Here is a 63,400-nt window from a genome sequence, read left to right as displayed (position 1 = left end):
GTTGCAAATCTCAGGTCCACATGGTGAGCCCCTGCGAGAAAATATAATTTGTCTATAAGCATCCCAATCATTTGCGATTTGCAGAATGATAAAAAAAAAAAAAAAAAAAAAACCTAGGGGGCATGAATGCCATCAAAGAAAGAAGGGGGAGAGCATTTGGGGCCTGCTACTTGTAGATTTCAATGTATATGTGGATATGCTGTAGCCAGGAACTAGTTATCTCAATAATTTATATTAAATTCTTCATTTCAAAGATCTCTGATCCACTGGCCTCCTTGTGCTATGATGGCAGCTATATGCTCTTGGATATATTCTCTAGCACCCTGTCATAACCAAGAAGCAAATTATATATATATAATCTCTTACAGCATAATCACATGTTCCTTTTAAGATAGAGATTAAAATACGAGAGAGAGATCATGCCCCCCATCACTCCAAGGGTCTCTCAAGCCATTAAAGATGATAAAATTGCTGCCAAATCTTCTCAAGACTCTTTTAATATCCTGTTCAAAGCAGCCATGGATGTCATCAATGTTTAAAGCTTTGATACACATCAAGATTATTATTATTATTAGGGTTTATGCTGGTCTCCTATGCAATATTATTACGATTATCACCATTAGAGCATGCCTGCCCTCAATGCTAAAGAAAATGATGCCCTCACATGGCCACCAAACTCAGCAGTAATCCAATTAGGTCTTGGCTCAACACCAAAGAACCCTTTGCAGAAAGAAGCCGTATCATTGTAGTTCCACTCAGAAGCTGGAATTATGCTGTCCTTATCTCTTACATGCCCGCAAATCAATTCCAAGACAACATATTTCTTCAACACACAAGGAAGGCATTTCTCTAAATTTCTGCTTCTGCTTTTTAACCTAAAAAATAAAAACTTGGATAAACGGAGAGGGAGTTCTTATCCTTTATTGCCCAAAAAATCTCCGCCCTCGAAGATGGTGAATTGTTGACCTCAGCGAGGGCATCAATTACATTCTGTGTTGATGGGCCATGCAAAGATGATTAGCGAAAACTTTATGAGATCCAGTTTTTACGTTATAGACAAAGGGATAATGATGGTGATGATTCATGGTAAGAACAGGCTTCACCATGCGAGGGGAAATGCATTTCTCGGATGCTACCACCTTATGGTTCACGGAATTTGGTTTCCCTTTCCATGCCATTGTTGTTCATGTGATCGTCTTAATTATCTTTCTTCCAAGTTTCAATAATTCACGAGCACTAGAGAAGGGATAGACTATTTAATTTCAACATTTATTCAAATATCCCTCAAGTTTGGATCATCAATCGCTTTAATTACACATCTGCAAAGGTCAAACGCTTTTTTGTCATGGACTCACAGTACAATCGCATGAGCACCACTCTACCCCGTGTGATTAACTTCTAAGTATAACACAAGAAAATTATTGTAATAGCTAAAAGACTGCGCTATGCTTGTTATTCTAATCTTGATTTACAAGTTACATGTTTAAATTTTATTATTTTATTTATTTAATAAAAATTAAGTATAATATAATATAAATTTAAGTAAATTTCAAATTCAAAAAACTTTTACTTACTTAAAAAAATATGTTAAAAAATAATATAAATTATATTTTAAAACTTTATTTAATAACTAAAATTTTTAGGTTGAATTCATTTTTTATTATCCCTGAACCATAGTGAAATTGATTTTTAAAACTGGAATTAATTTTGGTAATCAATTTTTTTTCCTCTATTTTAATGAATATTGGAATACAGCACAAATACCCGTAAACAATATTTTCATATTTACACCGTTAACTGTATATAAATCAATCAACTAGTCTATTTTTAATATGCAGTAGTATAAACAAAAAACTAGTTTCAATAGTTAATTTGATATTAAAAACCTTTTATTTTTATTTTTGATAAGATCAATATTCTCAATCAACTTATATATAAATGGATTTTTTTTAAAATAATTTTTAAAATACATTCTTACGGGGTGGGATAGTGGTAGTTATTGTTTTTTAAAGTATTTTTTACTTAAAAATATATCAATATAATATTTTTTTAAAAAAATATTATTTTTAATATTAACATATCAAAATAATTTAAGAACATAACAATCATTAATTAATTTTATTTCTTAAAATTTTTTATAAAACCAATGCCTGCCGAAACAGGCATTAAATCAAAGAAACGAGGAAGCAAACCTTCTTGTTCATATTACCAATCTCTAAGAGTTATGTATTGAAAACTAAACTATATATATATAATAATAATAATAATAATAATTTGCGAGCATTATAATTAATCTTACTGAATTGCATCAATGATGAGTACCTCTTTGACCGGATAAGCAGGCATGGGACTTCAAAAAATTGAAGGAGTTGGATAATCTGTCATGGCTGTATAGACCCAAAGCAGTATCAAGCCAACTTTCCAGAGGATTTGCGCTAATGTATTTTTTTTTTCTTAAATCCTGATATTTAATAATTTATTGTATTTTAATTAATTTGATCGAGTAGGGTCGATTCACTAAGGAGAAAAGTGATATGTAGTTCGAGGCCTCCAGGTTGGCTTGCAGCGTCTTCATTCTCCTGCCATTATCCTTTGATCACCTCGTAACAGTCCTCACTCTCACCCTGAATTAGTTTCCCCATGCGCGCAGCCATTAAAATATTCATTGCTCCGAATCTATACGTACTCTAGCAGGTTTTTAATAATATTTAATTATGATCACAATATTAATATATATCGTCTAGTTACCATTATAAATTTTGTAAGGTATGTTAAGATTGGACCATAGTAATACTTTTGACTGCTTTGGAGATTATGACATGACCTTAGCTTAAATCTCATCATGGTGATGATATCTTGGTGTCTTTCAGCAAGGAGAAGAAATTAATGAATAATTGAGAAAGAAAGAGACAGGGGGGACCCTAGATCAGTCTTGAGTGATGATATTGTTGAAGCTGTATATATGGTGATTTTATGCCCTCAAAGTTGAGGATTGGTGAAGAAGATGGCAGGCTCCAATGGTGACATGCGGATATTTCAATCTGAACTATGCTGCCAGCACTGCAAAAACCCAAAAAAAGTATTTTTTTTTTATTAACGTTGGTGTTCGGATTAGTTTGCGCGTATTTCAACTAATTAATCTCATGGATCCTGAAATTAACGACCATGTAAGTCTCCAGTTGTATCATATAAGCAACCATAGGGATCGAACCTAAAATTACAGAGAGGGAATCAAACGTTTTAATCTTAAACTCTTACCATTAGATTTACAGATAGTTAAAAGTTAATTTTTTTAATTATGAGTTATGATACATGAAAAAACTATATAGAATATATACACTCAAACTCATCAAGTATTTGAGTGAAGAACTTTTCTTTGTAGAGCTCATTTGGAGTAGAGGGAGAGAGCTTCTTGGTTGAGTGAATTTAGAAGGGAATCCCGCTATGGGCTTGGCAAATGGGAAACCGAAGAACAGTAAAGAGAGGAGAGGAAAGAATAGAGCTAGGAACCCAACAGCCATTATATATATGGTTTTTGTCTAGCTGTAGAGCGAGAAGAAATTAAACCTGGATTTTCAACTTCGATAAATGCAAGAGACATAAAGAGGGGGATCTTATGAATCTACAACTTGAATAGAATACGCCATGGAGCTATAGGTAATTGGTTGTGTTGGCTAACATGTTGAGAACTATCTTGTTGGACTTTTTACAAGGGAATTGAAAATGTTGTGACATTTTAAATATATTATAAGATTGTTGTTTCTCTTTACTACTCTAATGATCTAATTTCTATGATAAAAAAAAAAATATGCATATAAATCAATAATCAAAAGAAAAATCAACTTACAATATTATTTGTTTACATAAATAGACTTGAAGAAGTAGATGCAAATTATTGTTTGATCTTTGGTCTAACAGTGTCATTACAATATTATTTCTCAGACTTAATCTTTTATTCTTGACAGCTCAACTAAAAATAAACATCGAACTAAAATTTATATGTCACTTTGATTATGAATTTTGACTAAAAATATATAAAAAAGAAGATTTTCAGAAAGATGAGAAGTTTTCTCCATTATCAAAACCATAGTTTTAAGACCCGGCCTGGTCTAAAACCTGGGTTCCAGGTTTTAACCCGATCACCAGGTCGGCCAGGTCAATTTTTTTTTTTTTTAAAAAATTCAAAACGACGTCGTTTTAGTAAAAAAATAAAATAAAATAAAATAAAAGTCAACGGGTTTGCAGCCGGGTCTTAATAGGTCAACCGGGTCATTGGGTCACATTGGTTTTTCCTTTCCCTGTTTTTTCTTCAACTCGGCTTGGTTCCAGCACTAGGTCGGCCAAGTCCCAGGTCAACCCGCTGGGCCAGGCTGGGTTTCAAAACTATGATCAAAACCATGTCAAAATTGTCTCTTTTTTATAGGTGATTCTCACAATTAATTTTAACGTAATTTTTTAAACAAAATGATAAAACTTTCTAGTTTAAAAGGACATAACTCTATTTTAAATTGGGTTTTAATAGACACAATTTTTCATTCACACCCTAACAATCCCTCGCAAGAATAAAAATTATTTAATCAAAATAAAATACAAAATAGACAAAAAATATGGAGCAAACAATGAAAAGTCACTGCATTGAATGAGATAACTTTTGGCCTTGAATCTTCCTTGATGAAAACTATCAGATTCACTCGGCTAATCAATGAAGATGATATCTTGTGTTGTTCGGCTTTTGTGTGAAACTAGACAATAGATATCACATAGTTCATTTTCTTATAATTTTGATTCTCACAGTTACGTTCATTTTGGCCCCGAACATGCCATTGTTTTTAAACAGTACTTTAGAGAATTTAGCCTTTTAATTCTCTTAGAGATGGCTTCATTTCATACTCTCATAGGTGATTATTATCAAAAGTATCCTGTAATACCCAATTTAAATTTTTCAAAAAATAAGAATCATTAAAAGCTTAGCTTATCCTGCAGATAACACTTTTCATCATAGAAATGAATAAGAGTACTATTACTGAATTGACACATTATTCGGTTGTTTTTTTTTTTGGACCTTCATTTTGGGATCTTCCAATCACACTAATGAGTTGCCTTCATTGCCATTCTTTGAATGTAGGCTTTAATCTCATTCTCCTCAATGATTTATCAATTTGCTTTTTTATAAATAATAGCAGATCTGCAATATTATCCTTTGACTTTACATAGTCAATAGAGATAATCTCATTTGAAAGTAACTATCTTAGAGTATTATGTCTTTGATAAAGCATTAAAATAATCATTACACTGAATCTATACATACTCTAATTGGTTTTTAATAATCTTTAATTATGATCACAATATTAATATCATCTATCTACTATTATAAAATTATAAGGTTTGTTAAGATTGGACCATAGTAATACTTTTAGTTGCTTTGTAGATTACGACATAGCCTTAACTTATATCTCATCATATTGATATCTAATTTTCTTTCAGCAAGGAGAAGAACATATCAAATTATGGCTTTTTGGGAAGGTTTTAAATTATCACGATAGCCTCTCCATCCCTTGATAATGCTATGGAAAACAAATATTTGGTTTCGCACAAATAATTTTTTTTTCCCTTTCTTTTCTATGTCCTCCTCAGTTTTCATACCTGACCCTTTAAATTTTCAAAGTAGCTCTTCAATTTTTTTTTTTTTTGAATTTGGTTCCTTTTCTTTTGATTACTATTTGTTTTTATTTGAAATATTTTATTAAATTAGGATTTTTCTTCAATTTCATCCTCCTTTAATTTTATTTATTTATCAGATTTGGTCCCTATTCTTTTGATTTCTATTTGTTTTATTGGAGATAATTTTTAAAATTGAATTTTGTTGTACAATTTCACCCACCTTTTGTTTTTCTTGTTGCTATTTTTTTTTGCTTTATCAAAATTTTAAATTGATATATTTTTTTTTTGATTTTATCCTTCAACATTAAATTGGTTGAGAACTGTCTTTGTACTTGAGCTCGAGTCTAGGATTTCATGGGTTTTTAGTTTGGAAGATTAACTCAGGTTTAGAAGAGTCGCTCAGGTTTACTTGTTTTTTTTCCTTTTTAAGTTTGTTTTTTTTTTTTTCCAGTTTCATCCTTTAGCATTTATTTAATTGGAGATTGAGCTCCATTATTTTTATTTTATTTTCTTTTTATAGGATTTTCACTTATTTTAAAAATAACTCAGGTTATCTTGTTTTTTTTTTATTATTTATTGTTCTTTGTTAAATTTTGCTTTTTGAAAGAGATTTTTTTTTCTAAATTTAATTTAATTTAATTGATTTATTAAATATAAGCATGAGATGTCAATTTTGTGATATTTTGTTTGGTTTGCTATCTAGGTCCTTGCTCTTACAATGCATGCGACTTTTTTATGTGTTGTCATGCAACCTTTCGCAATTATATTAGAACCATCTTGATTAGCTCTTTCTTGTAATGAGACTGTGTCCATGGTGGAGTGATGATGAGTCTCAAATGAACTCTTTTTCTTCTTCTTCTTCCATATATGATATTGACAACTTATTTTTTTGTAGTTACTTATTGCTGATTTTTTCCGCTTTTATTTATTGTTGATATATTTTTTTAATCATATTATTAAAATGACCCGAGTCTCATATTTTTTTTTTCTTTAAAAACACTAACATCACCTAAATACTGTTTTTAAGTTAGAAAAAACTTGACCCAACTTATTGCATAACACGAGCCATCTATCTAGTTATCTTCTATGCTAAAAGAATTAGGGTAAAACCAATTTCCTTCACTTTTTGTATGAAGAATGAAGGAGCTATTTTTAAAAAAAAAAAAATTATATCTTTTTTTTTTTCTTTCGACTAAATCATTATTTCATTGATTTTGAATTAGCCTTCATAATTTATTTTGGATTGCTTTATATAAAATTATAATAGTGTCAAACAAACATACCAATATTTGGTAAGTTCTTAATTTTACGAGTACCTATTTTATTATCATGTCATTAAGTAAAAATCTAATAAAAAAATGAAGTTGTTAAATTTGATCAAGTCCATTGCAGGTTTGGCAAGTTAAGTCATGAAAAGTGGATCGATCCAATGTATCGTTGTTTCAATATTAAAAAAAAGATGTTGGCTTATTTTTTCTTAAAGCCAAACCATGTTTTTATTACATATCATCTAGTTTGCCTTTGAACCCATCAAATTGACAGGTCATGTTGGGACAACTTTCATGTAGATTAATTTTAAATTTAGGTTAGGTAAAGAGTCGTATCGAGAGATTTTAAGGGTGACCCACTGGGTTGAACCCCTTTTATTTTCCTTTTTAAATATTATCTTTCATTTTTTTTTTCTTTTGATTGAATCCTTTTCTGGCTTTTTTCTTCTTTCATTTTCATCATTTAATATTTAGTTGATTTTGAATTGGTCTTCATAATTTTTTTATATAAGTTAATGTAATTTTAAAATAAATGTCACAATATTTGATTGATGCTTGATTTTGCGAGTATGTATGTTTATAATCATATCATTAAGTGAAAATGTTAAAAAAAAAAGAAAAGAAAGATGTTAATTCCAGTGGAGTTCATGATTCGGGTTGCGGGTTTAAAGAGTTAAGCTGCGAAATCTTGGTCAATCTAATATATTGTTGTCTTAATATTAAAAAAAAAATATCTTTTTTTTTTTTAAAATCAAATCATATTTTTACCAGGCATTTAAGTTAATTTTAAACTTGAACTAAATAAAAAGTTACATCAAAAAGTTTTAAGATTTTTTGTTGTTTAGAGTTTAATAATTATGAAAAATAATTTGTTGTGGCTTAAACTTAGATATCTAAATTCAACCGCTTGAAGTTATTGAAACAAAAGGGTATTTGATTTCAGCCCTAAGAAAAGGAAAGAAAAACCATTTTTTCTCCATTTTGTTGAATGCCCTGGTCTCCTTTTCCCGATCTAGCATTCTATCGCACTTCATATCAAAGGGGCCCAAAGCTTCATGCCCACCCCGAACCAGAACTCCACGATAATTTATTTACAAAAATATTCCAAGTCGCCAAATGAGACAATTCCCAAACAGATTACAACAAATGCCAAATTCAAAACACAATTTAAATAACTACAAGATAAATTGTGTATTTTGAAAAATCAGTCCATCTAATTTTAAAATCATAATTCATTCATGATACATTCATCAAATTTGAATCATAAGTGCATGAAAAAGAAATGCCAAGAATCTAACGACCAAGATCCGATATATGCATGTATAAATCTGTAACATGGTTGCAAGAATTCTTATCCGGAAACACACTTATGCCACAACTGTTTCTAGGAGTGACGGGCGGGGGAGATCTCTTCTCTAGGCTTGTAGACGGCGTCCAGTATAATGCTGTCATTAAGGTGAGTTTATGTTGGATGGCAGAAAAGTGGCGAAGACGGTTGTTCCTCTGAAAATGGTTGTTTTGTATGGTGTTAGATTGGCAGTGAACACAGGCTATATGAATCAAAATGTTCGATGGTGTGATCTATGCTCTTAAGAACCCTATTATATGACTCGATGAGTCTGGAGATGTTGCTGAAATTAAATATTCTTGACAGGTGCGCTAGTTTTAGTTCTTTACTCCCTAACACTCCCCTGAATGTTTGTAACCATGGTCTAATCATACCGACAAGCAGCCATAGCTAGGAGAAAATCAGGATTATGATATGTATCCAATCTCCATTTCTTGTCTTATCGCTTCTGATGCAAGGTTTATTGGTGCAGTAAGGAAAAGCTCATTGCCTCGAAGACGGATAATCTAATCAACAAAGTATCAAGATTATAAACAAACATGGGATTGGATGTGGAACAAGAGAAACTAAGATAATAATTTCTAACAATACATGGACGAAGTTACAACTGGTCCATGTAGTTTCTCCTTCTCTGTCACTTTACACAAAGGTATGCTGTCTGTATCGATCAAAAATCTCAAAAGTACACGAGCAAGGAGTAGTAATAGTGCAAGTCATCAAGACAAAAAAGAAAAAGAAAGCTCTCTCTTTTTTCCTCCTCAAAGCTCTCTCTCACTTCCTCTCATTCTTTCCCATTTCCCAATTCAAATCTCTCTCAAAACTACAGTATACTAGATCATCATCTATCTATCTCTCTCTGTTCATTTTTCACCCTTTCAAAAACTCTTGATTCATTCAATTTCAAATCTTTATCATTATCATTAGGCAATCCAAAGACCAATGAACCAGAACGGCAATTCGTTGCTAAATTCTACCTTTTTTTAGCTCCCTTGTAAAGAGCCCAAGTTCAAAATCTTGAACTTTTTTAGCTACCAATCACCTAATGAAGAGTAAAGCTCTTTACTTCTATTGACTCTTCAAATATTTTTCTTCCTGTTATTGCAAATTGGTGAGTGAGATCTATAAGGGGAGCATTTGATAATGCTAAGGCAAAAAGGAAGCGCCACAATGGAGGAATTGCTGCCTGGCAAGATAAGAAAAAGAGGGTGTTCTTCGTCAGCATCATCATCCTCATCAATAATTCAAAACTACAGATTCAAGAGAGCAATTTTGGTAGGTAAGAGGGGTGGATCCAGTACGCCAGTGCCCACATGGAAGCTGATGGGGAAGAGGACCCCATCATCTACACTGAGGGCCATAGAGTCCTCACCAAAGTCACTAAATGGAAAGGGAAAGCAGCAGCATGCGCCAGTGTCAGCGAGGAAGCTGGCTGCTACCCTCTGGGAGATGAATGAGATGCCGTCGCCAAAAATGAAGGAGGAAATGGTGGAGGAGAGGAGGTTGAGGAAAGAGGGTAGAGGTAGAGAGAGGAGGTCGGTGCATTCAGGTTCTTTGCCTCCTCATTTGTCTGATCCTTCTCATAGTCCTGTTTCTGAGGTGAGTTTTTGTTTGATTATACGTTGTTATTGATTGATTTTTTCATGTTTTGTTGATGGGATGTTAGTCAAAAGTTTTATTCTTGGTTTCTTCTATATGTCGCTTTTGATTAAGCAGAATGATGTGGAAGAAGGGAAAAAAAAAAAGGAAAATTGGATTTGTTTGGGTTGTTTTTTCAAGAATTTGTTTAAGTGGAATTTGATTGTTAGGTAAGAAAAGTGGGGGGATTTGAAAAGGTTTGAGCCTTGGAATCTTAAGCCATGTGTTAGTTTGGTTTCTCTAAGGTGAGTGGTGATTATAGTACGTTTGGTATTGTGGGTCTCTCTAGTTAATGAAGAGCTTTATGTCTGGTCTTGGCTGATTGTATATTTCTTAATATAACAATGATTGAATCTGCTTTGTTTGAAAAGTTAGTTGTTTATATTGGTTGTGGATGAACATAAGAATTTTAGTAGAATGCTGATGGTGTTTTGCAGTTTGTCATTTTTTTTTCTATTTTAGCTTTCTCAAATTGAAATCTTGCATTACTTTTGAATTGTGGCTTTATAATTTCAAACGTAATTCAATAACATCTAAATATAGAGCAAACCACTGGAACTGATATGGAGATTTGAAGGCCTTGAAGCTGCTGCCTCTATATCCAAGCTAGTTTTGCTTATATGTAGTGCTGTTGTTTGAAATCGTCGTTTTGCAGAGGATTGATCGATCTGGAACTGGCAGTCGCCATAGAAGAACATCATCGATTTCTCAGAGGCTTAGGCTTATGGACCAGAGCATTGGAGCATTTGATTCTGTTAGCAATGCCAGTTTAATGGAGGTACGCCCATTTAATAATGCCAGTCCTTTAGAGATGTTATAATGTGTCTTGGAAAGCAAGAGTGTACGCTTTTACTGTTTTTTGGGGTCAGGAACTATACTTTCCAGTAGTTTGAATTGGAATCTTGTCATGTAATTTTCTATGTTGGGCATGTAATCTATCCATGCCATATCCTACAAATAGATGATGAGTTGTATCTCTTACTTTTCTTTCTTAAACAAATTTTGAGATTGTTAATTTATCACTAGTCTCCCCATGCATTGTACAGTTTTAAATGTTTCTTGTATTAAAACACAACAGCAAGGAAATTGCAGTTACCATTTCTCTTATGATGCAGATTGAGACTAGATCTCGAGCCCAAACTCCAAGTGGATCTACTGTTGGAGTCAAACCTCGTCTGAAGGATGTTAGTAATGCTCTGACTACATCAAAGGAACTGCTTAAAATTATCAACCGTGTATGGGGCAATGAAGATAGGCCCTCATCAAGCTTGTCTCTCATCTCCGCCTTACATGCTGAGCTTGAGAGGGCTCGTTTGCAGGTCAACCACCTTATCCAAGAACAGCGCTCTGACCAGAATGAGATAAACTATCTAATGAAGTGCTTTGCTGAAGAAAAGGCAGCATGGAAAAACAAGGAGCAGAAGGTGGTTGAAGCTGCTATTGAGTCCATTGCAGGAGAACTCGATGTAGAGAAGAAGCTGAGGAGACGGTTTGAGAGCTTGAACAAGAAGCTTGGGAAGGAACTGGCTGAGACTAAGGCATCTCTATTGAAGGTAGTGAAAGAACTTGAAAGTGAGAAGAGAGCAAGGGCTGTAATGGAGCAAGTATGTGATGAACTGGCCAGGGATTTTGGTGATGATAAAGCTGAAGTTGAAGAACTGAAGAGGGAATCTGCAAAACTTTGTGAAGAGGTTGAAAAGGAAAGGGAGATGATGCAGTTAGCTGACGTGTTGCGTGAGGAGAGAGTCCATATGAAACTTTCAGAAGCTAAATATCAGCTTGAGGAGAAAAATGCAGCTGTTGATAAACTTCGGAATCAGCTTGAAGCTTTTCTTGGAACCAGAAGAAATAAAGAAAAAGGGCGCTGTTCTAGTCATATAAATGATGAAGAGATAGCTGCTTGCTTGAGTAAAAATCGTTTTGTTTCCCATCGGAGTGAGGTAAACGAGGAGGATGGAGAAGTAGATGATAGGGTAGTATGCGAAGAAGGCTCTGCTGAAAGTGATCTTCATTCTATAGAATTGAATATGGATAACAATAACAAGAGCTACAAGTGGACTTATCCTTCTGGAACACCCCGTGATTTGAGAAAGGCAGCAATGGATGAAGAAGACATCAAAGGGAGGAATTCTACCTCTAGCAAATTACCCCGGAGAAGCAGTTCTCTGCAAAGAAGTGTGTCAGATGGAGTGGAATGGAGCATCCAAAATGAGAGGGTCCCATTTCCAGGAGACGGGATAGATTGGGGGAGGTTTTCTGAACTGGAGAGGCAAGGGCAAGGAAAAGGTTATGGAGATGAAATGCATGGACATCAATCAATGAAGGGTCTTAGGGACTACTTGCTGTCTGTTTCTAGGTTAGATTCTCCAAGAGGGTATGCTAGTCCCGTGCGACAAGTAGGGCAGCTACGGTCCTCACGAGAGCCCAATCTAGCTCAAGAGAGACCTCCTGTGATACCAGGGAATGTTTCGAAGTCAAGGCTATCAGATGCCAAAGCTGAAGGTGTGAATTTAAGAAAATCCAAATGGTGAGCTATCCAGAGTAGTTTTCAGACAAGGCTGGTTAGATACCTGATGCAAGAAGAATATTATAGTGAGAATTAATCCCCGGCTTGCCGTTCTAGAATCACTGAAGTTGCAGCAATCGCTGCTCAACGTCCACTGAACTGTTGTCAATTTTTAAGAATGCTTTTGCCTATAGAGTTCTTTTAGAAAAAAAAATGATGGTTGTCATTCGGCCAAGTGACTCGTACAAAAACTTCTGGCATAAATTACCTCGACGTGCCAGAAGCATCAAGTATAGTTGCTGATATGTAACCTTTGTTTTCCTTTTCTCCTCGCCAGCTACTTTACCTGCCTTGACCATTTCTGAAATTACACCAGCCTCTCATGTTATTAAGAATTTGCGTAGCCCTAAACACACTTTCTTGCGAGGAACTTTGGAAGAGATTATGATGCATGTACGTGATCACTTTGCACCTGCTAAAGCATGAATTTACTTTATTTTGCGTCAAATCAGAGCCAAGAGCGGTGAGTTTTGTTAAATTTTGAGGCAGAAAGTAGCCAGGTAATCATGAAGTTTGGTTATCAGAATAAAAAGCAGCCACAGGATGGGTGCAGTCCAGGAAATCACGCCTCTCCCAAAAAGCTTTCGTGTCCCCAGGGCATTCATCATGAATCGACTCTTTCTAGATTCAGCTGTTTGATGATTATCTGTTATGAGTTTGTTCGGAAACATGGCTGACCATGTTTTTTATAATATATTTTTTAAAAAATCAACTTTTTTACATTTTGAAATCATTTTGATCAAACCATTCAAATCAATATTAGCAACTTTTCATCACACTGCGGCAAGTGTATGTCGTCAAACGATACATTCTAATTTAACCTGGGACCTACCCTGTGCATAAAAATTGCTCAGAAAGGCTATTACACAACACATTCAGTTTCTCTGAACCTAGTTATTTAGTTTTAACATGTTCTTCACTGCTACGTCACCCTGAAAGCTCTTCAAGAGCTTTAGTTTTAATTTCTGCTGCAAACAAACTGGGTTCTGACCCGTTTGCAGCCACACTGACATGGTTCTTATCGACACCACTCTCAATTCCGCCATATTGTGTCTTTGCTAGAATGATATGTCCAAGGTCTGCAATGGTGGATTGAAGATAAAGATTAGAGTTCCGTAAAACATGGCAAGAAAGAGAAGATCATACTTTGGCTAATCAATTCAACATAAAATCAGGTCTAAGACCTGTTACAGGAACAGAGGTGCTAACATTTACATTTCGGGACCAATTAAACAATTATTTAGATAAACACCAAGTGAAATGAATCAATACCTAGATCAGCTGAGATAAGGCATTCTCCTTTGTAATCAGGACCGGCCAGGATGGTCCCTGATGGTGAAATGATAACACTACCTCCAGCGCATGTGATGTCATCTAAGGATGCATCGCCATTTATATCTCCAGGTGGGAAAGGATAATCTCTCCTCCTGCAAAATTGATTTGCAGAAAGAACAAAGCAACTACCTTCCAGGGCAATGTGGGTCATTGAAGCTCTCCATATTTCTCCTGCATCAGATGTAGGTGCGCAATATATTTCCACACCTATATTTTTGGTACAAAACAGGTTTAATGAAAGATTGAAGAGATAAAAGAATGATTGAGTGGCAAAGTATAGAAAGCAATTTGTCAACTTTGTAACGCAGAAAGAAATGGAAGCTCCAACACTAAATAACAGGAGAACTTTTGAAGTAACAAGGAGACGAGGAGTACCTTTATCATATAACTCTGTTCTCAGAAGTGGCAATCTATTGTCCCAACAGATGAGACCACCAATTTTTCCAATTGAGGTCTCGTATGTTGGCAGTGTTGATTTCTCTCCAGAACGCCACAGTGCACTTTCTGATAGCGTTTGTATTAGCTTGCGGTGCTGTCCAAGACACTTTCCCAGGGAATCAAAGAACAGCATTGTACTATAGAGATAACATCCAGCTCTCTCCACCACTCCCATTACTAAGTGGACTTTATATTTACCAGCACATTTTGCAAGTCTGTCAACTTCAGGACCTGCAAATCCGCATGTCCAAAAAAAATGAAGAAATTTATAAGCTCAAAACCTAGAAGCTTGACTATTTATTAGGTCAGCTTGTTTTCAGCTTCGGCAGCTGCATCAATTCAACACTAAAACAAAAAAAAATCAAATCCCAATGACATGGTCAACAATCAACCCACCTATTTTTTTATTTCCTTTTCCACCTATGTTAAACAATTTCTGGAGCATGACAAGAAAACACCATTGTGTCCTATAACTAAGTTCTTGTTCTTCTAGAAAAAGTAGTTGGTTGGCAGTAGGGCAGAGATTGGTAGAAATTACAGAAAGTAAAGGGCTTTGTGATCAAAAGGGGCTCTCACCAGGCACATCAATAGCTGAGGCATAGTACTTCTGCAAATCACCATCTGTTTCAGGTGAATTTGTAGCATCAAGCTTCACACACGTAGGATAACCACCTACAAATGCCTCTGGAAACACAAGTAATTGTGACCCATATGCAGCCGCACCAGCAATCAATCTCTCTGCTTTTTCTGCTTATCCAAGAAAAAAAAAGAAGGAAAGAGAGTTACAAACAAAAAACAAAGCATTCTTTATCAAATTACAAAATAAAAAGAAAGACAATGCGCAAGCATAGTTCAACATAAAAGACACAAAATTGTGAAACTCAAAAAACGACAGCTCCAGGTACCCAATGTTGCCGGAGTGTCAAAAAACATTGTCGAAGCCTGAACCACCGTTGCCTTCACCGGAGACCTCGCTGCCGGAACACCACCTGCGGTTGGGAGAAAATCATAAGCAGGCATATCACCATCTGGGCTCGCCGAGCAAGCGGGTTTTGGAACCGAGTCATGATCAACGGAGCCCGTTTTGGGAATGGGGCCAGTCTTGGACGATTTATTTTTAGTGGGTGTCTCGGGGATGGGAATAAGATCGGGTCGGACATGGCGGACGAGCCAATGAATGGCTTCATCGCAGGAGCCGAGACCCAGTTCATCTTTGATGCGGTAAATGGCTGGGCTACAGATGGCGGGCATACGGATACGAACGTTTTTAGCCTGTGACTGTGCTACGATGAGAGGACGGGGTCCTCGCTTCTTTACTTGCTTAGCCTCTGCATTTTTTGCGAATTCTTCCTCCATGAAAGACCGGCAAGTTTTACTTCAGCAGTACTTTTGACTATTCCTCTTGAGTGAGTATGAACTATGTCGTATGACGCAGATACAAATGCTGTCTGTTGGAAAATTATTCCTCTTTTCCATTTTTATATTGTGGGGGAAGGGTGTTGGACTCTAGGTCCCTCGTTTGGTGTCTTTGGAGTTGGATAACAAGGTGCATTATGTTTTATCCTTTTTTTTTAAGAGAGATTGGGCATTGTGTTGCACTATTGTGCACGTCTGGAAGCAGATTATTGGGTTGGTTAAGGGGTTTGGTCTGTTTGATCTACCTTTTTAGTCTCTTTGCATGTTAGGTGCTTCACGAAGATTTGGAGAGAAGGTTTTTTTTTTTTTTTTTTTTTTTCCTTCTTAAAGATGTTTTCTCAATTCTAAGCTTGTTGCATGCTCAGACTTCAGTTTCTTTTTTTCGGGTTTTGAAAGCTGGTCTGATTAGGGGTTTTGATTGGTTTAGACTGTCTTTTTCTCTTTATGTAAGGCGTATTTTACGAAGATTTTGAGATATATATATATATATTTTTTTTGAAGATATTTGTCGGGTTTCATGCTTGGTACTCCTGTGTGCTGAGACTTTGATTCCTTCTTAGGTTTCAAGTTGTTCTTACAAAAGGACATGAATGTTCATCGCACGTTGTTTGCGGGAGTGATTGATGGAAGGAACTCTGCTGGGCAATGTCTCTGTGTTTGTGCTTCCTTTTGAGATGTTGCTTTGGTACCTTTGGCTTGATTGGTTGCTTTGATGGAGCATATTGATTTGTTTTTTCTTCCTTTCTTTCTTTGCTTTGCTGGAGCATTTGAAATTTTGTTCTTAACTGTGTTTCTGCTGTTCTATCTACAGGGTTTTGACACACAAATCGAAGCCTTCATTGGTTCAAACCGAGTGAGTCCATTACTACTGTTGTGGTTGCTTTAGGTTTTCTCTTTCTACTTTTACAAATACATCATCTTTGATATTTGTGTTTCTATTGGAAATTGGGCGTCCTTTCTCACCACTCATCCATAATTATTGACAAAATCGATGGAGTTTATCTGGCAGGCTTCCTTCTCTTAAATTATACGTACTCCTCCCTTTGGAACACATGTTTTCATCTTATTTCCTTTTTTCCCCTGTGTTCGCCATGTATATTTCCTATTGTTTGATTATGGATGACTGCTTGATTTGGATTCTTTTCTCCTGTCATTTTTCGTTGGATTTTGTTGTTCCCAGCTCCAGCAGACCATGCTCTTCTTCTCCTTATATCTTCTTTGTGCTTTCCTTCTACGTTTTTTTCATTGGATTTTGTTGTGATAGGTTCTGCAACTCTTCTTTTGGGTTTTTGCAGGGCATCTTGTCTCTTTATTTTCTAGCATTTGTTTACGTTCTGTGTATGTTATTTGTATTTTTCTCTCTCTATGGAATTGGGTTCTAAGCTTGATCATCTAACCTCTCATGCATGTGCTGATATTTTTTAACTGTTAGGTGCAAATTCTTAAATTTCGCTTCTTTTTTTGGGTTAATTTCTTGATAAAGGTTACATGATCTGTTTCGTTGGTGACACGACGTGTGTTTAATATTTCCTCTCATTGCAAGGAGGATTTCTTGGAGTTGCAAAGCCAAGCAGGTCTGTTCTCTAGTCTCCTTGACTTCAAAATAATAATAATAATAATTTTTTTTTTGGTCTCTTGTATGTTCTTCCGTAAGGTATGTTTCTCTTCATTGCCTTTGCTTATAGTTAGTTTTGGCAATTTATTTCAAATTTTGTAAGTCACGTTGCTTTATTCCATCAACATCCACCCATAAACGTTTTCAAGTATATTGACATCTAGACAATAATTGTTGGTTGTTCTTGAGGAATTGTCAAGTTCATCTCTTTATTTTAATTGGGTAATATTTATAAGATGGAACCACTGATCAATCTCAATAACATCCAAATTTAATTAGGTGATTGCCTCCCAACAAAATAATTGGAAGGAGCTGCAAAATAAAAAATATTAATTGTCCAAGCATGTACTTAGATTTTTTTTTTCTTCTTCTTCTTTTACAATCCCATGTTGTGAATTTTATTTAGTTATATAACCACGTGATTATGAAATTCACATCAGCTTGACTCCATTTATTATATTATTTTTTTGTATATTTTTTGTTTTTCCTATTTTCCGCATGTTGAAACTCAATATTTCCAATTTCCATCTATTCCTTCATAATTGTGGCTACAACTATTTTTATAAAAAAAAAAATTATTTTGTTTCATTATTGTCATTGCATACATCAGTAACATAAAATATATATAAAAAAAAAAGTCGTTCAAACAAAGATGTTATAGATTATGCTATAAAAAAATAAAACAAGATGAAATTGAACCACATCAGAATTACTTGACAATTGATATTCTAGTTATTTGGACTCTAATCACATTATATATCAATTTTGAGGTCATTTGAACACCATCTAGTTTGTGTCAACTATTAAAACTTGCTTTGCTACTATTGTAATCGATTTGAGTAGCATACTAAAGTGTTACTTGAGATACTTGGGTGTCAATCAGGTCATTTTCATAATATTTTCTTTTGATTTCTTTTTCGTGTCCTAAAAAACATCAATATCTCATACGAATTCGATTGATATTTCTGAAATTGTAATTATAGTTTTGTATTTGCTTTTTTTCATATATTTCTTACTTCTTGAGTTACTATACATATTTGGATTGCACTACCATATTGTTCTATTTGATTGTGTTGAATTTTAGAGTGAAAAAACCCAATTAAGTGAAACACAAGATGAGTGTAAGAATGTAAGGGACTGAGTGAGGAAATAATGATTTCTTTATCACTAAAGTATCTTGTAGAGTTGAAGATGTAGGATAACACCAATAAAAAATGGAAAAGGTTGAACATAGTAATATTGAATTTTTGAGTATATGATGGAGAGAGGGAAGAGATTTGATGCTAAAATTGATTGTTTGAGAAACAAGGCTGGTTAGAGTAGAAATATTATTAGGAGTGAAAGGTGTGCTAGTCCTGATGATGACGATGATTTTGATGGGATGAGTGATGAGAATTATGATAGTGTGTTTTTAGGCCATGGAAATCAATTTAGGAAGCCTAGAAACCATAGGTATTGAGGAGCTATCAGAGATAGACAGTTCAACCAATAAGATGATTTGGGTAATTTTTGGTACCGTGATGGGGTAGATAGAAATTTGGGTAATACTAAGATGAAAATTCTTTTGTTTTAATAGAAAAACAATCCTAAAACATATTTGGAGTGGGAGAAGAAGATGGAGCTTTTAGCTATAATGTCTTAAATAAACTTGTATTTTGTGTGATGCAACACTTTTCTTTTGTTGGGATAAGGAACAAATTTAATTTATGAATATATACTGGACTTTGTGGTGTTTTCCTTATATTTTCCATTTACAAATTGATATTTATTGGGTAAATGTTTATTCTAATAGTGTTGGTGCTTTGATTCAAGTAATCTCTATCTCAGACTCCTATCAAATCTGATTCTTTGGATTTTTTTAGATTTTTCTTTCTTACGTGTGGGTTATATAACTACATGACCATGTGGTTCGTATCATTAATTTTATATACCAATTAAGTTAAAGGAATAAGGAAAAAAACCAAACCAAAAAGATCAAAACTATTCTAAATTTTGGATTATTATGAACTTATAGTTCTTAAATTTTAATATTTTTATTTGAGCTCCTAGAATCATTAATTTTTTATTAATTTTTTTTTTTATCATAAGTGATATTGTAATAACATTTTGTATGACCGGAAAAAAATAGAACTGTATTGTTTGCAAGTGATATTGTAATAACATTTTGACTTATTGAAAAATAACTATTTTCATAGCTTTTTTATATATTTTTAGTTCATGATTCACTAATTATTAGTAATTAGGTGAAAGTTTATTCTAATAATATTGGTATTTTAATTTAAATAATATATGTGTCATACTTTGTATCAAATTTGATTTTTGATTTTTCAAGATTGTGTTAGTCTTAATTGTGGGTTTAAGGGATCAATATCCACGGTTCACATATTTTCATTACAATTAAAATTTGAAAATGCACTTATCTTGCACAGTATCGAATACTTTCGAGATATCAAAATATATACACTTTCCATAATGACAAAACGACTCTAAATTGATGTTTCCTTACCGTTTTTATTTAACGACGTTCTTCATAAAAGAAATAACAAGTGAGCATAAACAGGTTCCTACTGTGTGTCAATAGCATGGCCGTCCAAGTAAGAAATGGCAACTGCAGCATGGAAAGCTGCTCCAATAGAAAGGACCTCCTCATCAATAACAAAGTACGGGGAATGCAATCTCTTCACTGTTTTCACTGTTTCATTCTTTGTTCCAATAAAGAAAAATGCAGCTTTCATCTTCTGTGAATAAAAGCTGAAATCCTCTGCTCCCATGGTCATTGGGGCAAGAAGCACGTTAGATTCTCCGAGCAAAGCTTCCCCCACTTGTTTGGCATGTTTGTACATGGCTTCATCATTTACAGTGGATGGGTAAGGCCTCATTTTTTCTTCCATGAAATCTAAAGAAGCAGTACACTGGTGAACAGCTGCTTGCATCTCTACAATCTGTAAGCGACGTAATGTTTTCATTAATGTTCATCTCAAATTAAATAAGTAGCTACTAAGAAATTAAGAGGTCTTAACCCTTGCTTAAAAGAAAATTTCTAATATTGTCTTCACTCTTTGAGTGGATGCGCATTTACTAGGTCTTTTTGTTAATTAGATTATTTGTTCCTTGAATCATTGAAACATGGTTACCTGCATTACCCTTTGCTGAAGGGAGACTAGACCTTCGGTAGTCATGCTCCGAATTGAGCCTCCGAATCTCACCGTCTCTGGGATTACGTTCCCAGCTTGGCCAGCCTCAACGAAACCGACCGAGACCACCTATACAGCGATGGAAATGAAAAAACTTTACATGAGGTATAACTATCCTTTACTGAAAAAGTTTCGGTAGATCATATCACAACATCAAGGGCCATATTGCTTGTTCCCCGGATCAATTGCACATCAATATTCACATATTTTGGAATCACCTAAGAATGGGGAAAAAAATTAAAAAGTTACCCTGGCATCAAGAGGGTCTGTTTCTCGAGAAACTATCTGTTGCAGAGCAAGAATGGCAAAAGAAGCAGCTACAACGGGATCTCTTGTATCCTGGGGACGAGCAGCATGTCCACCTTTCCCTTTAATTGAAGCTATAAACCTTCCCGAAGCAGCAAGCATTGGACCGGGTCTTGAATCAACTGTGCCAACAGGGATTTCTGGTGCAACATGCAGTCCAAAAATGCCTTGAAAGTTGTCAAGAGCACCTTCTTTTATCATATGGTAAGCACCACCATAACTTTCTTCTCCAGGCTGGAAGACAAGCTTAACAGTTCCCTTGTGAAAAGATTCCAGAAGCATAAAAATTCAGTAAAATAAAGAGTGGATGAGAATCCTGAATGTTTGTGATTGTGCATATACCTTTAGTTCATCCTTCATGCGTTCAAGCAACTTAGCAGCTCCAAGTAGCATTGTTACATGAGCATCATGGCCACATGCATGCATTTTGCCATTGTTCTTGCTTTTATGCTCCCACTCTACCATTTCCTTCCAAATGATCAGGCTGAAATAGATTACTTAACACTGTCTCTTAAGGATTGGAAAGGTCTCAAACCAACAATTAATGTTAGTTACTGGCCTTTAAGGGAAACTTTTGTGGGGAAATGATATTCCCACTCTAGAAATTGTTAACCGCACAGCAATTTTTTATCATGCAATGAGAACATAGAAATTATTAGATACTGCCGGTGTATTGCTCCGGCATATTGCTCCACCGTTCAAATAAAATGGGATCTAACATGATAACTATATGGAGGTTGCATTTATATGGGTGGTGGGGGAGCATCCACCATGAAAACATGCAATTTTGTTTCTTTCAAGTCCTTTTGTCCTTCCATATTCTTCCATAAACAGAATTAGAGGCAGAATTAGGGGGGAAGCAGCGACCCGGGACTCTGTAAAACATTTTAAATTTTTTTATTTCATAGTAGTTAAATGTGTGGGACAATAATGGTCCATTCCTTTACTTTAATTTCTTTTACTTTATGCTTAGTTGCACGTAGATAGAATAAACAGACACAAATGGACCATTCCTTTACTTTATGCGTAGTTGTATGTGGAAATAATAAAGAGACACGACTTTTCCCAATTCAATTGTCTTTGCCTCCTCTCGCTCTGCGGAGCCGAACACAAAGGGTTAAAAAATAGAAACAAGAAAGGCAGAGCTGCGTAAACTAATTTATCTTCAATCAAAATAAGGTTACTAGTAACCCAAATTTTTTTTTTTTTTTTTTTGGATGTTTGTCAATAATTTAGTGTTTGTTTTTCCTTTGTTCTGCTTTTATTTTTCTTCTGAATTTGCTAGTTTTGCTATTTTTTTATATATATTTTATTAGTTTGTTTAGATTATGTTTGGATCTTTTTATATTTTATTTTTTGATTTATGTATTCAATGTAAGTTTTCCTGTTGAGGAACTAAAAAATTTCATTTTTTTTAAAATGTTAATTTTTTTATATATATGTTAGTTGTGTGGGGTTTTTTTTTCCCCGAGTGCTAGATCACAATTTTTTTCACTAATAATTTTATGGGTTTTGTTTGGTTGGTTTAGATATAACAAATTATTTTTAGTTTTGGTTATTCCTTCGGTACATTTTCATTTGTATTCATTTTTTAAAATAAGAAATAGTATGAATTCATATGTTTTGATTGCAGGTTGAACAATGAATAAGATAAGAAAAAGTTATTCTCTTTTCTTTAGGCAAAAATAAAAAATACTAATAACTCACAACCTAGTGAAAAAACTCTAGTATGTAATATTAAAGTTATGGTTAAGCAGCCCCAACATACTTTAGTTTGCGAAGAACCTGCATTGATTAATGAGTTGCCTCCTACTAAAATTGGCATTGCTCATTTACTTCAAAATCCAAGAAATCATCCTTAAATTTAGGAATGCTCAATTAATTAACAACATAAAATTCAAAGAAAATACATTAATTTGAAGTCATATCAACCTCTAATGTCTAAATATCTAATGATTGGTAAAAAAACATCATTGTCATGAGATTGATGATACAAAGTTTTTTTAATTGTTGATGATGCTCAAGATAAATCTAAACGAGAACAAATAGCTCTTGTTGTTAGGTTTGTTAATATAAGTAGATTTATACGAGAATGAGTTTTTGATATAATTCATGCCAAAAATACAATTGCTTCAACTTTTAAAGAAGATATTTTCTTTATTTTATCTCATTATAATCTTGATGTTCAAAATATTAAAGGTCAAAGGTATGATGGTTCTAGTAATATATAAGGAAAGTGGAATGGTTTACAAGCTTTTTTCATTAATGATTGCCTTTATGCATATTATTTACATTGCTTAGCTCGTCAATTACAATTGGCTCTTATTGTTGCAACAAAAGAAGTATCTAATGGTCACACTTTCTTTCAGAATTTTATTTTTATTATCAGCAATGTTAGTGCTTCCAGTGTAATGATAGATTACAAGCTTTTTAAGAAGCTATAATTGAACATTTAGTTGATATTGGTGAGATTGAAATAAGTAAAAGAGATAATCAAGTAGGTTATTTGCAACGACTTTGAGATATTAGATGGAGTTCACACTTCAAATCAATTTGTAGTTTGAACATTACTTCATATAGATCTACTTATTCTCAATCTGGTGATACAACTTTTGCATTTAAGTTGGTAATGTCATTTGATTTTGCATTCATTTTACATATAATGAAGAATGTTATGATAATTATTAATGTGTTTTACAAAGCCTTGCAATAAAATTCTCAAGACATTTTAAATGTTATGTATTTGGTGACTACCACAAAAACTTTGATTCAAAAGTTAAGAGATGACAATTGAGGATTTTTGTTAGAAGAAGTGGCATCATTTTGTAAGAATCAAGACATTGAAATTCTTAATATGGATGCTTGTTTTTCTAATGTGGGATGATCTCGCCATAAAAAAATTCAGTAACAATTGAGCATTACTATCGAGTTAATATATTTATAGCTATCATTGATCAACAACAACTAAATTATAGATTCAATGAACATGGGGCCAAGCTTTTTATGTTGAGCACAACTTTGGATCCTAAAAATACATATAAATTATCCAGTGATGAATATATATGCTTGCTTGTTGACGTGTTCTATCCTGAAGATTTTTCTAACCAAGAAAAAATTCATTTGAGATTTCAACTGCAACATTATGAGCTGGACGCACCCAATCATCTAAAGTTAAAGAACATGTCGTTGATTCGTGATTTATGCCAAGGATTTGTTGAAACTTAAAAATCAACAATTTATCCACTTATTAACATGTTGATTTGGCTTATTTTGACATTTCTTATTTCAACAAAAACAATTGAACGCGTTTTTTCAACAATGAAAATTGTTAAAATAAGACTTTAAAATGAAATAAAGACTGATTTTCTTGCAAATTTTCTGATTGTTTATATATATAAAAAAATTATTGAAAGATTTGCAACTGATATGGTAATTGATGATTTCTATTTCATGAAAGAATGATGAGCATAATTAAAATAAAAATATAAGAATCTTTATTATTGTTTACTTTATTTCAAAATTTATCAAATATAAATAATGCTTCATTTTAGCTAATGTTTTTTATATACTTTGTATGTTTATATTTGATAGGTATGAAGATCAACAAAATTAAAGTAGTGAATGTATTATAAAGATAAAATTAATTTCATAGTTTTGATTCAATTTAATATTGCTCTAAATCTCTTACCTTATAAAGATCATATGTTTTTTATAATAATTTCTTTCAATAAAACTAAATCATATCCTCTCTTTTTTCAATTCATGTGCACTAGATTAAAAAAATTATATATTGTTAATTAGATTGTGCTCCCCTTTACAAAATTAAGACTCTTGTGTGATTAACATTTTCCAGAGAGTGAATAGCATTTCCCGTTTTTGTGGTTTAACTAAACCACAATGACCAACTGGTGCCTTCCTGCAGCAGCTAAGCATAACTAGGACTGCAACATGGTTTCTTGAACCAGGGAAGATTGAAAAACTCGACATAAGTGCCTTTTGCTATTTTAAGGGTGAAATTGCTTAGTTTTAAATTTATGGACTAAACTGAAAATCCTGTGGCGTTTGAACGCGTGACATCTGTATAGTTGACAGTGTTTTTGGAAAAGGAAAGAAAAGAGTCGAACAAGACAAACCTGAATTGGGAGGGCATCCATGTCTGCTCTAAGCCCGAACCACGGCTGCAACCCTGACCCAATCGATCCCACCACCCCAGTCTTTGCAAAAGGCCACTTGTATTCGATCCCAAGCGAGTCAAGTTCCGATCTTATGAGTTGACTCGTGTTGTGTTCCTCAAAAGCCAGCTCTGGGTCCTCGTGGATTCTCCTTCTAATCCGTTTTAACCACTCAAAGAACTCTGGTTCTCTTGCTGATTCAAGCAGCTCTCGAGTGAGGTGACTCAGCTTCGATTCAGAACGAGTGTCTAAAGCCCATGTTGTCTGACATGTTGATAGTACCATAAACAAACAAAGCCATGCCATTAGATTAGAGACACCTATCTTCGATTCATGTGAATCTTGAGACTGTTCGGTCGTTTCCGAATTCGTTTCTATCTTCACTAGGCAAGGAGGTCTGCAATTGCAATGTTGTTGAACTTGACGGCGATGGACGAATGGTGTCATTAGGTGGAGTGGCTAGGCGTACGATAGTGATGGACTCCTAATTATAAGATCCAGTCGGCTCATAACTCTGTTCATGTCATTGTTTGTTGTAAGGCCGGGTAACTCGTGGGTCTGTGGATTAAACAATGTTTATTACTTTTTTAAATAAAATTATAATGGATAAATTTTTAAAAAATATATTATTATTTTAAATAAAAAAATACTGATCAGATCTTACTTAGATTATCCAAGTTTAATTGAATTAACTTTTCATGATTAAAAAACAAGTTTGGCCTTGACAATGTTTCAAATCGATATAAAATCAAGTTGATATTGCCCTGATTGAAATTAAATTGACTTCCTAAACTAGATTCTGAGTTAATATATTATCAGATTTATCAATTCAAATTAGGTATGATAATTATGATTAAATTTATGGAATATTTGGGCACTAAATTTAATTAGCTACTTTTAATATTACTTCTGATATTGGCCTGATTGAAATTTAAAGATTTATTACTATGCCATTATTTTAGATTCAACATTCTACTTTAATAGGACCAAGAAATTGAATATATTGCTTTGATTGAAATTTAAAGATTTATTAATGGACCAATATTTTAGATCCAACATTCTACTTTAATAGGGCCAAGGAATTGAATAAATTTCTTATAATTTCATCATAATTTTAATTTTTTTAATAATAGTATACAAACACATGAAGAATCACCAATAAAACCTAAATAAATATGAGAGAACCAATTTGAAAATAAAAAACTAAGGGAAAATTTAATCTAATTATCATGTTGGGTTCGGATAGAATCTATTATTTTAGATTCTTGTTTTATTTTTAATTTCACATTTCTTAAATTATGATTAATTAGACAAAAATAAATACATGATAATATAATTTAATGAAATTATTTTTATATGTTGGATTGGTTTGTCTAAACGGAATGTGTTCCTTAAAATATATCATTTCAATAAATACACTTTTTTTTACTTTATCATGGTTTGTTTAAAAACTGTGATTTTTTTAAGTGATTGGTGATGATAAAAAAAAAAAAAAAAAAAAATACCTCCACACTGTTTGGGTTATGCCCGAACAATGCATCCTCCTCACCATGCCTTTTGGGCCTAGCCTAAATGACCTGCCAACTTTAGTAACAAGTTTTTTTGCCTTTTTTTTCTTTTTTTTTTTTCAATCTGTGTTAAATACCAAAAAAAATAAAATTCCTAACCACTTACATTTACTACAATACAATCTCACACCTTAATATATTTTTGTTCTCGAGATATTAGTGTTGTAACAGTAAAGGACACATCAAATTCTTATATGCAAAAAATGCACTACTTTTCTGATTAATAACCACCATTCACCAATTTTTTTACTAATATCACAACAAGCAAGGTATTACTTGTAACACTACTCACAATGCAAGACCATATTTTATAAGATGAACACAAATCTTTTCACCAATGATATTTTCCACTCACCACAAGGCTATCCACTCATCGTAAGTAGCAACTTTGTGCACCACGAGGTACCTATAATATTATGCTATGCGATGTAAGTGTGACCTAGGTCTATAAATAAAAAAAAATTAAAGTTAAAAAAAAAGATAAGCTAGGCTAAGCCATATAATTTCACTCAATTCCAACAATAACAAGCAACCATACAACAATTCCAGAAATCATAAACAACTATACAATGATTTCACGAGCTACAAGCACCCTTATAATAATTATAGGAATCACAAACAACCTTTCAACAATACAACAAGTTTTCTTTACTCTCTTATACATTGTTCCACTCTTACATTTTACTAACCTAAGCATCGGAGGGTCCCTTATTCTGACAATAAACTTGTTTTGTAAGAAAACTCGGTATAGTAACCCCGCCTATCCACTAGACCAATGACAAACTCAGTTACTTCAGCAATCCAAGAGCACATCCTGTAAGCCCATTCCAATATGAAGTTTTCAAGATTTCATTAGGCATGCTATTGCAATAATCTAAACAAAAACTAGTTCATTTCTTTTTATTCCTCGGCAAAAAGTTCTTTTATAGTTAATAATTAATCTTCTCATTGCAGAAACTCAAGCCCCCATATATATATTTATTAACTCTCTTATCAATTACAAATGCTCAATAATGTTGTTCTTATCATACAAGAACAACTTAGCCCTCAAATACAACACACAACTTCGTCTCTAGTACATGCATTACGTGGATAGAGACAACTTTAATTTTATAAAAGAACAATATAAACAACATACAAACTAGACACGACATTCCAACTTGATAAAGAAGCAGTTCTAATTCCTTAAATCGTTTTTTAAATCTCGTTTGTATGCTCCCCCTATAAAAAAACCCAGACATGAGACAAGACTAACAACTACATAAGTTACCATAAATGGACATCACCACCATTTGCATAATTATGATGACCTTATAAATCCTAAAAAGTACACAAAAATACCAAAAGCATTCTAGAGCTTGTAACATAAAAGAGTGATATCATGTGTAAGATTTTCCTAATAACATTTTGTAGATCTGCTAAGGTGTGGTATTATAACCTTGAGTCTAGCTCTATTTTTGGCCTTCAATGATCTTTTTTTAAGCCCCCCCTCTTATTTTTAGCATTAGTATTCTAGCTAAAAAAGCACTACTAAGTTTTTTACCACTACCTAATAAGAATATAAAAACACCAGAGCATACTTTCAAATATTTAACTATAAAATGCTAAACATGGAAGATCTACTCAAATTCATTTTTGCAAAAGCCCTAATCACTGGATTTTACAATTAGTCTTAACATGACTCTCCTCAATGTGAAACATATAATAAAGAACTATATTTAATTAGAAGAAGCAAGTGTCACTAGATATAAACATCTTTATTTTCAAATAGTAGAATCTTCATAGCATCACCAGTCTTCTACCAAGGCATATAAAAGGATTATTAATGGATCCATTTATGATTGTTTAATATTTCTTGAACACCTGACCATACCTCTTACCACTACATGTGCTAAAGTGTTGGTTGTCATTCAAATAAAGAATTTTGTGTGATACTCACCTCCCATAAAAAGTGGCATGAACATAAGAAACCATAACAAGTTTTGTCATGATCAGGACACAAAGAAATCTCATGCATTGAAAAGGAGATGGAAAGATTGATCTCCAAGTATATCTCTAATAATTTATGAAGAAGGGGATACAACCTAAATAAATAGGGAAAAATCCTTATGATGCACTACTCAAGATTGAATAATTTTTAGAAATTATATTTCCATTATCTTTTGAACTTTTGAATAAAAGCAACAATATTTCTTCATGTCTCACATATAAAATCCTCATGAAGAAATCTCTAATGTCTCCACCAAAATCTCTATATAAGATGGCTGTTAAAATCTCAATGTCTCTATACAATATTTCCTTACACAATGCTTTAATACTGTTTTTTTTTTATATAATTATAAAGCATCCTCTTGTCGGAAAACACTTATTTGAGAGAGAAACTCTCATACAAGCATGTTAATAAAAGCTATAAAAGATAGTATTTATACAATAATTATTTTCTTTCCCTCCACTTTTGCTAGTCAAGTCTTCCAAACAAAACTATTTAAAATGCCTAAGGGAAATTATGGAGCAAAAAAAACCTCTATGTTATTCGAGCTAAGATTGAATGACGTGTCATCCTCATGACACCATTTGAGCCATGCTTGAATGGTTTGCCACCTTTAAAATGGGTTGTTTTGCCTTTTTTCTTTTTTGAACGTGAAAAATTTATTTAAACCTCAACCTGATACCATAAAAAATTTCTAGCTACTGGCACACATCATAATATATTCTCATAACTTAATATATCTTTATTCTCGAGATGTCAATGTTACACCACCAAGGAGACTAACATTTTTTTATGCAAAGAAAAGATCACTTTTTCTCGTTAATAACCATCAATCAACAATTATCATAAATTTTTCCACCAATATCACAACAAGTAAAGTACCTATGACACTATTAACCACAAGATGATGTAGTACCAGCCTCCACAAGACAAGCACCAATCTCTTTGCCAATGATATTCTCCACTCACCATAAGGCTCTTCAGCATTTATCTATTCATGTAAATTGCAACTTTATGCATCACAAGGTACTCATAACATAACGTTCCAAAAGGTAATTGTGACAAAGGTTTGTAAATACAAACATTCAAGTCAAGCCAAGACAAGTTAGGCTAACCTATATTTTCATATAATTCCTACAACAACAAGCAATTATACAATAATTCTAGCAACTACAACCAAGTATACAACAATTCTAGGAACCACAAGCAACCATACAATAATTTTAGGATCCATAAACATATATTCAACAATCCAACAAGTTTTCTTTACTCTCTTTTACATTATTTCTCTCATACAACTATACAACAATTCTAGCAACAATAAAAAATCATACAACCAACAACCACAAGTAACCATACAACAATTCTAAGAATCACCAGTAACCATTCGACAACACAACAAGTTTTATTTACTCTCTTATATATTGTTTTGCTCGTACTAACTTAAGCATAAAAGGATCTCCTATTTTGATAGAAAATTTGTTTTGTAGACAAGCCAAGTCATTCCAGTAGCCCAAGATCATAACCCTTAGTAAGCTCAATATAGTTTGAGGTTTTCATGACTTTATCAATTTGTATTTGACATTTCATTTTTTAAATCATCAATTTCAAGCATATTTTATTTGTTATAATAAAATTATAAAACAATCCTCATTATTTAGTTTAACAATAGCCTCGGTGTTCGCGCTTCACTTTGGGGCCATGCTATTTTTTTTCTTCCAAAAAATGATGTTTAAATGTCGAATTATGGTAAAACATGAGATAAAAAAAAAAAAAAAAAAAACCAGTCATGACAAACCTATAACCATAGTAATCTGGGTCAAGCTAAGCTGAGAAATCCCCTAAAACTTGCGACCTAGATCATGAAATTAGAATAACCCGATAAAAAAACAAAAAGAATTATAAAGCCATTTTTTCTTAAAAGAAAGAAGCTTGTGTTAACTTTTCAAACTTGTTACTTGAATCATTAGACTCAAACACCCAATCTAGAAAAAAAACATAAAGTTCAATTCCCTATCAATCAAATATTGAAGGATGAAATTGAAAAAATAGATTTTCTATTATATAAAAGGATTACAAAAAATATCAATTATAAGAATGAGGATCAAAATTAAAATACAAAATAATTAGATGTTTAGATTAAACCCATGACAATATTTTAATTAGATGTTTATATTTTAAAGAAAGATTCTCAAGCTAAAAAAAACATTGATCCCAAACTCAAACGATCTGTCCTTACTATCATTAGCTTAATTATTAATTAATTTCCATTAAATAATTTGGGCTGATGACTATAAAACTTGCCCAACAATCGTAGATGCTTTTGATTTAAACTATTTTACAAACAAGTAATTATATACTTAGACGGTGTTTGTTTTTTATCAGCTTTTATATTTGTGGTGAAACATACGTAGTGAGGTGTTTGGTAACAAACCACATTGTGTTTTGTACTGTAGGGCTTACTATAATATTAAATTTGAAATACAGTTTTTATTAAGTAGTTTTTACATGCTTTTTTAACCAAGTTTCGTAGAACTCAGTTTTTTTTTTTTTTTTTTTGCGTTTCAAATGCACTTTTGAAAAAAATTATTTTTTTTTATTTTTTTTCTTTTTCTTTAAATTGGATACCATAAACAAAAGAGAGGAGGAGGAGGGAAATGAAGAATAAAATTGAAAATTGTTTTTTTTTTTTTTTAAGCTAAACCTTTTTATTGTAAACTTCTTCATATTCTCTGGTTAGGAAATTTATACTCTCAATTTTAGGTATGGCAACTGAACCACTACCTACCCAATGATTGTGCATGTGCGTGCATTTTGGCGTCTAGCTCCACGGACCTTGCTACGAGATTTGGCTTAAAATTAGTTACATGACCCTAAAACTAGTTACATGACCCGCGTGATGCTGCGGGTCAATTTGTTTTTATAAAAAATATCAAAAAAGTTAAAATTAAAAAGTGTTAGGTCTTTCTACAAAGCTATACCTAAGAATTTTGGGTTTGGCTGCAACGTCTGACCTAAGAGTAATATTTGTAATATTAATAATAACATTAAACTTGCATGACCCAAGTTTAAGTGGGTTTGGCTGCGATACCAGACCCAATAGCCTTGGATGTAGGTCTGACTGCAAGGTCGTGTCATCAAAGTGTGATAATTAAATAGATTAATTAAAAACAAAAAAATAAAGAAAAAAAAACCAATAGAAAGTAGAAAACTAATGAAGAAAAAAGAAAAAACAAATATGAATTAATTGGGTTAACCCTTCAAAGCAGGTTAACTCGTCAAACCTTAGATTCGTGTCGTGAAATTTTGATAACTAAATAGAAAAAAAAAATGATGGGTTACCTAGAATTAATTGGGCTAACCCATCAAACTAGGTTAACCCGTCAAACTCGAAATCCGTGTCATGAAAGTTTGATAACTAAATAGAAAAAAATTGAACATTAACAAACTAAATTAAACGAAAAAAATTAATTAAAAAGGAAAAAAACCATGACAAAAAAAAGGCATCGGCCTTTTCATTGTGGATTGCGCTGTGCAATTTACAGTCAAAGGCATAAAAACAGCAAAAAAGCAAAAAAAAAAAAATTTCTCTAATTAGTGAAACCTAAGATAACTAAATAGAAAAAAGGCATCAACCAAGAACTAAATATAAAAAAATTCATATTAATGAACTAAATTAAATAAATAAAATATTAATTCAAAAGAAAAAATGATAGAAAAAAACTTATAAGAAGAAAAAAAATTAATGAAGAAAAAAAAAAAAAAATCTAAATTAACTGGGTTAACCCATCAAACCTAAGATTCGTGTTATGAAAGTTTGATAACTAAATAGAAAAACATTTAATATGAACAAACTAAATAAAAAAATTTTATTAAAAAGAAAAAAAGGAAGGCATCAGCCTTTTCACCATTGACTGCACTATGCAGTCCATAGTGAAAGGCATAAAAAGAAAAAGAAAAAAAACTAAATGCATTAGCCTTTTCACTGTGGACTGCATATAATATTAAAAGATGAAACCAGAAGGAAAAAACTAATAAGAAAAAAAAAATCTAAATCAATTAGGTTAACTCACCAAATCAGGTTAATCCGTCAAACCTGTGATTCATGTCATAAAAGTGTGATAACTAAATAGAAAAAAAGATTTAATATTAATGAACTAAATTTTAAAAAAAAGATTAATTAAAAAGGAAAAAGCAAAGAGAAAAAAACCTACAGGAAGAAAAAAACTAAAGAAGAAAAAAAAAATATGAATCAACTGAGTTAAATCATCAAACCTGGGATCCGTGTCATGAAAGCCTGATAATTAAACATAAAAAAATTTAATATTAAGAAACTATAGAAAAAATAAATAAACTAAAGGCATAAGCTTTTTCACTGTGAACTGCACCCATCTAATATACATATAAGGCTTAAAAAATATTTAAGAGCCAAAAAATATAAGATCAAATATTCACATATGGAGAACTTTTAGGTTTGTCATCTTGATTTTGTCATTGATCTCACCACGATCTCAATTCTCCAAGTTTTATTGCATGCTTTGTCATAAAAATTGTCTTTGAGTTTAGATTTGCATAATTATAAGGGATATTTTAGAGAGTTTTATTTTTGTTCTTTTTTTATTTATTCTCAATTATGTCCCTTTCACTTTATTATTATTTTTTTTTTCATTTGAAGAATTTTCATAGATCATCTAAAAACTTCCAAAATTCCCCCTAATGTGAAGGGTAATCCTAGTTTGTATTATTATTCAAGAAAGATTTTTAATGCTCAAAATAGGGACAATAAATCTTATATGTCAAAGTTGACTTTTTTCATCTTAAATCCAAATCTTCTCATGTTCATACATATTTTCCTTACTAAGAAAATTATCATTAACTAGGAAAAACATAAGATTAACCTTTAAGAAGAAGTGAAGAAGTAGTGGTAGGATTATGACCCGGATGTATATATGTATTATTTATCATCATTTGTGTCATCAAAATATTTGACTTTAATTTAGGCATTATGTGAGGCAAGAGTTCTTTTAAAAAAAAAAAAAGATTTGGTGGGAATAAAAGTGCAATTTTATGGATTTAAAAGAGAGATTATCAAGATTATACTCTTTCGAGGTTTTTTGGGGTGTAAAATGAGATTTTAAATTATTTTACAAAAAGAAGTGATTTTTTCATATCAGGTGTCATAACCCAATTCTGGGTTATTCCCCCAAAATCAATTTATTTTTCAAAATAAAAATAAAATAAATAAAATAAAGGCTAGCAACATGGAGAAAGTAGGTCGGGAAATTTTTGTACCCCTTTATGCCCAAAAATGAAGGAAACAATGCAAATTCAAGGTCAAATTAAATGATTATTGGACGAATTTGCATAAACAGTAAGTCCAAGAACATAATTAATTTTTTTTAATAGGTCAATTTGATTTAATCATGGGCCAAATTGAATTTTAATTATGTTTGAGAATTAATTTGGGTTCAATTAAAGGATTTAATTAAGTGTAAGGACTTAATTATACTTTAAATGGGTCAAATTGATTTTATTTAGGGCTTAATTGGTGAACAATTAAGTTTGGGAGCTTAATTTGGGTTTAATTAAGAAGATTGGAATTTTAAAAGACCAAATTTAATTTTCACCAAGTTAATTGATTGAAATTGGAGGCTACATTGCAAGAAAATTGAAGTTTTGGGGTCAATTAGGGGTTAAATTGAAGAAATCCGAGGTCAGGGACCAATCTGCAACAAGCGGCAAACTATAGGGGCTTAATTGACAAAAATCGGAGGCCAAATTGAAGAAATTGAAAGTTTGATGGTCAATTAGGGGTTAAATTGACAAATTCCAAGACCAAGGACCATATTGTAAAAGGCGCGTAACTTCGGGGTTTCAATTGAAGTTCAACAGGAGCTTAATTGCATTCAATAAAAAGTTTAGGGTCAATTAGGGGTTCAATTGAACGAAATTAAAAGAAAGAGGACTAAATTGAAATTCAGTAAACATTTTTAATTTAGTCCAAAACAACGTCGTTTTACATTAAAAAAAAAAGGAGGACCAGACGACGCGTCGTCTAGGTACTGTTCATTGTCTTCTTCTTTTACCCGAAAGAAACTGCCCGGCCGCCTTCTTTTGAGGTGCATTTAATGCACTAAACGTCCACCGAATTTAACCAAACTTGCACGAAACGGATCCCCTGCAGTTCCTCTACAACACCATGTGAACAGGTCAGGATGATTGATAGCACGGCGACGCCGCCGACGGCATGAAAAGGTCAACTCAGGCAGCCTTTACCTGCAGATTTGACAACTCAGGGAGGCTGCTTTGAACCAACGGTTGGGATCCTTCATAAGGTAATCAAGAGCTCAAATTTTACCCCGGTGAAGAAGAGATTACCCTCTTTCACAACCTATAAATATAGGCTCCATTGATGGTCTGAGGGAGGAGAAATTCGGGTCCAAATATCGCAAAAAACCAGCCTCCCCCCTGTTTCCATTTTTCTTATTTCCCGGTCAACCTTCTGCAACTCACTCCACCCCTTCCACAGCTGCCTTCTCCGGTGAGATAATCAACAAACCCAACCTATACACCACCACGAACACCAGCTCCTCCATAAGAAGCCAACCGGTCACAAAGCAGCCACCGCGACCCTCTTTTTTTTTTTCCCCTTCCAGTGCTTCTCTCTCCTCTGCAACGTCTTCGTCTTCCTCCCACAGCCGACTCCGGCCACCATCACCTCAGCCATCGCCCCCTGAGCCACCGGCCGAACCACCTCATCACGACCGAGACCAACGCCAGGCAACCTCCTCCTCCCAGCTTTGCATCTCCTTCCTCGCCATGACTGCTGCATGCAGAATTCATTTCTGCATGCAGCATGAATAATTGGCATGGTTGCTGGGTTGGACCAGCAACCATGCGGGCCTGGGCCGGACCATTTGGGTCTGGCCTAGCCCAAAAAAAGAAAATGTTCTGGGCCAATGTTGGCCCACCTTTCCAGGGCTGAGCTCGGCCCAATTAGCTGGGCCGGCCCAGACCACATTTAATATTATATATTATTATATATTATATTATAATATTATTTTAAATAAAAAAATCAAGAAAAAATTCCAAAAAGTTTCAAAAATCATTTTAAAAAAATTGTGATTTTCTCAAATATTTTTCTACCAATTTTGCATAATATCGGATTGTATATTTACACTATAAAATACAAATCTGGTATTAAAATACCCGGTTTTTCTCCGAAATATTTCAAAAAAAAAAATTCAAAACATTTTCAAAAAGAAAAAAAATATTTTTTTGCATACGGCTAAATCCTAAATTTTTTTCCAAGCATATTTTTTGTAAAAACAAAAAAAACAAAAATTGCATCTTTTTTATTTTTTTTTAAAAAAATTAGATATCGTAACCAGTTTATGATTGTCCATTAGGATTTGGCCAAAATATCAAAAACCTTTTTCAAATCTTTTTGGTTTAGATGTAGACTTTAATATTTGTGGGGTGTAAAATTACACGATAAAGTACACCCTCAAATATTAAAGATACAAGATGTAAATAAATGTGATTCTAAAAAAATTCAGTCTTTAGAACGGTTGGGATTTAATTCAATAAGGTAGAGACTCTCTCATGAAGAGAGATCTGCCTTGAGCCTTAGAAAAGACCAACGAATAGAAACCCAACTCAGAAAAAACAATCAAACAACAATGCAGCTTACCTTAGGTAGGGTGCACTAGGGGTGATGCGTCTTCCCTTTGCACAACCAGTCCCTTACTCAGACTCTCGCAGACCATAGGTTCCTAGTGACCATAATATTAGGTGGCGACTCCTAAAAATTAATCATAATCCAAAACCCTTCCCAACACATAACACACCTCACATCAGGAGGCACAACAAAGAGCCTCCGCCGTCGCCAGACGACGTCGCGACCCCCCCCCCCCCACGACATCAGGTATGTGTAAAATGGGCGGCATTGTTAATGTGCGTGAGGGAGCGAAAGAGATAAATTTCTTCAATCTTCCAATGTCCACGTGTTGAATATGAGAGGCATTAGCATTATATAGCATGCAGCGGCAATGCATGTTACCAAATTATAGGAGGCACTTCTTTATTTTATTTTTCTCAAAAAAACGAAATAATGTTTGTTCATGAAGTTGATCAAATACAGTGAACCGTCAGAGTTAAATATATTATCGTCACGTCACCATGAGCTGCCAAACGAGAACCTGTGCTAGCTTGGAAGACCTGGAAACAGAGTTCCCTATAAATAATTTACATCTCTCTTCTCTCTTTAAGCTATCAGATTAATTAAACAGTTTGTTTTCTTTTCTTTTCTGTATCAAGTCTGCTCAAACAAGAGCAATACATCTCTACGTTTGAATCCTTTATTTCTCACTAATTTTGCTGAAAGATGAGTTCCAATCCTTCAGCATCTCCCATCAGCAAAAGGTAAAATTCAACATTCAACTTTCTGTTCATTATATTAATTCATTTTTTCTTCTTTTTTTTCTAATCGTTAGTCTTACCTGTAAATTCCAGGCTAGAAGGCAAGGTGGCATTGATAACTGGCGGAGCTAGTGGCATAGGTGAGTGCACAGCAAGGCTATTTGTTCAACACGGTTCCAAGGTCCTTATTGCGGATGTTCAAGACGATCTCGGCCGTGCTCTCTGCCAAGAATACGGCTCCGAGGAAATCATCTCTTATGTCCACTGCAATGTAACAGTCGATTCTGATGTCCAAAATGCGGTTGACACAGCTGTTTCCAGGTACGGTAAGCTAGACATCATGTTCAACAATGCTGGAATTTCAGGCAACACCAAATCATCTATCTTGAATTCTGATAATGAAGACTTTATGAGAGTCCTTAATATCAATGTCTACGGCGGATTCCTGGGTGCCAAGCATGCTGCGAGGGTGATGATTCCAGCTAAGAAAGGGTGCATCCTCTTCACTGCAAGTGTGGCTTCAGTTCTATACGGTGAATTGGCACACGCATATACAGCATCGAAGAATGCCATTGTAGGGTTGGCGAAGAACTTGAGCGTGGACTTAGGCCAACATGGGATTAGGGTTAATAGTATTTCTCCCACTGCGGTTGCTACCCCGATGCTTACAGACGCTTTGAGAATGACAAAGGAGGCTGCAGAGAAATTTGTTGCATCAGCAGCCAACTTAAAAGAAGCGGTATTGGAACCAGAAGACGTTGCACAAGCAGCCTTATATCTAGCTAGTGATGACTCCAAGTACGTGAGTGGGGTCAACTTGGTGATCGATGGAGGCTATAACCTTACCAATCCCTCACTTGCCATGGCGATGAAAAGCTTGTTTTCCAAAGTGTAAATGGAGAACATTGCTTGCTATTTTGACATTCAAATCGATGGCGTGTTTCGATTTTTCTATGAGCTGTTCCAATTTATATGAGGCGGGCTTTAACTTGTATTTCAATGAAACTGCACTTGGTCTCGGTACAGCTAAGGAACTGGCTTGTCCTTTGTGATTTTTTTTTTTTTTTTTTTTTTATTGTATCATCCTCCTCTGTGTTGCTGTCCTTCTTGGACTCAGTCGCCCTTTATCAATTAAATACATTTCGGGATAAAATCATTAAGAATCTTAGATTCCTCATAGCTAAGGAACTGGCTTGTCCTTTTGTGATTTTTTAAAAATCAACTATATTTAAATTAAAATAAAAAATGTACTTATTTATTAAAACACTTTAAAATAATAAGTTTTTGTTACTTTATTGCTCCTAACTTGTAAAAATTATAATGTATATAATATGCCTCTTAATATTCTAGCAATACCACTTTGATTAATATGTACTTCTAAACTAAGATTTTTGAATCAAACAATATAAAACTCAAATTAATATATCTCAACACTATGAAACTATATAAACTTTAGATTTTGAAAAAAAAAAAACCTAAGTATAAAATTAAAATAAAACACTAAAGTATAAGGTGATGATAAATGTGTAAAAATATAAAAAAACTCAAGGACTAGACTCTTTCTCCATCTCTTTTTTTTTAGTGAATTTTAAAAGTTAAAAGGTTGAATAATTAATAAAAATTAATTCTCACTATTATCTATTATTGATTAGCCAATATAAATCAAGAATTAAATTTAGAAAAACTAAAAAAAATTTAAAATTAATTTTTCATTCATCTACAATTTATTTATATGAAATAAAATTTCAACATTATATCTGATAGTTTATTTGTTCTTGTCATTAGTGTTGCAATCCAGAAAAGATTGTTAGAAAATAATATAAATCATATCCTGGAACCTCATCTAAAAGTTTAAGTTTATGAGTTGGGATGATTTTTTGACATGGTATCAGAGCTTTGATGATCAAGTGGTCACGAATTCGAATCTCACAATCCCTATTTATTTGATAAAAAAATCAAGCACAAGGTAATATAAGTATGTGCAAGTTTCAAACCTAAAGGGCTTTCACTTGAGAGGGTGTGTTAAAAAATAATATAAATCATATCTTAGAACCTCACCTAAAAACTTAAATTTTTGAGTTGAGATGACTCTTTGACAAAGTTCACCTCGTCCAAAGCACCTAATGTAATTGAAGCAGGTGCTTAATCAGGTATTTTATTGCCTTCTTGTTGGTAGTAGGAAGACTGTGGCTACATAGAAATTCTAATGCGGTCAGGCCTGCGACATGGCAATACTGTCAGCAAAAGCTGTGAACGTTTGTGCTACTAAGTTTCGATGTCTCCAACAAGCATCTTCAGAACTTTTGTGTCATCACGTGGTATAGTTTTTGCCCTTTAAAGATCCAATGAACTACCAAGGAGAAGGATAGGGATTGTTTTTTCCTTTCTCATTTTCGCTATCATTTCCAATCATATTAGGAGAAAATGAACTCGGATTCCTCAGTGACGCTAGCCACCAAGAGGTAAAATGACTTGTAAAGTACTTCAAAGTTCCTTCAATCTGTATGGCTATCTATCAAAAATGCTGCAAATAAAGGCTGTGATCACCAAAAGGGGATTAAATTATCAGTGGTTCGGTCTCGGTTTATCGCATTTAGTTTCAATTTCCTACAACGAAATCAGTACAACTAAAAGTTAAGTTATATTTTTTTTCTTACTATTGTTTCTTATGAATCACAGGCTGGAAGGGAAGGTGGCACTAATAACTGGCGGTGCTAGTGGCATAGGCGAGTGCAGTGCAAGGCTGTTCGTTCAACATGGTGCAAAGGTTCTGATTGCAGATATTCAAGATGACCTCACTTTGCAAGAGCCTTGGTTCCCAAGAATCCATATCGTACATCCATTGCGATGTTACATGTGATTCTGATGTAAAAAATGCTGTAGACATGGCTGTCTCCAAATATGGAAAGCTTGACATCATGTTCAACAATGCAGGGATAATATATAGGAACCTGTAAGGCTCCGAGGATCTTAGCTGTAGAAAACGAAGATTTCAAGAGAGTGCTTGATGTCAATTTATTTGGTGCTTTCTTGGGGGCTAAACATGCAGCTAGGGTCATGATACCAGAACTTGGCTGGTAGAATTGGGACAGCTAGCACGGGATCAGGGTCAATTGCATATCTCCTTTTACCAGTGCAACCCCAATGGTAATAGAATCTATGGGTATAGAGAAGAGGAAGTTCGAGGAGTTTCTTTCTTCATCATCAGCCATCTTGAAAGAGTCACTGTTGGAACCAGAAGATTTTGCAAATGCGGAAATTTATCTGCCAAGTGATGAATCCAAGTATACAAGTGGGATTAATCTGGTGATTGATGGAGGCCAGCTACAGTTTGACAAATCCTACTATGCCTCTAGCTTTGAGAAGCCTATTTTCTTAAAGCACACAGTATGCTATTCATATTTAATTCCTATATTTTTTTTTTTCTGAGAAAGCCAATTAGACTTCTTTTCATTGGTCATAATTGCGACTTCTTTAAAATAATACCATGTAAAAAAAAACAGATAATATAAAATGATGCAAACTAATGTAATAATGACTTTTCAAGTAGATCAATAATTTCATATTTTAGAGATTCTGTTTTATATGGATTTTCATAGGAATTAATTTATAAGGAATGTTAGGATGATTCTTATTTCATAATAATTTTAGAATTAAAACTAAAAACAATTTATAAGGAATGTTAGGAGATGGGTAGGATAGGTAAATATTTGTCTAATACGATGACAAACTGCCGAGAAACCAAATTAAAAGAATATGTAACTATCTAGTGAATTAATTAGTAATGATATTATAGAAGAATGGATAGGTAATTTATGGAGAGATATGTTTTATTCAATTCTTAAAGGTTGGTTTGGAAAGTTAATTAAAATATAATGTATTTAGATGATGTGAGTGTTTGATTTAAAGGAAATATATATATATATATATATATATATATATATATATATATATATAAGGAAAGTGAAATAAATCAAATATATTGTGAACAAAACAATGATATATATAAAAATGTGGTTGTGAGGTAAAATGATAGAATGAATATGACGTTTACAGGAGTAAGATATGAGAAGGTTAGAATGAACCTATGAATTCAAAGTTTTAAAAAATAATTTTTATTAAAATAAGCTATAACTAGATTATAAAACTAAGAGTTGCTATGTGGTGACAATGATGACTAAATGCTATAATGATGGAAAGAGAATATATATATATTCTCATTTTCTTATGATAAATATATAACATCAAAAATTGATATAGGTGTGATGTGTTTGCTATAAGGTTAAATAAATTGATTATACTTGTAAAATTATTAAACAATAGTAACTATTATGATACAAGATGTAATAACTTATATGTGTTACATGTATTTTCTTGAAAATGTAATCTATATTATTCATAAATGGTAAACAAGCCACTCAATTTTTCAGGTTGAATGGATCCTTGTATTTATCGAAGAGATATTTGAGAACGATTTATATGTATATAATTCTGAAAAGTGTTATAAAGAAATTAATGTGAAATTATGAATTTTGTATTATTTGTACCATTGATAAGTTATTAGATGGTGAGTGAATGATATCTATATAAAAAACAATTACCCGACTTTTAACGTACACAATTGTAGGAAATAAGTGTAATTGCATTGGAAAACATGGGGTGTTACATATTTTGCTTCCAGTTAAATAATCTGAGTCACGAGTTTGAAAAGTTAATGCAAATCGATATCCTTGTCTTCTTATTTTCTTTTTTGATTTCATCGTTCGACATATTTTTTTTTTAAGATTAGCTTTATGGTTTTCTTAAAAAAAAGAAAATCTATTGTATTATTCTAGTCTCATTATTTGGACCACAAGTTTTGAAAGTTAACCTAGGTTGGCTCACCTCTAATTACTCAAGTTGCATGTCTATCATGCTAAGTCAAGTTGAATCGGGCTAATTTTTTTTGTTATTTTTTTATCAAAATTTTGATTAATATAAAATAAAAAATATTTTATGCAAGACCAAACATATTAGAAATATTATTTCAAAATAAATATTTTTTATAAAATAAAACTCATCTATATAAAATAAAGAAATTCTCTAAAAATTAAATACAAACATAAGAGTTTTTTTTTTTAATTATTCAAAAAAGGCTTGAAAACCCGTAGTCTAGATTATAAGACTAGGATAAAATAATAAAAAATTAATTTTATTTTTTTTAAATAATGTAGGAATTATAAAATCATTAAAAATAAAATAAGAAAAAAATATGCCAAATCGCATTAATTTTTTCAAACTCGTTACCTAAGCCATTAGATTGGAAGCACCACAAATAGAAAAAACCATAAAGCCTAATCCTTAACAAATCAAATGTTGAATGATGAAACCATAAAAAAATCAATTACAAAAAACTTTAATCAAAAGAATGAGGAAGAAAATTGAAATAAGGAAAAAAATTAGAGGGCATAAAAAATTTTTAAATTGGAGGGTTAAATTGAAAATAAAAAAAATTTAACAGAAGGAAAAAAAAAATCAGAAGAATAAGGACCGACTTGAAAAAAAAATATATATGAAAAATTAATTGAAGGAAAAAATTGAAATCATAAAAAACTTTTATAAAAGGGCCCAATACAAAAATAAATAATAAAAAACATAAGAACTAAAATTTAAAAAATTAAAAGAAAATAGGAAAAGCGACTACATGCCTTGCTATTTGTCTTTTCTAAGGGCAACAATGTATTTTTACTATATTCTAAGAAGTGAAAAATAAAAAAAAAAACCTTTGGTGAACAACTTTAAATTTTTTACCCCTAAGGATACGTAAGTATTTTTATTGTTTTAACATTTTTTAGAAGACCAATTAACCCTTGTTAACTAATTTTAAATCTTGTTGACCTTGCGGGTAAATATGTTATTTCACTATGTAAAAAAATTAGAAAAGACTACCATACCCCTAAAAAAATCTTTTAATAACCAATGGATCTTTAGAAAAAAAAAAATTAACCCTAACACCAAGACTCCTATTTTTTCCACTCGAGGGCAAAATAATAATTTTACTATAACAATCCACAATAAATTGTGTCTAGTGCTATGATGAGAAATCCACACTTTATATCTCTTATTAAAAATAAGAAAACCGATGCTACCCTTCAAAATCAATACCCCCAACAATTCTAAATACAGTGGCATACAATAAATGGTTCAACCATATTATCCTATAAAAACTGCACCTTAATAAAAAAAGAAATAAAATGAGCCAATACACTTGAAATCATAGTTATTAAACCTGATTAGGGGATGACTCGGCCAAGTGGTCAGGTCCCAAGTCACATAGTTTGACCTGATTAACCTGGAATTTTTTTTTTAAATTATGCTTAAGGGTTTTAATATTTCACTTGAAATTTTTTTAAAACAATGCACATGGTTATAGACTATAAAAAAAATACAAGACAAGAAGTATAATATAGTTATCTCAGATCAAAAGATTAATAAACAATTCATTTGGATGTAAACTATATAAAAAAATGAGGCATGAAGTATAGTATAGTTATACCACATTGAAAAATTTAAAAATAATTCATATAAAGACAGACTATAAAAAAATATGATGTTAAGCATTCATTTATTAATTTCATATTTTTATGATTTATTAAAAAATATAAAAAAAATTAAAAAAAAATCATGGGTTTTGGATTGACGTGGTGAGTCGTCCAAGTTTAACCAGGTCAATTGCATCTTTAAATTTATGTGATTTGAAACTCTTTTAAAATCTTGGATCATTTAGGTTTCAAATTAATCTACCAGGTCGAACCGTATTTCATAACTATTCTAGAAATAAGGATAAATCCCCATAGCCAAAATAAATAACAAAGCATTCCTAACAATGATGCATGAAAACATTTTGAAATCTTAAAACCAAGGAAGAGTTTTGTATACATAAAACAAAGTTTTGAAGCGTCTTGGGTTTGGAGCCACGTCAGACTTAAGCGTCATGAGTGTGGTAGCCAAGCAAGATGCAAGTGTCTTAAGCGTGGAAAACATGTTAGATCCAAGTGCTTGAGTCTGGTGTAAAACCTCAGATAATATCGTTGATTATAATAAAAGTCAAGATTATGAAAAATGAGGGAAAGAGATAAATTAAATTATAAGAATGATGATAGATTTGAGAATCTGAAATAAAATTTTTTGTACGGCTGTTAAAAGATAAAAATAAATAAACACATAAATACGAATAAAATTTTTATGGAAGTGAATTTCATGAAACTAAAAGTACAAGCGAGTAACCTATTGATCTTCGAAATAGCTCGGGTAAAATTTTGTATAAACAGGCGTCAGGATTTGGAAAATTTTACCCGAAAATCATAAGAGTTAGTATTGAAGGACATAGAAGAAATTTGTAAAAAGGTTAAGTGTATATATGTGTGCGCGTGTGTGGAAGGAAGAAAAGGAGAAGGGGGGAAAAACCTTATTTTTCAAAGGAGAAGGAGAAGCATTCGACCAAAGAGAGGGAAGAAATCAAAGTTAGGGAAAATTCCTCAATTTAAAAGTGTTAAAGCTTTGGCTATTGCTCAGTAAGGTACCTTAACACTTTTAAATAAGATTCTTGAAGAATTTATGCTTTAAATTTATTACACTTTGTGAAAGTAAAAATTAGGGTTCTTGATAAATTTTTGGGGAAAGTTGCAATTGATTGTGAAATTGTGTTAAGAGTATTGAAGTGAGTAGAGAAAGTAAGAAATTATGGTAATTGAAAGTAAAATTTTAGGTGTTCTTAAAGAAGGGATTTTTGAAATAATAATAATAATAATAATAATTTAAGAATTTTGATAAGATGATGTGATTGTATAGAAAAGAGATGAAATTAATGTTAAAGAGTGAATAGAACATGAAATTTTTGATGTTTTCCTTTAGTTTAAAATTTCGGCCAAAACAAATAAAATTAAAGAAACATTATATGTCTTGATTTGAATGATGAAATGAATTGTGTTACAATATGGGAATTTGAAGAATGAGAAGAAAATTTACAAAAGAAAGAAAGAAATTTTTATGTTTCTCTTTAAATTTAATTTTTTGGCAAATGAAAAGATAATTGGAAGAATTTCATTTATTGATTGTGTCAATATGGGGAGTAGAATAATGATATTAGTTAAATTTTGATATAAATTAATAAACTTGATTAAGATGTTTGAGTGAGAGAGAGTATATATATATATATGTGAAAAGAAATGATGATATACTTGTGAATCTAGAAGGGGCTGCCAGGTCAACACCGCAGTAGGGAACTTTAACTTGAGCTTAGTCATCAAGTAATTACACAGTGTCTGAATGTATTATTGGTCAATATGTATTTTTAGCTGATTAATTATGGTCAATAGATTAGTAATTGCTATATTTTTTACTTGAGGAAATAAAATATGTAATGTGATGAACGAATTCCTGGACTAATAAAATTAGTGCCCTAGTAAATAACATAATAAGGAATTAAATTCCTAGTTAACGAGATTAGTATCGTGGTGAATGGGCAAATCGTTGAAGTAATTTTGGGATTAATGGAATTAGTGCCCTGATGAATGGGCATAATAAGAAATTAATTCCCTAGTTAATGGAATTAGTACCCTGGTGAATGGGCAAATTGTTAAACTAATTTCTAATTTAATGGAATTAGTGCTATGACAAATGGGTGTGATGAAGAATTAATTATCTGGTTAATGAGATTAATACACTGATGAATGAGTGAATCATTGAATTAATTTTCTAGATTAACGGAATTAGTGCTTGTTGAATGGATGGGTGATAAATTAATCAACTATTAGTGGAATTAATGCCCGTGTTGATGGGCGATATGAATAATTATATTTTTGGTTGATGTTAAAAAAAATTAAGGATTATTCTGAAATTTAATTGAAATATATAATACTAGATGAGCAAATTAATTCAATGATCTTATGAGTAAATTTTCAAAAAGAAAGATATAAAGTAAGAAAGAATTTATTGATATTTTATTTCATCTGTCTAATCAAATTATTGTATTAAATAAATTTTCAAGTGCATGCTAATTATCGAACTGAAACAGTTGATTAGTTTTTCTTATATTTTGTTAGGTACCATTTTGTAATGAATGAATTTATTATTTTGTTATGTAATGTAAATTTCAGAATTTAATGTATCAATAGTTTATTGAAAGCCTTTTTTTTTTTGCAATATAATTTTAATTATGATTTTCTTCTTTAATTATTTACTTATTTCAATTATTTTTTTTTATTAGTCCTTATATTTGTATATCTTTGAATTGTGTAATGTACTTCAGTTATAATTTGTAGAATAATTCATTGAATTGAATCTTTGTAAATGTGTGATATTAAATTGTTTAAATATGTGTGAATTTGATTATTGAGAAATTATGATGTAATGAGAGGAGGAAGTCTTGCATGATAGGACGAGTAAGAAATTTGATTATTTAGAATTGTGGAAGAAGAGTCGATAACTTGGTATTTAAAAATACAGAGGAAACTCTACCAAATTTTTAATTGATTGCAAGAAAACAAATTACCCTAATTTTAACTGAATTATTATGCCCTTGCTCTTTGTTTTGAACATAAATTTTGGGGTTGTTACATTTGACATGATTCAAGCGCCTGAGTCTGGCAACCGTGTTAGATCCATTTGCCTTTTTTGAAAATATTAGAATTCACTTATAATTGTTCTAAAAATATATTTTATTTTGTATTTTAATCTTTGTCTTTTTAACCAAATATATTTTTTATCTTTTTTATATTTTTTTCTTTTATTTTAAGACATAACCACACGTATTCCTAAAATTCACTTATTCTTTTTTTATTAATCTCTAATTTTAGTGAAGAAATCATTTACAAAATTGCTCAAATAAAGATAGTTAAAAAAGACAATAAGTCTTTTACATATACAATATTTTATTTTTCTATATTCAAAAGTTCAAAAGTTTTCTCTTATAATCATTTACTTCAAATTTTCATATATACTAATAGTCATAATGTAAAATAAACTCTTCTTTATAACAAACTTTGATAATTAGAAACATGCAAACATTTTAAATTTAAAAAAAGCATGAACCCTTTAAAAAATTGCTTAACACTTGGATGAAAATATAAAATTAATATTTTCATCCACTATGTATACAAAAAAAAGAAAGTTTATTTTTGAAAACTTGAAATAAATAACTTAGAAGTCAACATTTTTTATTTTTATTTTTCCTCTTCGAATATAACAAATTTATAAAATAAGTTGCACAAATAAAAAAGAGTTTGTAGTTAAGTTTTACTGTATATGAATGCAAAATCTTGATTGAATGAGGCAATGTTTGTTTTTGAAGTTCAATCGAGCTTTTTTAAAATTTTAAATTTTTTTACTCAGACATTTAGATCTGGCGCGGGGGTCTAGCAAACCATGCCAAACCCAAGTTGTGTGGAACTGACAACCATGCCAAACCCAACATGTTTAGGTAAGGCAAACATTTATGATTTGACAAACAACAAACAAAGAGGATAATTGTGCACTTTAGTTGTTAGGAGAGAGAAATAAAAGAAAAAAACTCAAACAATCGATTATCGAAAATAATCCAATAATTATTTATCTACACGTGTCACACCATGTGAAAGAGAGTATGACTGTGCATCCAATTAGATGACGGGACTAAATTTAACCATCAGGAAGCGTCGTAGATGCTTCTTTAATGGCTTGGGCGCCACCTACTCGCTAAGACACGAGGAAAACACACCTTCAACTTTTTGATTAAAAAATAAAAAATATATCATGAAAATATTAAAACACCCTCCATGATCCTCGCCTAATTACACAAAATACATATATAAAAATATCAAAATACTCCTTCCTAGATGACAAAGCTTCTTTTTCATCATTTCTAAGACTAAAAGTGTTAGTTAACAGTAATAAGTTTTTTTAATCTATAGTGATTTCCGCACTCAGTTTTAGCTTTTGTTATAATTAACCTCTCCTTGCAAACCCACCAGGACCACCTCTTCCAAACCCGAACTGTGTAACGGGTAACCGGGTCAACCTGTACAAGCCCAGGAAAACAAGACATACCAAGAGAAGCAAGCATGTCCATGGTCTCCTTATCAACCTCAATCTGATCACTCTTGATGGCAGACACTTCAGGCACAAAGTCCATGCGGCCCTCACGTTCTTCCGCTTGAAGCTTTAGAGAAATCCCTCGGACAGGACCCTTCTGGATCTGTTCAATTAAGTGAGTGGAGAACCAGCGATCTTGTTGCGAGGACGCTTTGATGGGATGATTGCTACCTCCTCAAGGGCCTTCTTGCTGGTATGGAAATCGAGGGTCATGCGTGAATAGTAGCGTTCTATCAGTTGGCGTGAAGATTTCTTCACTACCTCAATTGACCCCGTGTTATTGTTATTGATTAGATTAGAGGCCATGTAATTGATAGGGATGAAACCTGGCAATCGCCGCCACCACATATCCCTTTCAATTCTAAAATATTGTAGAGAATCCTTGTCCACAAATTGTGTTTTGGCCGGGAATTGGAGTTTAAAGCCAAAAGAATCTCGTGTTGTCTTCAGAGGGGAATCTCTCAATAATTTCCTTTTTTTTTTTTTTTTTTGTGAGAAGCTTAATCTTTATGAGAGAAATAAAGTCTCAAATAGCATAAAAGATGACAGAACTTTTAGATTTTAATTCTGGGGCACATTTGGATACCTTACAAATCATAATGTCGAAAGAAACAAGAGCGTAATGGAAATAAAACTAACTCAAACCCGAGACTGACCAGCAACAATGTGAAATTATCAAATATATATATAATTACTAGCACTCTCCGGCTCAAGAAAGTAGGCTTTTCACTGCCGATGGCAGTGTTGGATTTATCAAACTATAGCCTCCATCAATCACCAAATTAATCCCACTAACATACTTGGATTCATCGCTTGCCAGATAGACTGCTGCGTTTGCAATATCTTCTGGTTCCAACAACACCTCTTTCAAGATGGCTGATGATGAGGAAATGAACTCCTCTATCTTCCTCTTCTCGATACCCATAGATTCTGTGATCATTGGGGTTGCTGTCGCAAAAGGAGAGATGCAATTGACCCTAATTCCGTGCCCTCCCAACTCCACAGCTAAGTTCTTGGCAAGCCCTACCACGGCGTGCTTCGACGCAAAATAAGGGTGCGGAGTTGCGCCTGTACAGGTTGCTGTAATCACACTTCCGGTGAATAGAATACACCCTTTCTTGGCAGGTATCATGACCCTAGCAGCATGCTTAGCACCCAAGAATGCACCAAACAAATTCACATCAAGCACTCTCTTGAACTCTTCGTTTTCTACATCTAATATCCTCGGAGCCTTACAGGTTCCTATTACCCCTGCATTGTTGAACATGATGTCAAGCTTTCCATATTTGGAGACGGCCATGTCCACAGCATTTTTGACATCAGAATCACATGTTACATCACAATGGATGTAAGAGATGGTCTCTTGAGAGCCGAGGTTTTTGCTTACCATTTCACCAAGGTCATCTTGAATATCCGCAATGACAACCTTTGCGCCATGGAGAACAAACAGCTTTGCAGTGCACTCGCCTATGCCACTAGCACCACCAGTTATAAGTGCAACCTTTCCTTCTAGCCTGTAATTCATAACAACAAAATCAAGAAAAATTAGTTCCGTGAAATCTTTTAATCGATTAATTTTATTTCCTAGGAGGTTAATTTAATCTCCCATATCGAATGACTGATATTTTACTCCCTATAAATCTTAAGGAAAATTTACAGAATCTTCGTTAGACAGGCATACAGATCGAAATGAAATTTGAATTTATAAATTGTATACCTACCTCTTGCTGCAGGCTAGAGTTAACGAGGAATCCGAATCCATTTTCTCCTAATAGTTCTGGAAAATGAATGATAGGAGGCTGATTCAATCTTTAAAAGGCAGGAGCTTTATATATCATATATAAGCAACGAAAATTATTTATGAAGAAGAGCTAGCACGTAACATCAGCACATAGGCAGTTTGGCACTCTATAGTTGACGTTATCGCTTTGTTTGCAGGCGTGACCCCATCAGAATTTCACTGTAGCTACAGGTCCTCTCCCTGCCAAGCACTAAAAAAAAAAGAAGAAGAAGAAGAAGAAAAGGCAATAAATGCAGAGAAATTTAGATTCTTTTGCAAACTCTTATTTATCACCGTGATTGACAATTGCATGCACTGATTAGGTATAGTTGTTTTCCCAATTTCATCATCACTTAGTTGTTTTCCCAATTTCATCATCACTTACGTAGTATTGAAGCTGATATAAATTATCAGTTTTTTCTTTTTTAAAAAAATAATCAAAACATCTTTAATATTTATATTATTTGACCTGTTTTAAGTTATTAACTCATTAAAGTTAGTTAATATAAATATTATAAATAATAGTAAATAATATTAATAATAAATAAAAAATAAGCATTGTCATAACCCATTTTTTAGTTATTCTCCAATTCATATTTTTTTTCTCACTTAAAAAAAAATAAAAAAAAATAAAAAAATATTATCAAAAAATATAAAAGTGAAAAAAAAGAATACAAAAACGCTCAGAAAATGGTTAAAAATTGGTTGAGGACGTTTAAAATTATAAAAGTTTAAAATTTGACAGTATTTTATTGAACTGATAAGAGCCTTATTGACAAAGAAAATTCAATTTGAGAAAGAAAAGTCCAAAATCACATATTTATGGATTCAATTAAATTTTACTTAAGGTTTAATTGAATTTATAGAGGGTTTGATTGCAAGAAAAATTGATTTTAGAGTTAATTTGAGTTTTAATTGGAAGAAATTCAAGTTCTGGGTCAAAATATAATTGTTGAGAGTTAATTTGGTCAAATCAAGGGCTTAATTGCATAAATATTGAAGTTTGATGGCCAATTACAAACTTAGTTGAAGAAATCCGAAACCAAGGATCGAACTGGAAAACGCGTGTAAATATAAGGCTGCAATTAAACCAAATCAGGGGCTAAATTAAAAAAATTAGAAGTTTATTACTCAATTGAGGGTCAAATTGATTAATTTGAGACCAAGGACTAATTTGAAAAATGTTGCCAACTTCAAGGCTAGAGATTGAATTTGGCAAGGACACAATTAAATTGATTTTTAAAATCAAAATTGCAATTGAGGACTCGATTGAACAAATCTTAAATTACGACATGATGTGCACATTGACATAAGTTTGGCGTCGTTTTCATTTAAATAAAACAATGCATTTTGCCCAAAACAACACTATTAAAAAAAAAAAAAAAACAGATCCCAAAACGGTGCTGTTTTGAACGGCACTGTAGACTTTCTTCTTCCTGGAAGTGTAGAGAAACAGGGAAAGGGAGTTGTGTTCCCTTATTTTCACCACTTCTCTTCCCCTTCAAAAGACACCATTTCTCTCTCAAAAAGATGTCGACCAACCCCACTTGCCTAAAAAACCTTTCCACGTGTTGGAGGTGGCGATGGAGGGGCATTGCCCTGATCTCTCTCCCTTATTTTTTGCCTATAAAAATAGGTGAAGAGAGGGAAAAAAAAGAGAGGGAAGAGAGAGGCGAGAAAAACAAAGAGAGAAAAGGGAAAAAGATGGGAGAGAAGGAAAGAAAAAAAATACAGAGAGAGGAAGAGAAGGAAAACAAAAATGAGAAGAAACAAAAAAGAAAAAGGAAGAAAAAAAAAAAAAGGAGGAGCTGCCACCAACATCGCCAGCCACCGCAAACCACTAGCTCCACCACCAACGTCGTCACCTTTCGCATCCAGCAGCACGACCAACTGTTGCAGCCACCGCAAGTCAGCCCTTCCCCCTTCCTTTTTTTTCTCTTCTGCTTCGTCTCGCCTCCATGCTTCCCACTGTTCACATAGTCTGTGAGCAATAGAGAACACCGTTCATGGTTGGGCCAATTCTGGCCCAGCGAAATATTTGGGCCCTGCCCAGTCAAAAGAAAAATAATTGGGCCGAGTCTGGCCAATTCTAAAAAAAAAATATGTTGAAAGCTTATAATTTTTTTGTGTATTTTTCTACTAAATTTTGGTTAATATCGATTTATATTTTTACACCATAAAAATACAAATATGGTATTAAAATACTCAGGTTTCGTCAAAACTTCCAAGATACAAAACAATTTGAAAAAAAAAAAGTTTTTGTGCATACGGGCCAAGTGTCTCAAACCTAAAAAATCATATTGTGTTTTACATGCACCAAAAAGCAATGTTTTAACATGTATTTTGGCTTTAATAACCAGTTTATTAAAGTCAAGAGAACATTGCCCAAAATATATATATTAAAAAAAAATGTTTTGTTTTAGTATCAGGGATTACGAATTTATACGTAAAACGTATTCCCGATATTAAAAAGGTATTTTTTCGTTGACAACATAAAACAATTAGGTTTTACCCCGTCAAGATAAGAACCTCCTTATAAATGAGGGTTTTTCTTAAATATTAAACAAACATGACCAACAATTAGAAACCACAACAAGACCTTAGGTTTTATCAGACAATAAAATAATGCAGCTTACCTTAGGTATGATGTATTTGAGGTGCTAATAGATAGAAAATGGGAATTCTTGTATTACTGAATATTGTATATTCTGATCTTATTCACATTGTATATACGTATGCATGTATATATAGTTACAGATATTGTAATTGTCATGACAACTGTCATGATAGTTGTTATAACTGATTTAAATCAGTTATACTCGTTACAAATCAATTGGTAACTGATTTTGCTACAAGGAACTAATTCTGTTACAATAATTAACAGCCACAGTAATTACGTAATCTATTAACATCACATAATCTAGCCTTCTTCTTCCATTACTGGTTTATCACTAATACCTTTCCTTTACGCAACTAGTCTCCATCCCCTGTCTCTAAGACTAATTAGGGTTTCTAGTGACCAGATTACTAGGTGGCGACTCCCATTCAAAATTTTCACTGATAAGAGACAAGGATTCCTTGTCTCTCCATATTTGCCTAGATAGACTTTTACAATTTTCTTAAGGGTGAACAATCGCCGCAATGCTGCACACGTGCAATAAATATTAATGGATTGAGATTTAATTTGAAAAATCATATAAATAGTTTTTTTTTTTTTTGTACTTTTCTCTCTTCATTTTATTCTCTCCTGCTCCGCATCTACCCTTGTTCTCTCATCTCTTTCCCTGTCCTGCAAAGCACAAAACAACCTCTCGTTCTTTAACTCTCTTAGTCTCTTTCTTTTTAAATTTCAATTTCTCCCAAGTAACTGCTCTCTCTTGCACCTGCACAGCTGAATGTGACTGTCCTACTTTCTCAAGTCAATTTTTTGCATGATTAGGTTAGTATGAATGATATATAATTTCGCAATTTTTAAATGTCATGCTGGATTTTCTTCTTTTACTCCGACTTGAAAGGTTTAGAAATAGTCTAATAATTTGACTATGCAGAGGTTGATTGAAAAGAATTATAAGTTGTAAGTTTTTTCTAAGAGGTTGATTGAAAATTATTATAAGTCGGTAAGTTTTTTCTAAAAGAGAAGACATGTGATAGCCTACTAATTTTGACAATGAGAAATTGCCTAGTGATCTTTCAATAATATATTCTTTAAAATCTAATTTGGTTCATTGTTTCTCCAGCATAGACTTAGCCTATTTCAGCTACTCCTACAGATGCTACTTGCAATAAAGGTAATAAAAAATGAAATATTGCCTCTAGAACCATATGTAAAGTTTGGCAGCACTTTGATTTTAAATCCATGGCTTAGATTTTTGTTAGCTGAATTGGTTTTTTTACTTCTTATCAGGTGGATGATAAATTATACATATATACTTGGAGTACGTGTCTGGTGCCTACATCTAAAAACTACTTCAAGAATATGGCCAATTTAGTCAAATAGCTATTCGTAGCTATACTCAACAAATCTTGTGTGAGCTTTGCGTATTTGCATGCTAAAAATATTATCCACGGGTGAGCCTTATTGTTTTGCATCTCATGTTTTGATATGGAACCACAACTTACTCTAATCACTTATGAACATCATCATGCTTATGTCATAAAATTTAATATAATTTATAGGGGTGTTCATGGATATATTCCGGTCGAGTTTTGTTCATAATTATCACCAACCCAACTTCTTTTAGATATATATTTTACAAAGTTTCAACCCGAACCATTCAAAGATTTTTTTGATAATTTGCGAGGGTACTCATCTACAAAAGCAAGTGTTGACTTCAAATTTTCTACTGTGCTCTTCCAATTTAGGGAAAAAACAGTAGCAAAAATTAGGCATGACTAACCAGTTAGAGCACAAGTGTTTATGATCAATAGAGTAGATAATACAATTTACAACTAAAAGTCGATTAGTTTTTTTTTTTTTTTTATCCAGGGAAAAGCCAATCAACGCTAAATGAAATTGGCCCAACCAGAGAGAAGAAGGAAAAAAAGAGGGGAAGAAAAGATCAACTAGGTAATGTTAGGTTTAATGACCCAATCATTTAGGAAGAAGAAGAAAAAAGAGCAGGGAAGCCCAAACCGCCCAGCAATTGCCTAACCATACAACTTATTAGGTTGAATGGCCTAACCGGAAAGGGAAGAAAGATAACAAGAAGAGATGGCTTTAAAATTAAAGGAGAAAATGAGACAAAAAGGAGAAAAAAAAAAAGTAAATGAACAATTTGATAGTAATAGGCACTAAACAGGAGGAATCATCTTCACGGGATGAAGCTAATGACACCAAAAAATTTCATTGTTAGATGTTGGATTTAGCTATACATACTGCCAAAAACAACAAGCATTATGCACACAATTGCGCTTGAATGATACCCATCGGACATATATTTCTCCTTATGTTGTTTCAAACCTTGATTCTATACCATATTCCAATTCCATCCCTGAAAAATTCTAACTAAGCCTAGTAAGGGTCTAACAGAGGAAAAAAGAAAAGAAAGAAAAAGAATATGAGAAAACGAAAAAGGCCTAACGAAGCCCAACAATACCGACAAAGCCTATATGCTCTTTGTTTACCTCTGAAACGATGTCTCTCCATTTAACATACATGGCACGCCAAACAAGGTTAACAGACATGGCATGCTAAATGAGGTTTAGTTGCATATAATCACCAAATAGATTTCTCATCTTACAATTCAATAATATAATGCCCATCTGAATTCTCCAATTTATATGTTGTTAGCATGATACCTACTAGAATACTTTAATTTTACAAGTTATCAGTATATCACTTATTAGAGGGTGTTTGGGAGTGTGGTAGCGGTTGCTTTTCAAATAGTTTTTCGTGCCGAAAAGCATGCAAATAATGTTTTTTTATTTTTTAAAAATTATTTTTTGATATCAGCACAATAAAAACAATTCAAAAAATACAAACCGCACTCAAATTTTAGCAAAAAAAAAAAATTGAAATTTTCTGAAAAACAGGTTCAACCTCAATACCAAACACCCTCTAAAAGCATTGTCTCAAAAGTTAATAGAATGAGATCCTACATTAAAAAAAAAAAAAAAAAAAAAAAAAAGTTCTAATAGGCTAATTGCGTAGTTGTTCATGGTAAAACATATATTCTCCATAATTATCCTTATTAGTAGGTTTATGACCCTACACCTACAACATAAATACACATGATCTAAGGTATTTAAATATCTAAGGATACGAGGTAAAAGAGCAATGAACAACATATCATAACATCCATCTCTTACCAACTCTCTAGCATTTTACATTTTCCTTTGTATTTTTCAAACTTGCATATCATAAGGTCTTCTATTTCACTAAGAGAACTGGTTTTGCAAGAGCCCAAGGAAAAAAATAATCAAAGCCTATTAAATAGTTGTGGAAAGACTTAGATTTAATTGAGGTTTTTCGTACTTCATCAAATTGTATAAAATATGTTGACCTTTGGGTCATAATATTTTATGTATTTTAATGATAACAATTAAATAAAAATTGACTAATAATTTGCTTAGATAAGATTAACTTTAAACATATTTATATAAATATCACAACAACAAACATGAGATATTGAATATAAAAAATTAATCAACAAGTCCAAGATACAAAACAAGTGAAAACTTAGTTTTTAAGTGTTCATTTTAGGGTTTAAATATAAATCCTTATATCATACTTAATAGCACAAATTAAAATGAATGCATACACTCTACACTCTGTATACATTTAAAAACAGATTGACAAAACGATTCTAAGAAATCACCAGGATTAAAAATAATAAATTTGGTATTCTCCATGAACTGTTTGACTATTTGGTGATACCAAATAAACCGGTCGATCGCTTATTCATACGCGTTGAATATTTGACAATTTGCAGGAACTAGTTGACACGATTAAAAGATTGATGTCTTATTCCAAGTGCAAGAGTGTCGAAGTAATAAATAACCTAGCAAGATCGGGGTCAAACAATATGGAGGTTAATAACAACAACAAGGATGATGGTGATGATGCGTTAAAGAGGAATTTGAGATATAAAATTAATGTGAGGATTAAACAATAATAAAAACAAATGTCAAGGTTAGAGGATCCACTAATAGTATTAGAGATAAGTAAAGTATAAAATCTTTATAAATTATCAACATGATCATATTAATCATCTTATTTACATAATACCATACTTATAAATTTTATCAGTTATTCATAGTGTTATCTTATATTGACAACAAATTAAGTTCCTTTCATAATAACGATGTCGATCGAAGACTATAAAGGATCAAGTATTTGATGTACCAAGTGTTATACAACACAAATCTATATTAACCATTTAACAAGCAAGGTATTAAGAATTAATAAGATAAAAATAATAAGACATATTAATAGTAAGTTGTTTAGGATATAAGCATTGAAGTCCATATTGAGTTTATATTATACTTATCCTAACACTATTAGTGTAACCTTTTCACCTTGACATTATAAACTTAGCTAAACATTATGAAGAAGAAAAACATAAATAAACAATATAAAAACATAAACATGATATAAGTTAACTAAGTATAATAAAGGGAATGAAAAGCATAAACATTACAAAAATATAAAGAAAGAGCACAAGAACATGATCTTGATCTAAAAACCAAGATGCCTAAATGAATGGCAAATGCCTCTTTTTATATACTAAAATTCAGAACTATTCATTTGGTAATTGATTTTGATGTAGTGGCCAACTACTGATTTAGTGAACTTGGTGGACAGTAGCACTCAAGCATTTTAGCTGGATGAAATGATATTGATGAAATTAGAGTTTGGCAAAGTGTTCTTCATGTAAGTTGTTAGAAATCATCTCCCATTTCCATCCATAAAATTTCAAAGCATTTGGATCATTACAGCTCAAGATATGTCTAAAATACTGAGTAATGCTTCTGGTGGACGTGATGAATAGCTCTCAAGCTCTTGTCTGGATTAAATTTTATTGTTAACATCAGAATTTGAGTAGGTGGTTTGCATCAAAGTTGTTGGAAATTGCCTTATCTTCCCACCCACCAAATTTGACGTCCATTTTCCTTATAAACTTCAACTATGGGTAAAATTCTTAGTAGTGTTTGGGCTGGATTGCAAGACAAATTATGAGTTCTCTTTTGTGGCCAAACTTTGAATTTGAAAATGATAGATTTGGGTCTTCCACTCTTCATGAACATTGTAGGCCTATTTCTTAGCTTTCTATCCATATAAACCAAATTGAAATCCAAGATCTAGAGCTCTAGATATGACTCAATGACTGAACATTATTTCAATTTGAATTGAATCAACATATCATTTCTAAGTTTAGCCCTTTTTTTGTCCTTTCACTTTCAATAGTTAATCACAATAATCAATCTTTTAAATTGTGAGATATGCCTACATTTAAAATGAGCATTTACAAAAATTAAAGCTATGTTATATTATTAGACTTGTTATTATAAAACATGCACTAGTTAAGAGTTATTGATATTTCAACTGCAAAATAATAATATAAAACCATGATAAAAATGCATTTTTAAGTACTAATCACCAGTTGACTGATTGGTTTGACCAATCTGAACTAGTCGACCATTTTAGCTGTAAGAGAAACAATAACGAATATAAACAACTAGTTTTTGCTACACACACACACACACACACACACACACATATAATGAGTGTGATTTTTTTTTTACTTTTGTGCAAGAATATAAAGGTTTTAGTGCACAAATATGATTATGATTTAGGATTAATGATTTGAAATTGTTTTTACATTTGAAATAACTTGTATATGATAAGCTTCAATTATATTATCTACTCTTTAAGAGAGTGTTGCTATTTTTCTAACAATTATAATTCTTCAAGAATTTAATTGAAAAACTCTTGGTTATTGATGAGGTATATTACCAAGGTAAAAACAAATCTAGAAGATGATGTTTCTTTAAATCGCGAAAAAACACTTAGTAAGGATTCATCAAGGACATTGTAATCTTTGACTTGGGTTAGTAAAGAATACAATACTTAAAACCAGTTTGGCGTTTGAGTATGGATGTAGGTTTGTCAAACCACATCAAAAATTAAGTTTGCAATTTCTATCCCTATATTCTTAACTTCATGCACTTTAATTATATTGTTGTTTAATTGTATTTGTTATGTTTAATTGAATTAATTGCAATATTTGTTATTCTTACTGGAACACCTAATTCACTTTCTTTAAGTGTTATTGTTTTCTTAATTCTAGAACAACAATTGGTATCATAGCCTAGTACTCATTTATATAAGTCTACTTAAACTTGAGTAGAATGACAACCACTAGTTTTAATGTTAAAAATGAAAGATCATCAACCTCTAGGCCACCTTTCTTTGATGAAAATTATTATACTTATTGAAAATCTATGATGATAATATATCTTTAATCCATTGATTATTATTTATGGTTATCTATAGAAAATGGACCTTATAACCCTACCAAAAACAAAAATGGCATCACAATTCCTAAGGTTAGGAGTGAGTATACTGATGGTTATAAAAAGTTGCTTTCTATAGATGTTAAAGCTATAAACACTTTGTATTGTGCCTTGAGTAGAAGCGAGTTCAATAAAATATCATCTTATAAAAGTGTTAGGAATATATGACATAATGACATGCTTTAAAAGTAACTCATGAAGGTACTATTCAAGTTAAAAAAATCATAAATTGATATGCTTATACATCAATATGAGTTATTCAAAATGCTTTCAAATGAATCCATAACTAGTACGCTTACTAGAATGACACCTATTACTAATAGTTTGGATGTTCTTGGTAATACTTATACTAATACCAATATTGTGAGCAAAATTCTTAGGTTATTGCCAAAGACTTGGGAAGCAAAGGTGATGATTGTCGCATGTGGACTCGCAGTGTTAGGGGTCGTTTGGAGTTTCCACTTAGTTGTTTGGTTTGGGGTCGTTAAGAAACTCAGGTATACTGGTCTTATCATAGATTCAAAGGTTAAGAACTAATTGTGGCTAGGGAAGGTATTGACACCCCTTGCGAACCCTACCTGAGGTAAGCCTACTTGTGGTTCGAAGTGGTTTATAGGTTTTGACGGTTTTTCTGGTCAGTACTCTATTTGTAGTTTAGGATTGAGATTTACTTCTATGAATAAATCTAATGTTTAAGAATTTATAATGGACTCATGTACCCAAATAAAATTTTTTTAAAAAGTTCTTTATAATTTTCGTATTACGGTGAAAAATACTCTCAATTAAAATTGGTGAACATTTATAATAAGTATGAGAATTTTCTAGTCAACTCTGATATTTCAAATACTAGCGTTCTATACCAAGACTAACCATTAATTCATATAAATTAAAAAAAAATGATGGTTTATTGAAATAATGGTCAAATTCTCTTGAATTTAATAAATTGGTTATTAAATCCTAAAATACATGCAAATATGTATTTTGAATTTTCATATGGAAATACCACGTAATATGATTATTATTTTTTTAGACCTTTGGCCATATGCAACACACAAAACACATCTTTTTATTTTTTCACTTGTGATTTTCTTGAGAATAAAAGAAATTGAAATTTAAGAGGAATTTTTTTTTTTAAAAAAAAAAGAAACTGAAAAAGTTTTTGTTTTTTGTTTTTATGTTGTTTATATATATATATATATATATATATTCTTTTCTTTTATCTTTGTTTTGGGGGCTGAGTCAACTAAAATAGTTTGACCTGGTCAGAGTTGACTTTGTTGGGTTGACTCAGTTGGAGTTGACCAAGTTGGGTTGACCAGACCAAGTCAACCCAGAAAAAACTGAAGGAAAGAAAAAAAGAGACGAAACAAATCAAATGGGTGAAAAATATAAACTAAAAAATTTTCAATCAAAAATGGATCAAAACATAAATAAAAATAAAATAGATAAATGTTCTTCGTCTCCTATCAAAACATGGTTCTCAATCCAAAATGGATTTCGAACCAAAATGGGGATGTTTCTGTTCATAAACCTCCCCAGATCAAGAATCAAGGGTTTGAAACTCTTGATGATTGACAAAATCACACCATTTTGCCTAAAAAGGATTTTTGGTTTGAAACCAAAACCCTAGGATCAAACCTGTGAAAACCTGTTATTGATGCAAAAAAACTCTCAGATTACTTATCTAAAACGATGGGCGAACCTTTATAGCTTATTTTTTTTGTTTCATCCTCCAATGTTTTGTTACTTTTTTTTTTCCACTTCCTATGAGATTTTCCATTTATTTTGGAAAAACAAACATGTGTTACCTAGAATATTTTTTACGCTTTGTTCAATTTAGTTTTTTATGAGGATTTTTGCTTTTGAATTGAATATAAGCATCAAATATTTTTCATGCTTTGTTTGAATTACTTTTAAAACCCCGGTCGGCCTAAGCCTCAAGTCCTCTGGGTCATAAGTCAACTCGTCAGGTCAAGCATTTTAAGCGTCAAATGGTGTATTTTTGATTTTAATTTTATTTTGAATTTTTTATTCTTAGCTCTTTTATCAAATTTTATTTTATTTATTTAAAATTTTATCATTGGATCCATAATCTTGATTTTTTTTCAATTTTATCACCCGGGTTTGCTAATATTTTGTTTTTTACTTTTTTTGTTCATTGATTTTTATCTTTCATCATTTTGATTCTTGAAGCAACTATTAGTGTGTAAATTATTGTTGTGATGATAATGTAAGAACATTGATTGTTATTATCCATTTAATTGGAAATTATAGTACACTTCCAAGCGTGAATGTGATGCAGGGAAGGAGGAGTATGGATAAGTGATGGTGAGTGATGCAAACTAACATGTGATGGTGTAAGGGAGAATAAAAAGAATAGCTACGAGCCAAAAAGCTTAAGAAAAAAAAAAAAAAGGAAATGTATTGGCTTATTGGCTAAGTTAGAACAAGAGGTGTAAAAATTTCCATGATTAAAATTGTATTAATGAAAAGATTCCTGTACCAAATTGTTAACAAGAATGGGTATATATTGATAAAGTATTTGGAAATATGTATGTAGATGTGTAGGTGGTGATGCATGTGTAGGTGGTGATGCATGTTTAGTGTGAATATAATTTTAAGGATAAAAATAGTTTACTTGGAAATGTAATTGGAACTTAGGATACTAGTATTGAATTATAAAAATTTATTTTTAGTAACAACATTGATTTTGAATGGATGATATAAAAATTTATTCACAAATGCTTTACAAGAGAAAGAAAAATGGTTATAAGTTGAGGAATATTGATGACTTGAAAAATAAAGTGTGTTTGTGTGTATGTGGTCTAGACATAAAAATAGGGAAAACAATTGATGAAGGAACTTCAATGAATGATTTATGATATTGTTAAAGAAAAATAATGAAAAGCTTGAATTAAATTATGATAATGAACTTGTTTGAATGGATTGAAATTATGCGAGAATTCATATATGTGATGGAGTTTATGGAATATTAATAATGACACCTCTTGTTTTAATCAGGAGAGGCGTCTGAAGCAAGATCATCCGTGATTAGAGGAGCTCACTTAGTTAGAGGAATAGATAAATGCACAAAAGTCATCTTTTTTTTTCTTTTTAAATTTAATAAAATTTTAATTACAAAATTCAAATTTGCTATATTATATTTAATTGTGAATTTGGGTTGGATATGATGGGATTGTGCACTGATGTAATTGTGAATTTGGGTTGGACACGACGAGATAATGTATGTAGATTGAGTGGACATGGTAAATGTTTGGGATGGAAGGATATTTAGTGGTTGAAGTGTCAATAACTAAGGATATAATATGAAACAATACCTAGTGATCGAAATGTCAATAACTAAGAATATCATATGAATTGATGCTTAGTGACTATAGTATTGGTAGGTAAGGATATAGTATGGATCGATACTTAATGATTGTAATGTTGATAACTAAGGATTTAGTATGGATTCATGCTTAGTGACCGAAGTGTCGGTAACTAAAGATATGGCATGAAATGATACTTAGCGACCGTAAGATCAATGGCTATAAATATGGCTTGAATTGATACTTAGTAACCAAAAAGATGGTGGCCAAGAAAAAAGAATGACTCGACAATTAGCAATTATAATGAAAATAATTAAGGAAATGAATTATAAAATTTAATGATTAAAAGGGTATATAACTAAGAAATTGAAGTATTGCTTAGTTAGTTTTAAGTTATTGATATAGATGACAAGTAGAAACTCAAATATAAGAAGAATAATGGTTTTTTTTATGAAGATTAATTTTACAATAAAAATAACCATACTACATGGGAAGTTAGACATGCATGAATGACATGTATTAATTGTGTTAAGTGATGATGAGGCCATGTTAATATTAGATCAATCGAGTGTTAAGCCTTAAAAAGTCTTATTACTTAATAGCTAAAAACACAAGAACTACGGAACGGGTGTGATTGATATTTAGTAGCTGAAAGATCAATAATTAAGGAATGGAAGATGTTATTTAGTTAGTTGTAATCTAATGATATAAACACCAAATTGGACATTAGATGTCCTAAGGATTAAAAATTCTACAAGAAGTAACTATGTAATAAGGACAATGATGATATGTGGAAATTGAAAATGCACGATTGGAATAACTAAGTTATGCTAAGTGATGATGTCATGTTCTTGGAAATAACTAAGTTAAACCATTTGAGTAACATTCTTGGAAATATTGACAAAGAATTGATACTTATATACGTGTAAAGGAAGATAAAAAAAAAAAACTCATAATATTGAATCATTATAGTGACGCCATGTTGGAAGGTTCTAATTATTATATGCAAATGTTGGTTAATTAACTAATTGGTCTTAAAAGTCTTTCACTGCTTGGTTAATGATCTCAATGGGCTAAACAAAGGCCTATAAAGTACAAAAGTATAGATTAGTTCATCGTCATATTAGCTACTCCTTATAGCCAAGTAGACTATCTGTCAGAGTTTGGTAGTTTCATGAATTGTACCCTAATAGAAACCATCATAGCACTACTACTTCCCTGTCCTAACATAAGA

The 63,400-nt window shown here is 32.2% G+C and overlaps 5 protein-coding genes and 1 long non-coding RNA gene across 6 annotated transcripts; 3 read left to right on the top strand and 3 right to left on the bottom strand.

The window, feature by feature from the left end:
- Nucleotides 1-8,924: 8,924 nt before the first annotated feature.
- LOC118038450 (uncharacterized) lies at nt 8,925-12,785 on the top strand. The gene is made up of 3 exons (XM_035044804.2): nt 8,925-9,873; nt 10,568-10,690; nt 11,028-12,785. The coding sequence occupies exons 1-3, from the start codon at nt 9,418-9,420 to the stop codon at nt 12,441-12,443; spliced, it is 1,995 nt and encodes a 664-aa protein (XP_034900695.1). The 5' UTR covers nt 8,925-9,417; the 3' UTR covers nt 12,444-12,785.
- Nucleotides 12,786-13,268: 483 nt separating this feature from the next.
- LOC118038453 (bifunctional nitrilase/nitrile hydratase NIT4B) lies at nt 13,269-16,101 on the bottom strand. The gene is made up of 5 exons (XM_035044805.2): nt 15,157-16,101; nt 14,828-14,998; nt 14,189-14,482; nt 13,751-14,020; nt 13,269-13,557 (listed from the first exon to the last, which is right to left on the bottom strand). The coding sequence occupies exons 1-5, from the start codon at nt 15,605-15,607 to the stop codon at nt 13,406-13,408; spliced, it is 1,338 nt and encodes a 445-aa protein (XP_034900696.1). The 5' UTR covers nt 15,608-16,101; the 3' UTR covers nt 13,269-13,405.
- Nucleotides 15,532-17,716, top strand: LOC140954713 (uncharacterized). Its single transcript, XR_012168226.1, has 3 exons — nt 15,532-15,657; nt 16,228-16,520; nt 17,151-17,716. It is a non-coding gene; the product is annotated as an uncharacterized lncRNA (long non-coding RNA).
- Nucleotides 17,717-19,630: 1,914 nt separating this feature from the next.
- On the bottom strand, nt 19,631-25,446 carry LOC118038449 (IAA-amino acid hydrolase ILR1-like 3). The gene is made up of 5 exons (XM_035044803.2): nt 24,916-25,446; nt 21,125-21,250; nt 20,726-21,040; nt 20,417-20,545; nt 19,631-20,224 (listed from the first exon to the last, which is right to left on the bottom strand). Exons 1-5 carry the CDS (start codon nt 25,399-25,401, stop codon nt 19,847-19,849), a joined length of 1,434 nt encoding a protein of 477 aa, XP_034900694.1. The 5' UTR covers nt 25,402-25,446; the 3' UTR covers nt 19,631-19,846.
- Nucleotides 25,447-36,770: 11,324 nt separating this feature from the next.
- On the top strand, nt 36,771-38,013 carry LOC118038448 (short chain aldehyde dehydrogenase 1). The gene is made up of 2 exons (XM_035044802.2): nt 36,771-36,936; nt 37,027-38,013. The coding sequence occupies exons 1-2, from the start codon at nt 36,899-36,901 to the stop codon at nt 37,826-37,828; spliced, it is 840 nt and encodes a 279-aa protein (XP_034900693.1). The 5' UTR covers nt 36,771-36,898; the 3' UTR covers nt 37,829-38,013.
- A 10,560-nt stretch (nt 38,014-48,573) lies between these two features.
- On the bottom strand, nt 48,574-50,110 carry LOC118038445 (short chain aldehyde dehydrogenase 1). The gene is made up of 2 exons (XM_035044800.2): nt 49,764-50,110; nt 48,574-49,556 (listed from the first exon to the last, which is right to left on the bottom strand). The coding sequence occupies exons 1-2, from the start codon at nt 49,802-49,804 to the stop codon at nt 48,752-48,754; spliced, it is 846 nt and encodes a 281-aa protein (XP_034900691.1). The 5' UTR covers nt 49,805-50,110; the 3' UTR covers nt 48,574-48,751.
- Nucleotides 50,111-63,400: the final 13,290 nt, after the last annotated feature.

The sequence above is a fragment of the Populus alba genome, chromosome 16 (assembly GCF_005239225.2).
Source record: "Populus alba chromosome 16, ASM523922v2, whole genome shotgun sequence".
Classification (NCBI taxonomy): domain Eukaryota; kingdom Viridiplantae; phylum Streptophyta; class Magnoliopsida; order Malpighiales; family Salicaceae; genus Populus; species Populus alba.
Note: the sequence above shows the minus strand (reverse complement) of the source record. Positions and strands in the feature narration are given on the sequence as shown.

Excerpts from the sequence above, each read along its gene's own strand:
- LOC118038450 (XM_035044804.2), top strand. The coding sequence starts at position 9,418 with ATGCTAAGGCAAAAAGGAAGCGCCACAATGGAGGAATTGCTGCCTGGC. Across the intron at positions 9,874-10,567 it reads CTCATAGTCCTGTTTCTGAG|AGGATTGATCGATCTGGAAC; the intron begins GTGAGTTTTTGT and ends GTCGTTTTGCAG. Across the intron at positions 10,691-11,027 it reads GCAATGCCAGTTTAATGGAG|ATTGAGACTAGATCTCGAGC; the intron begins GTACGCCCATTT and ends CTTATGATGCAG.
- LOC118038453 (XM_035044805.2), bottom strand. The coding sequence starts at position 15,607 with ATGGAGGAAGAATTCGCAAAAAATGCAGAGGCTAAGCAAGTAAAGAAG. Across the intron at positions 14,021-14,188 it reads AACAGAGTTATATGATAAAG|GTGTGGAAATATATTGCGCA; the intron begins GTACTCCTCGTC and ends CCAAAAATATAG. Across the intron at positions 13,558-13,750 it reads CCTTATCTCAGCTGATCTAG|ACCTTGGACATATCATTCTA; the intron begins GTATTGATTCAT and ends CCACCATTGCAG.
- LOC118038449 (XM_035044803.2), bottom strand. The coding sequence starts at position 25,401 with ATGACACCATTCGTCCATCGCCGTCAAGTTCAACAACATTGCAATTGC. Across the intron at positions 21,041-21,124 it reads GCATGAAGGATGAACTAAAG|GGAACTGTTAAGCTTGTCTT; the intron begins GTATATGCACAA and ends TCTTTTCACAAG. Across the intron at positions 20,546-20,725 it reads CAGACCCTCTTGATGCCAGG|GTGGTCTCGGTCGGTTTCGT; the intron begins GTAACTTTTTAA and ends ATCGCTGTATAG.
- LOC118038448 (XM_035044802.2), top strand. The coding sequence starts at position 36,899 with ATGAGTTCCAATCCTTCAGCATCTCCCATCAGCAAAAG. Across the intron at positions 36,937-37,026 it reads GCATCTCCCATCAGCAAAAG|GCTAGAAGGCAAGGTGGCAT; the intron begins GTAAAATTCAAC and ends TGTAAATTCCAG.
- LOC118038445 (XM_035044800.2), bottom strand. The coding sequence starts at position 49,804 with ATGGATTCGGATTCCTCGTTAACTCTAGCCTGCAGCAAGAG. Across the intron at positions 49,557-49,763 it reads ACTCTAGCCTGCAGCAAGAG|GCTAGAAGGAAAGGTTGCAC; the intron begins GTAGGTATACAA and ends TATGAATTACAG.